This window comes from Aulonocara sp. 'chitande type north' Nkhata Bay, linkage group LG20 (genome assembly GCF_057382095.1).
Source record: "Aulonocara sp. 'chitande type north' Nkhata Bay isolate Kocher_YH1m ecotype deep benthic linkage group LG20, A_spYH_male_GT1.1, whole genome shotgun sequence".
Lineage (NCBI taxonomy): Eukaryota > Metazoa > Chordata > Actinopteri > Cichliformes > Cichlidae > Aulonocara > Aulonocara sp. 'chitande type north' Nkhata Bay.
In genome coordinates, this window is record NC_141363.1 from 19582267 (window position 1) to 19653983 (window position 71717).

Below are 71717 nucleotides of genomic sequence, written 5' to 3' on the forward strand. Positions count from 1 at the left end.
CAGCAATGTCCAGTCTACCGAATTCTCACTTTTCATGGCTGTGGAGTTTATTAAATAGACATGTGACAGTGTAAAGACAGCCTGTACTTCTGAAACTCTGAAACTTAAACTGGAACTGAAGAAAAAGTATAATAGATATTGAAAAGATAAATACAAGTTGAATAGTTCAGTGTCTTGGCTTCGTTTTAAAGTTTGGTCACTCTAGGTCAGTGGTTCCCAATCTTTTCTTGCTAGGCCCCCCTTTGTTTTACATGAACCCCCCCGCACAAAAAAATTCTCCAACCACACACACATATTTTGTTATCAAACTCCATTGCGGTTTAATTCACACCTCAAACATTTAGTAAACAATTAAACAAATAAAAGTAAACTGCAATAAATTACAGGTAGTAATTTTACGCTGCGTCCACACCTACACGCAGCTGTTTCTATGCGTTTGGGCCTTTCGTCCACACATAAATAACATTATTGTTTACATGAGGTTCATTTCTACAATGGCTGATAGCAGAAACGGCCCTAACCAATCTGGCGCCCTAGGCAAGATTTTAGGTGGCGCCTCCCTACATCAGCAGTGTAGTGTAATGTTGTAACAAATAATATTTCTATTAAATAAGCTTTACTTTGCATTTTAATTAACGTGGGATTATTTTTTGTATTTAGAAATAATAGTACCAACTTTTTTTCATTTTTTTTTTCAACATTTGTGGCACTGGCGTGGCGCCCCCTGATGGACGGCGCCCTTAGCATTTGCCTATACGGCCTATGCCACGGGCCAGCCCTGGCTGATAGAGACGAAATACTGTTAATCTGACTATCTTCAGGTTTTACATGCTTACATACACACACGCAGTAACTGTCCCTTCATTTACAAAGGCAGAGGTGTCACAGTGTGATTATTTTACATGTAGCTGTTTTTTTCCTGTGTAATAATATTCAACATTGCTATCAATTAATTTTTTTCAAAAAATGCCTCTCTGTGCATAACGGTGTTCAAAAACATAAACAGCTGTGGAATCCTGTTAGTCCGTGATTTGAACCGAGGGAACAAATCGTGGCAGGATCAGCCTGATGTTATTTGTATCCTGCTGTAACTTTACTGTATAAAGAGCAAACATCTCCAACATGTCAGGAGCAGTTAGTCATTACAACAAGTGTTTGAACTAAAGATCAAGAATGTGGGATCCTGTTTGTCCGTGATTTGAAGAGCCCAGCGCTGCTCCCGACGCAGGGAAAACCAGTTCTGCAGCGGAGACCTACCTCAGCACCTGTGCAGGTGAAGCCAAAGGGCAGATTTGCTTCACCATATTTTCTAGTCTTTGGCTTGGAAGGAAGTTGGTTTGGAAACATATTCAGCGATGCTTCATCTCCTGCTTTGCATTTGTGCGGGAGCCCCGTCAAAAACCTGTCCACGATGCTAGCAGTGTCCAAGCGTTCTTTTATTGTTTTTCTTTTCATACTGCGCCCCCTTCAACATTTTTAACTTAACAGCTTCATTTCAACTCAAAACATTCAACTATCAGCATCCAAGCTGCAGTTTCTTCAGAAAATGCATTTTCTAGTTTTAATTCTGTTATTAACCCCTGTGCCACTGTTACTATGCAGGCTTCCTTTCCACTTTGTGAAAACTGAATCGCTTCATTAAAAAATCTCAACCTTATGAACTCTGCATTCACAGGCAGTGTTAGAGTTCAGTATGAGTACAATCAGGCCTGTTTTATGTTTTTATATTTAATTCATTGTCTTCTTATTTATCTTTATTTGTTTCTCTACAGTTTTTTCTTGTTTTTAACTGATTGTGAAGCACTTTGGTCAACTCTGTTGTTCTTAAATGTGCCATACAAATAAATTTTGAATTTGAAATTTTTTTTCATAAGCTTATCAAGTAAGCTAATGAAAATGACATCGTAAATAAAAAATGTCTCTGTTTTATTCGCTGATGTTTCCTGAACATCGACAGAATGTGGAGAACAGAACATCTGTTGTGTTTACCAACTGAAGATAAGGCAGAGATACCGCTTTATACCACAAGATGGTGCAGTAAATCAGTGTAACAGTTCTTTAATAACAATCTGAAGTTGAGAGATGAACACATTTTGCAATAAAAGTACATTAAAAGGGAGAGTTTATAAAGTCCTCTGACCAAATTAAAGACACATACAAGTAAAAATCAAACAGACAGAATTAGGGCTGTTCGATATAACGATATATATTGGATGACGATGTAAAAACGTCGATCGTTTCATTTTACGCTATCGTTTGTTTCGTGGTTACGGTTTACGGCAATATTTGTTCATGGTTTGATGGTCACTGTAGTGGCTATATTCATTTCTCAAAGTTCTCTCTTTCTCTTATATTTAATATAACCACACTACGGACGGACAAGCGCCTGTTTTTATGCGTTGTCGTTAGCAACAACGACGGTAACAGCATCGCGTGTCCGCTTGTTCCACATAAACCTTTCACAATAAAGCTCAAGATCCTGTTGAGACTTTTCAAAATAAACTGAATCACGTGAAAGATGCACATTATTTATGGATGAGAATTAAAAAAGAGTTGTGTAAAAATATGTTTTATATTTTAGATTCTTGGTAACAGCCACCCTTTGCTTTGATTTCTGCTTTGCACACTCTTGGCCTTGTCTCCATGAGCTCCATGAGGTCGTCTCCTGAAATGGTTTTCCAACAGTCTTGAAGGAGTTCCCAGAGATGCTGAGCGCTTGTTGGTCCTTTGCCTTCACTCTGCAGTGTGCAAAGCAAAAATGTGCTTGTATTTGCTAATTAAATGTGAAAACACTGAAGCATTCCTACAAAGTCCTATATTTGAGCGCACACTAATAAAATCCCTTCTGTGACCATCACTGCAAACAGCCAGCTGATCTACACAGCAACAGGGATCCTTGAATATCAGATGAACACAAGAACAGAAGCCTCAGTGGAGACGAAAACTAGAGGCAGAAAGGAGGGAAGTTACCCAACTATCAGAACTGCAGAGAAGTGTGATGGGACGCCTAACAAGTACAACAAGCTGTACAAACCTGAGGCCTTAGAAAGACCCAGGCAGTGTCATACTGATGTAGTTAGTCAGTTACATAATTAACCAGCCGTTAATATGAAAGTCATTGTTCAAGCTCAGCTTCTTCTAACATGAGATGATCGACTGCTTTGCTTTGGCGTGTACTCAACTGACAGTTTATTAGGAACACATGAAAAATAATGAAACAGATGTCTGTTATGAAATTCTTCATCTTCTGTTCTGAAGTTTATGGGGAGAAATTACTTTCTTTTGAGGAACCATTAATCTGTTCACCGACCTTTTAACTTTGCAATCATTTTGAAGATGCTTCCTGCCCATCTGGTTGGACTTGGTTTGGAGGTCGCTGTTTCATCTTTAACAGCAGCTTGAAGACCTGGACTGATGCTGAGGTACATCAGGAAATAACAGCAGCTGTCGCTGCATCACTGATGATATAAAGACTTTCTGTCTTTGACTGATTTTAAATGCATTCTCACACTTTTCATCTTCTGTGCACCTCATCTTCCTCCTCAGAGTTCCTGTCAGACACTCGGTGGAAATCTGGCCTCATTCCACAGCACAGCTGAGTACACCTTCATCAGAGAGCTCACTCGCACAGCAGCAGGGTCGTATCCAACAGCTTGGGTTGGAGGCAACGACAGAGAGACTGTAAGTGTTTCACAGATAAAGAGGATGAGCTGCAGCTGTTTCTGATATTTCATATGTTTCTCTTCATATTCATCAGTTTGATTCAAATTTTATAATTTTGTCAAATCCAGGTCTGTGTTTTGTATATAAGACTTAGTCGTGTTCTTCTTTGTGTTAACTGAGATTTGTCTTTGAGCTACTAGTGAGTATCTGCTGGCAGCAGACATGAAGTGTAGAGGTCTCTTGTCTGCACTCTCAGCATAAATGCACCAAAGTACATCAGAACAAAGTGAACCTCTAATTTTATTTCTGTGAGGGTTCTCAGTCATCCCGGTCATCGTAGTCTAAGGAGCTTGGAAAGAAAAGTGTTTGGACTTCTTTAAGTTGCTTTCTTTCAAGCATTTAAGCAACTTAAATGCTTTTCTTTCCAAGCTCCCTAGACCTCAAACTTTATTCTTTCAGGAAACTATGTGGATGTGGAGTGATGGTTCCCAGTTTGACTTCCCAAACTGGGCCAAAGGAGAGCCAAATGATTATAAAGGAAGAGAAGATTGTATGACGATAAACAATGGAGGTACAAACTGAATCTGGGTTCATTTTTGAAATCCATTTTTATTTTAATTCAAATTAAAATCATGTAATCTTAGGTCTTTAACAGAACTGTTTTTTTCCTTTACATTAGAAAAGAAGAAAACATTTACTGCACAGACCTCTGATTTTATTTCTATTCTTCTTTATTTTGAACCGTTTTTACAGGACAGGATTATGTCAACGATGCATGGTGTAACACCAACACACCTTTTGTTTGTGTCAGAGATCCGTAACTGCTTCTTCGTGTGCTGACAGATCTGAATTGATGATGTCACTTCCATCACTGCTGGTGGATGTATTGACAAATATGGTTTCATATAACATGTCAAAGAGATTGACATCCCCCAGCTTATCTCCATCCAAGAGTGAAATAACGGACAACTATCCAGCCTTTTCATGGTTAAAGTAACACAGAGTGCTATAACAATATATCTCTATGCGATTCTGCTAATAGTTCATTATATATAAACTTCTAATCAAATATGAGTATAATCAATATAATATATGAGAAATGAAACTTCCGTAATGCTTGAACTTTGCCCTGGTTTGTGCTGCAGGGGCTGATCTAGAGAAATTTACTTAAGAAGGCAAAATCAAAGCCATTTCTTTTCACATATCCATCTGCATTCTGTAATATCTATTAAATATGTTTAAAATACATAAAATGGAGTAAGTATGAATTTGTTTTATATAAGCATACTCTTTAAATTTCTTATTTAACCCTATCTAACCCTATTTATCCCACATAATTAAATATTACAGTCAAATAAAACATTTTTCATGTGCTGTACAGCCTGTAAAATGAATAATTATGTGCCTTAAGTATAAAATCTAGGAAGCTACATACTAGCAACGTACAGTCTGCATTGTCATGAACACATTTTTCACCAAAAATTTAAACCTTACTTTTCATGATTTATTGGTAGAACTGGCTGTTTTTCACTACTTTGACTCCACCTGTATATGGTAAAATGGTAAATGGCCTGTATTAGTATGTATAGTGCTTTACTTAGTCCCTATGGACCCCAAACTGCTTTACACTACATTCACCCATTCACACACTCATTCACACACTGGTGATGGCAGCTACATTGTAGCCACAGCCACCCTGGGGCGCACTGACAGAGGCGAGGCTGCCGGACACTGGCTCCACCGGGCCCTCTGACCACCACCAGTAGGCAACGGGTGGTGGTCAGAGGTCAGCTCCATACATTGCGCCAAAAAACACAACAACACACTTTCTCGACACTGGGTTTGAGTGGAGCCCTCTAGTGGTCCACCACAATATGTCAGTGTACAGGAACATTCAGACGGATTACTGTAATTTAAGTGTTGTGATATTTTGATACCATGGTAGCATTTACAGGATATTGTTTTATTGTGATATTATACAGAAAAGAGTTACTCAATAAGGCCCATTTACTAGTTGTTTTTCTCTTTCTCTGTGACCCAAGAATTAATGTGTAAGACTCACAAGCTGGTACCCCAAGGTCGAAAACACCACAGAGACGAGACCACTTCCTTACTCCCATCCTCCCTTTTTCTTTATCTCTTAGAAAAAGGCTCGTTAAAGGCCAGGTGGTTTGTTTCAGAATTCACTAATGAAAGAACTCTGTATTCTATGTCTAGGAGTGTATTTTGCTGGGATGATCATAAATTGTAGCTGAACTGATAAACTACACACAGGATACTTCTTTGCTCACAAGGCAGGAAGACGTTTCCTTATTTGGTCTGTACTGGTTTGAACTGAGAACTTGCTGACACACGAACCTTTTTTTCCTCTATATAAGCTGTTATGTACTAAATAAACCTTTGAGTCGATTGGGAAGGCAACCTAAAGCAGTCTCTGTTTTCTTGTTCTCCCAAGCTGCTCCCGAGCTCGTACTAACACGCTGAATGGCATACCTGAGTGTTACTTTAAATAATTAGGAATCTTAGAAGGAAAGGACAGAACTCTGCTTATCGCTCGTGCCTTGGAGGGAAAACCGGGATGGACATTTTTTCCTTCATTAAGACTGTGGAAACAAATGTTTGCATGTTTGTTTGTTTTTTCAAGTACAAGTGGATTATTTTCAACTCCACAAGGACACATGTACAGCCTGACTACCAGCTAGTGCTTCCACGGTAATATCAGGAAATGATCAGACAGCAGAGGGTTTTCAGGAAACACTGTTAAATGTTCAGTTTCTATGCCATATGTTAAAACAAGATCTAGAGTGTGATTAAAGTGGTGGGTGGGTTCTTTTACATTTTGAGAGAAACTAATTGAGTCTAATAACAGATTAAATGCCATGTTGAGGCTGTCATTTTTAGCATCTACATGGATGTTAAAATCACCCACAATAATTATTTTATCTGAGCTCAGAACTAAATCAGATAAAAAGTCTGAGAAATCAGACAGAAACTCTGTGTAAGGCCCAGGTGGACGATAGATGATAACAAGTAAGACTGGTTTCTGAGTTTTACAGCTGGGGTGGACGAGGCTAAGCATCAGGCTTTCAAATGAATTAAAAGTCTGTCTGGGTCTTTGGTTGATTAATAGGCTGGTGTGAAAAATTGCTGCCACACCTCCCCCTCGGCCTGTGCTTCGAGGTTTCTGGTAGTTAGAATGACTCGGGGGTGTTGATTCATTTAAACTAACATAATCATCCTGCTGCAACCAGGTTTCTGTAAGACAGAGTAAATCGATTTGTTGATCAATTATTAAGTCATGTACTAACAGAGACTTGGAGGAGAGAGACCTAATATTTAATAATCCAAATTTCACTGTTTTACTCTTTGGTTCAGATGTGGATACTTTATTGTTCTTTCTTTGTAATTGTTTATGTTTAAGTTGTTTGTTGCTGGTTTTTAGTTTGTTTTTTGTCTGTTTGGGAGCTGACACAGTCTCTATGGAGATGGGTTTTTGGGGGGGTAGCAGGAGGAGAGAAGCTGCAGAGAGGCGTGTAAGACTGCAACTCTGCTTCCTGGTCCCAACTCTGGATAGTCATATTTTGGGGGGTTTAATAAATTTGTCCATATTTCTAGAAATGAGAGCTGCTCCATCCAAAGTGGGATGGATGCCGTCTCTCCTAACAACACCAGGTTTCCTCCAGAAGGTTTGCCAATTATCTATGAAGCCCACATTGTTTCTGGGACACCACTCAGACAGCCAGCAATTTAAGGAGAACATGCGGCTAAACATGTCACTCCTGGTCTGATTTAATTTCAGTCTGGATTTAAAACCAGATTGAAACCTTTCAGAGATCTCGTTAAGATCAAGTTGGGCCTGCAACTGTAAATAGGCAGCTTTCTCCAGAACTTTGGAACGAAAGGGAAGCTTTGAGATTTCTTGTAATTGGACAGAACAGTTGGGTCCAGATTGTGTTTTTTAAGAAGAGGCTGAACTATAGCTTGTTTAAAACATGATGGGACACAGCCTGTAGCAAGCAAGTGTTAATTAATCTCAGGATAAAAAGCCCGACAGTATTAAAAGTATTTTTAAGCAGACTTGGGGGAAGACAGCCTGATGGGCAGTCTTGGACAGCATCACTGACAGCTGGGGAAGCTTGTGACCTGAAATGTTAATAATTAGTTAAAAATACATGCTGTGGAAGAGTTCGGGTCTTAGGAGGTTAAATCACATTTTAATAACTAAATATTATGATAAGCTAATAAAAGATGATGCTCAAGATCTTTTTTCATAAATGTGATTTCAATCATTTAGGATCTGCAAAAAAACTCATTTCAACTTTGTGTCTGAGGATTTCAGTGTTTTCAGCAGAGACAGGTTAAACTTTCAAAAATGATGAACGATTATCATTTCTATTTACTTCAAAAATTAATCTGAATGTACACACCCTAAAATATTATTTTTATAACTTTATTGTTTGAGTTACTTACCCTGACAAGTGTAAAACACCTCCAGGTGTTTTACACTTGTAGGTGCCACCACAGGGGTCTCCAAACACTGTGTTTGATGCTCCAACAGTACAGTTGTTCTGCCTGTTACACCTGTGAATGCAGGTCAAAGGTGAGTCAGCAGAGGACTGAAGTACGCCGTGTCATCTGAGAGAAGATGGAAAGAGAGTCAGCATCTGTACCTGTTAGTTACATATTCTGTACTATTGGGACTCGAACAGTGAACATTTTTGACGTGATCAGGATTTCCATCAGGGCACGTGGTGTTGTCACGGCGACCATAATTCACCCAGGAGACGACTATAACCTGTCCTTCACCTGAGGAAGAGTTCATGAACTGTAACCATGTTTGTAGTTCTATCAAATGAATCCACTAAAGTTACAATAAATGAGAAAAATAAATCTGACCACACTGAAGGTTCCCCTGAGATCCTTCACATGTTACATTGTGGACTGACAAAGAAACGCATCACATTAGAAACTGTAATGATTCATGTACAGATGTGACTGATTTTTAGCTGATAATCACAGATGTAACAGACTCTCTGGGACGCAGGTGTAGGTGATGTCCAGGTAGGTGCAGACGCCGGGATCAGAAGCACTGATGATGTTCATATTTATGTCACACACTTTTCTTCCATCACAGCTGCAGGGACACAGAAAGCAGCTCGTTTTCAGCTTTATTAAAGTGTTTCAGAGCTGCTGCTGTTTTTATTCAAACAGTCATTTGTTATTGAAGATCTTAAACTACCTGTTCTTCAATTCAATTCAATTCAATTCAATTTTATTTATGTAGCGCCAAAGCACAATAAAAGTCGCCTCAAGGCGCTTCATAGATACAGAGAAAACCCAACAATCACATGACCCCTTATGAGCAGCACTTTGGCAACAGTGGGAAGGAAAAACTCCCTTTTAACAGGAAGAAACCTCCGGCAGAACCAGGCTCAGGGAGGGGCGGGGCCATCTGCTGTGATTGGTTGGGGTGACAGAAGGAAGACAGGATAAAGACATGCTGTGGAAGAGAGACAGAGATTAATAACAGATATGATTCAATGCAGAGAGGTCTGTTAATACATAGTGAGTGAGAAAGGTGACTGGAAAGGAAAAACTCAATGCATCATGGGAATCCCCGGCAGCCTACGTCTATTGCAGCATAACTAAGGGAGGATTCAGGATCACCTGGTCCAGCCCTAACTATATGCTTTAGCAAAAAGGAAAGTTTGAATCCAAACTGGAAGCTGGTTCCACAGAAGAGGGGCCTGAAAACTGAAGGCTCTGCCTCCCATTCTACTTTTAGAATAGAACAGAATAAACCTTTATTATGCCATGGATGAGAAATTTTGGTGTTACAGAGCTCTTACAGCAAAGGAAAATAAAATATAAAAGGAAGACACAGGGTGGTCCTATAAACATAAGCAACCAAAGTTCGTATATACCAGAGATGGCACGATACCACTTTTTAATGTCCGATTCCGATATCATAAATTTGGATATCTACGATACCGATATGAATCCAATATAGCGTATTTTGTAATCAATAAAACTGTTTTTTATAAATATCTTGCTGCATTTTGTATAAGTTCACACTTAAGTTTAAAAAAACAAGAGACTGAAGCTATTCTGTTGTACCTGTATGCAAAAAATACACTGCACCCAAAACATCTTATAGTTCAGCAACACTGATCAATCTAATAAATTTAAACCTACACCATCCTCCCTATTCTGGTATTTTAAAGAGTACTTACCTACCTAACTAATAAGGTTGCCAACTCCCAGCAAAAATATTAGGGAACCACCCCCACCCGTAATCGATGTAATCAACTTTAATTTAATGCAAGTGTAAAACAAATGAACAGAAATCAATTATTTTTCTACAATATTTAAATAGATTCAACATCTTTCTTCAACAGAATTGCAGACTGCACAGATGGTACTATAGCTTACTAGGGTATATATTAGACTTATTAGTTACTATATACAGTAATGGATTTCTATACATTTCATCAGGTGACCACTTTTGTTGTAAGATTCAGATAATTATTTATTCAACGTTTTTAAATGACATAACAAAGAAAAGTATTTCCTTGTGCCCCCCTCTCCCTGTTAATGCCCTACCTGCCCCCTGGCAACACTTTGGTAGACCCGCCCCTGCACAGTTACCAGCTGTCAGCTACTTAGAAAAGGATCCTGGTGTTATTTGTCTCTCAGAAACAGTTCATAACTTCAACTCATCCATGTCACCTAAAAGGTAAACCTGTTTCTCCATCACCTGTTCAGCTCTGATGGTTCAGTAAGGACATCTCCTGGTTTCATCTTCATGTTTCCCTCTCACCACATAACCAAACCGACATCATGACCAGCAGCTTTACAGCTGTGGCTCCAGCAAACATCAGCTGATACTAGAAATTAATATTAAATAAATCCTAACAACAGCTGATCAAGCTGAAACGTGCTGCTGTTGTTTATCTGCTGGTCTCCTCTTTCTAGCGCAAAGTGGGCGATAAACAAGAAATATGGACTTGTGGCAGAAAAGCCGATCAGCTGATCACTGATCAGTTTCATGTTTGAAGTAATGCTGGGCTCACACTGTGCAATTTTTGGCCCATTTTGAGCCGATTTTTGAGTCGTGCGACCGTTTTGGCGATCGGCCCGATTTTGGCCTTCATCGTGCGTCGTGCATCGTGTAGTATACGTGGGGTAACGAGACGCGATTAACACCTCACGACCAGCTCCCGATCATCAATCGCTTGGTCGTGAGGATTTCAAAATCCTCACGACCGTCGTGAGGGTGTCACTGCAGTTTGTCACACTGCGCACGCGCAAACACAAATGTCAGTGAAAAAGATGGAGCAGCACGGCAGTGCAGTGTGTGATCTGGACACAAGCGATGGAGGCACAACTTGTAGAACTTTGGCTCATCCGAGCCTTTTCGATGTGGACTCACAAAATTATCACGACCACAACAACCGTGAAAATAGTTGGATCGACACTGCTGCTCAATCACAGCTGCCTGATCATGTTTTTCATTAGCAATTTAGCAAAGTTGATGGTGGTGGTGTGTCTGTGTGAGTGAGAGACAGAGAGGGAGAGCGACAGAATTTCTGTTATAACCTTAATTTTATGGACGCACAGTGTGAGCACTCAGGTCGCATCAGAGCATCGGGTGGTATAGTGTGAGACCTGCATCGTGACCTATGAACTTCTAACCCCTGCGAGTCAATTGTACAGTTTGAGCAGGAGCTGAATAACGTGACTGAAAAAAATCGCACAGTGTCTGCCCAGCATAATAAGAGGAGAGGGAGGGGGAGAGAATGAGAGAAGTAGATGCAACTGTGCAGCAAAGACAGAATAACTCCAGCTTTGTGTCTATTTTTTAACTCTAGCTGAAGTCCGGGACAAATCGCTTCCTTTTCACCTCAGTATGGAGTTCCAATGGCCAGTCCAGCTGTGGCTCAATATATCAGTTGTTAAGCTTAACGTGGAAATACTCTGCAAACATTCAGGGATGAACTTACACACTTGCTTTACTTCTCTGGGATAGTTTTCGCCGAGATGAAATGTCGCGGTTTGGAAGCATGTAGCGAGGCTCCAAATGCTCCGACAGACGCCGACAGGTCTCGCAGACAACAGCCGCTCTATCACGTGACACACACTGCGCCGAGCTGGGTTACGCCAAGCAGCGTTTTGAGAGGTGATTTTGTGATACTTCGGATTACATTTTTTATTTCTCTCCGATATCCGATCCAGTAATTTAGGTCAGTATCGGACCGATGCCGATACGTAACATCGGATCGGTCCATCTCTAGCTTCTAATAACATGATCAGACCGACTCTGTGGAAGAGTTAAAGATCTACGACATCAGTATGTGAAGTAAGTGTGACCTACACACACTTTCAGCAGCGAGCTTCCAGTACAAGTCTACGCTCAGAGGCCTGCTGTTACTGTAGGTTAGTACTTGCAGTTACTGCTCTTGCAGTACTGTACACTATACTATAACATTGCATAAATCTGGAGTGCATATGCTGTAAATACACTACTGGACATTGTGGACGTCCACAGTCACACTTCATGCATAATGCACTTTTTATATGTACGGACGTGTGCAGGTATATGTGTGTGTATATGTATAACAATGTATATTTAGTGTGTACGTGTGTGTGTACATGTCTGTACTTATAGATACTTGCAGATATTTGTTACTTACTTACTAATAGTGATGGTAGAATAGTTACATTTACGTCTTGCATATTTCCAAAACCCTCTGTCATAGTCACATGTGTGCTACTGTTGTAAAAGTGTATTACTTATTTGGTATTTGTTTGTATTTTTCTTCTGCTATCTGTTCCTGAGCTGAGGTAACGCACAGATTTCCCCGCCGTAGGATCAATACAGTCTTATCTTAATCTTACTTCATAAGTCTGTCTTTCTGAAAGACGCTGTGCAAAGTCCTACTGTTCTGTTGTAATGTGTTGTGGGGTCTTTCCCTCACAAAGCGCCTTGAGGCCATTGTTGTGTTTGCTGCTGTATAAATACAATTGAACTGAACAGAACTTCAAATTTCATGCAATGGGTGTTTTGGCAGCTGTGGCTACAACTGCAGCTGCCTCCACCAGTGTGTGAATGTGAGAGTGAATGAATAGTGGAATTGTACAGCGCTTTGAGGGCCCCGAAAAGCGCTGTACAAATATCATTATTATTATTTGTACTATCAAACTATGAGTACTGTTAGAGAAGTACCACAAGTCAATGACCTTGGTGTCCTTAATGATAAAAAGCTCCTCTTCACATCCGACCGTTTCAACAGAGTCACATCAGAAATTAGTCAGATCCCTGTCACATTTAACTCACACCATCCAGTTGATACGTTTCATTATTTTAATATTGAAGGCAAATTTAAGAGTGAAGCAGGCGTAAGAATACAAGGGAAAAAGAAGAAAACATTTAAGACAATCAGTGTTAAATCAGTTTTACATTTAGAATCATTTATTTTCTGAAACGTCTTAAAGGCCAAGTGTATATGGACACCACAGACCACAACTTAACAGGTCTGGAAAGAATCTGATATAAAATCAGTATCTTCGTATTTTTGACCAGACGTTGCACAGGATGTTGAATGATCTTTTTCTTTTTGATTCATAATTGATTCATCGCACATTTTCTTCAGAGAACATAGACGCTGATGCTATTTGGATGTCAGCGATTTCCTCCATTCAGTGATCTGGAAAACCAACTGAAAGAAAATTTATGTCAGAGAGTTTCATTACTGAACCCCAACGTCTTAGGAAACAGGATCAGTGCTGAACCACCTAAAAGCACAGTGTGTAAGGGCAGATTCACATTTCTCTCTAACTGTTACATGAGCTAAATTTTTTGTTGTTATAAATGCTCTAATTAAAGAGAAGTCTGAGGCACTTACAGTGACAGCTATAAGCCATCTCCAGGTACTTGTAGGTGCCAAAACACGGGTCTCCAAACACAGAGCTGCTCACTTTGACAGTACAGTTGCTTTTCCCGTTACAGCTGCAGATTCAGGTAAAGGTGAGTTGAAATATGTTGTGTGAGAAGACAAAAGGCTGAAGGAAGAGAGTCTGCATCTTTACCTGTCAGCTAAATTGCTTATGGGCTTTGAGCATTGGACATTTTGGAGCTGAGAGGCTGGAAGATTCAAAGAGCATGTGGTCGAGTCACGGCGCCCGTAATCAGCTCCGTGGATGAGTAAAACCTGTCCTTCACCTGAAGAAGAGCAAACGTTAACCTCATTTGTATTTTTACCGCATGAATCCAAAGACTCACAAAGAAGGAGGAACTGTGCTCTCACCGCACTGAAGGTTTGCCAGCGAATCGTCACAAGTTACACTGTGGACTGACAGAGAAATAAAGCACATTAGAGACATGCACATTCACAAATTTGAATACACTGAATATTAGTTTCTAATCACAGTTGTAATGTACTTGCTGGGAAGCAGGTGTAGGTGGTGTCCAAGTATTTGTAAATGCCGGAGCACGGATCAGAAGTACGGAAGGAGTTTGTACTTATTTCACACACCTTCTTGCCATCACACCTGCAGGGAGACAAAGAGGAGCTCTCGTCTTTTCAGGTGAGTTAAAGTGATCGATTCATCCATGATTCCTCAGACTTGTTTACCTGCTCTTGACGTCTTTCAGAGTGTCTATCTGGAAGCACTGTGTATTTGCAAGCTGATCTGCAGGAATGCCATCACTGCAGATTTCTGCATCTGTCCGCCCGTACATAGCTGCCTGCACGATGATCACTCCATTATCTGTTACACAGAGAACGATGACGTTCAAACGGAGGGAATCACAAGGAATGCATAAGGTGTGCAGCACAAGAGAAACAAACTGAGGCTTTTTATGTTTTCAATAATCAGAAAATGTCCTCCTGTAGTTCTGTGGTGTTACAGGAAGTCTGAAAGGTCACATCAGTCACAAGCATAAACTGTAGTTTCACTGAATAAAGCACAAAAAGAACCTAAACCTTAACAGGTTTTTTTGCTCCTCGGGTGAGACTGAGCTCAGTTTCTCATAAACACAGAGTCAGACTTCTATTTACAACCTGAGGAGTCGCCCCCTGCAGGACATTAGAAAGAATGCACATTACATCAGAACTTCACTTTTGAGTGAGAGCTAGGAGCTATAAAAAACATTTTTATGTTACCACAGCTCAGGCGTTGCACATTGTCAAGGCTGTCACAGGTGATCACCCTCGCTGTGGACATGAAGGTCGGCGGGAATGGGCCCATAGGTCCACTCTGGCCCAGAGGTCCACCTGGGCCCAGAGGTCCACCTGGGGCCATAGGTCCACCTGGGCCCATAGGTCCACTCTGGCCTGTAGGTCCACCTGGGGCCATAGGTCCACCTGGGCCCGTAGGTCCACCTGGGCCCATAGGTCCACCTGGGGCCATAGGTCCACCTGGGCCCGTAGGTCCACCTGGGGCCAAAAAGCCTGAAATGAAAAATGTAAAAAGTCCATAATTAGTGAGTCTTGGATAAATTTATTATGCTACAGCAGGGTCATCATAAACAAACATGAATGGATTTGAAATATAGAAAACACAGGACAAGTGGGAAATAATCCCAGTCGACTTAATGTCACCTTCATTATATGTATTTGTATTTTGTAACACTCCTCTGAACCGGCTGAGGAAGGATTTCCTCCACATCAGTCGCTGATGGTCTGTCACCCAGCAATTTTGTGTTATTTTGTGTTGTAGCTATGCCCGTGCTTTCGTCTCCCCTCTCTGTTCCCACGTGTCTGTCCTTGCGTTCTGTCTCTCCCCAGTCTGGCATGTGTCTCATGTCTGTGTGCACACGTTGTCAAGTCTGTGTTGTCATGTCTACGTTCCATTATGCTTCCTGTTTTATTTTGAAGGGTTCGATGTTTCCATGTTCAGTTTTACTTCCCCTGTGGCGTCATGTTCATTTGTGTCAGCTGTGTCTCTCCAGGTGTTTCCACTTCCTTCATTGCCCTTCGGTCTTCTTCGGTTCAGTGTCGGATCATCTGTTTACCTTGTGTCACGTCGCATCATAGAGTTTTTCTTCAACTGCTCAGGTTCATGTTTGGTTTATTTCATGGGTGCGTTTTGCATGTCCCCGTTCAGCGTTATGTTCTGGTTTTGTATCGTTGTTGTCATAGTTTAGTTTTTCCCAGCTTAGGTTAGTCCCACCCTTGTTTCACTTTGCTTTGTTTTTCTGTCGTGTCTGCTTTTGGGTCCACACCGCAAACACACCGGTCTCTCTGCCGCGACAGGTCTGACTGGTTTTCAGTCACTGAAGCCTCCTGCTGGGTGACTCATGCACAATAATGAAGTGATGCTATTCAGATAATGTAAGAATGTTGAACAGTGTCGTTCCTGGGGTCCGATATGTAACCTGACTGGCTGAGCATGATGGAAGCAAATCAGCCGTAAGTTCTGGTAGGGACAACGAAGGCCAGTCCCCATAATTCCAATTATCTAAAAGTGTTCCCACCACTAGTTTAACATCAGTTTCACAGGACACTGTTCTCTGTTACTGAACTGCTTTCAGTCAGTGCTTCAATGAGTCAGAGTTTCCAGAGTTTACCTGAGGGATTTTTCCTTAGTGGTGGTGGGACTGAAAACTTATCGGAGGCTCTTGTAGTGAGTGGTGTAGTAAAATCAAATAGCACTATAGTGTACAGGCATGAAGCAAAACTGCTATGCAAATCTAGGCTATCTCTTTGAGTATGAAGGCGTGTTAGAGCCAGAAAAATATTGTTTATTCTGAGAGAAAAGAAGAAACTGGATAGGCCGACGTAAGGAAGGCGATGGTTACAGGCTCGTGCAGTAAAGAGGACGGATGTCGTATCACAGACACAATCAGAGCCGATCGGGTTTCACTAACTCATCTACGTGCTAGAGTAAGAGGTTAAAAGGACGTTAGCATAAAACGTATCAAACATTCAGTGATTACCTGAAGTCATGAGTACACACGTTGCTGCGAGCACTGAAACATAAAAAGAGAAACCTGGGTGTTAGCCGGCGTGCGACCTACAGCTGATTTACTCGTTTGTCTTCTGTGTTACTGTAAGTTAACAGTGTTCCACATGGACTTTAACACATGAAATGAAAATGAATAACAAACAGAGAAAAACTGGATACACAACTTACTGGTAAAAGACAACAAAGTCATGTAAATGACACATTAAAGGAGCAACTTTTAGTGTGCAAAGCCTTTCCTGTACTCACACAGTGTGCTGCTGAGTCCGGAGCACTGCATGCTGTTAGAGCAGAGCTGATGGTGGAGCACAGGAACCTGGTCTATTTGTACTGTTTCTCTAAGAATCTATCTGCACACCAGGCAAGCAGCCAATCAGAAACCTTCCCTCATGATGTGCAACAAACTGAAACAGACAATAGAATTTGACCTTAGATAAAGCCCGCAGGGCACACACACACAGACACACACCGAGAGAAACATATCTGATGGAAAGGTGTGTATCCTCGAGAGAAACCAGAAGATAAAAACAGACATGCAACTTGACCTGCTTGGAAGGTTTTGGATGTATGCTCAGCTTGATGTGGGGAATGTGTCACCTTGATGGCACCAACCACGCTGCAGCTGCAGCTCAGTGCTGGAGGTGCAGAGCATAGTCCAGCCTCTGAGTGGTGAAGCTCTGCTGGAGGTGGGAGATGAAGACCTCACAGACCGAAGCCTCTGTCAGGTCCTCACGCCACATTTAGGTGTGCCAGCTCTGCCTATCATCATCCTCTCTTCACCCTAATGCTGACTGTAGGATAACGTTTTTAGTTTAAAATGATCATTTATCATATGTGAATGTTGCTGTTTTGCACAGTCCAGACAAGATTTGTCTTTGATGCCATGATCTGAAGGAACATCCTTTATTCAGTGATAATAAAACAGATGTTTGACACCAGGACGGAGCTTTAATGTCGTGGTCACATCAGCCAAAGCCAGACACTGGCAGGCAGGTTTATTTCCATTTCACATTACAAATACAGAGACCAATGTTGTTTTTTATAAATAAAAAAGCAAAAACATATAATTATTTGATAGATGTTTATTTTTGTAATTTTTAAAACAGTCAGATAATCTCCATCTAATCCTGGACAGGAAAAAAACAATCACAGGTGTTTGAAACTGACTCAGCTTCACTGATTTACTGCATCATAGGAAAAGTCATCAAAAGCACTGAAGCTACTGAGAGACCCATGAAATGGTTTTGCTGATCAACTCCCAATAAATTGTCATAAAACTGCATTTTAATCCGTTCATGTTAGATCTGCAAAAGAACAGACAACATCTCCACGTCAGATCATGTCAGTCTTTGTAGTGTGAGAACATCAACGTGATCATTTAGGCTGCTTACACTGGCAGATGTAAGCCACCTCGAGGTATTTGTATGTGCCAACACAGGGGTCTCCAAACACAGAGTTACTCGCTCTGATGGTGCAGCTGCTCTTCCCGTCGCAGCTGGAGATGCAGAGCAATGTGAGTGAGCGCAGGCATTGATGTGCACTGAGAAATATGAAAGTAATACCTGCAGCCACAGTTTAAAGCAGTAACAGGAGGAAAACGGTACCTCTCAGCGACTTTGCTGGTGGGACGGGAGCAGTAAACATTTTGGACCTCAGAGGCCAGAATTCTGTAGGAGCATGTGGTCTGATCGTGGCGTCCATAGTGAGCCCCGTACACGAGGATAGCCTGCCCTTCATCTGACGAGAGAAGACGAGCAGAAAACAACCCAGCAACGTTTTTTCAGTTTAATCAAATTTAAATTTGATTCAAGTCATATAAATCATTTAACACGGGTCGAATTCATGAACATAACAAAATAACACATTGACAGTAACAGATGGATTGACTTAATAAACACTAATAAGAAATTAAAATGTAAATAAAATAAAAACAAAAAGAACTGCAATAAAAGTAGAAAATCTTCACCTGAAAATGATCAGAGCTGAGACACAACAGAGATAATGACTCTTACCACAGTGCAGGTGTGCAAACGAGTGCTCGCATGTGACCAGGTGACCTGTGGAAGCAGGTCAGATTAGATATGAAAGCATTGAAGAACATTGGCTCTCAGCGACATGTTGAAGCTGCTGTTTGGCAGCCTCAATGTAAATGAAGCTGGAAGTTTAGAGATTCCTTGCTTTCCACCGTCCCTTCTTAACCCTCAGGGGGAAAATATCTTGGTGTCATGTTTGTACCTCTCTTCAGTCTGACTCACAGATCAAAGCAGTTGTTACCCACTTTTCTTCAGAAAGATGAACTCTTTCTTTCTGTTAATAACCTAAATGTTTGCTGCATGAATGAAAGGATCCTGAACGTCTGCGTGCACAGAAGTGTAATCATATTTGTGAAGTACCGGATCAGAAATATTGTTGCTCACATATACCCGCCTACATGAACTTCATGTTCTCTAGCAGATGTTCCACATGCTCTGTCTCCTGCTGCTCACTTGGGTTTGTTAATCAGGGTCTTCTCATGATTCATCTGATTGGTGCGTTCTCACTCACTGGCTCCCTCCTCAGATGACATCATCTACCTCAGGAACAGTGTTCACATCCCAGCTCAAAATGTTTTCATGAGCTTTCACATAATGTCATCAAAGCAGATTTTATGTTTTACTAAATTATAATGAAAAAGTCATTATTATCAACGTATTACTTGGTTTTGATGATTTGTTGAACATCTGCTGTGTTTAAATGTGTTGACTGACTTGACTTAGCGTTAGCATGCTCACATAAATCAGTCACAAACTCTCTGACCTTCTTTCTGAGCTCTGCTTCCTTCATAGTTTCATGGTCATGTGATACTGACTTGCAGGTAAGCAGGTGTAGCTGGTCTCCAGATATTTGTAGGTGTCGACACAAGGGTCAGGACTTTCGACGTCAGTCACGCTCAGTTCACACACTTTCTTCCCATCACACCTGAAGGAAACACATACATAAAAAAGCAGTGCTGGATGTTGGTTATTGTTTAACTGTGCTGCTTTTTCCAAAACATATTTACACATATTTCTTTACTTTCTTTGCTCATGTAGCGGCTGTAATTGAAAGATGAACAGCAAAGGCTCGGTTAGCCCATAGAGAATAATTATAGCTAGCTAATTATAGCTAGCTATAATTAGCTCAACCTCATGGACGCTCACATGTAGCTGACTGTAAGCTGCCACATTCACAACAGAAGTTTAGGATCCTTTCTCTTGTACCTCCTCCTGAGGACGTCCACGGTTCCCTGCTGAGAGCACTCAGTGTTGTTAAGCTGTTGTTGAGGTCTGCCCTCACTGCAGGTCTGCACGTCTGCACGTCCGTACAGAGCTGCTACCACACTGATCACTCCATTTTCTGTCACATCGAGTGGATCAGAAACGAGAGCATTTCATTTAAAAGCAGCGTAAAAATCAGAGTTCACTGCGATTTTTATTCCTGCATCGTTGTCTCAAGGCGCTTTATTTTGTAAGTTAAAGACCCTACAGTAACACATCACTGCAAGCAGCTGAGAGGTTAGAACTTGAATAACAATAATAATCGTAGGTATTTTATTTTGCACTACATTTTCATTAACTGTAAAAGGTTTACTAAAATAATTACTACACTGTTATTTCATTTATGAGATACATCTAAGTATATTTATTGACTGAGTTGATGATGTAGTTTATACATGATCATATATAAACGAATGAATAAATTAAATTAAAGGAAAATTACAAAACTGTTTCTAACAAATACAGTGACAAACATTAAACCTGCATGAATTATGACTACCTCAATCCGGAGTTTCTTTCTTAAGTATTTTTATTCGTCTTTGGGCAGTAAAAGATGAATAAAAACACTTATACTCATAATTCATGGATGACAGGATTAAATAACAATAATTACAATGAAACATGTCATACATCTATAGTGACATTACACGACCTTTGGGTGGCAGGGTGTGGAGTGACACCAATGTAGTGGTTTATGTGCAAGTATACCATCAACACTGACACAAATACAAGAAAACAACCTATGAATAGCTGTAGTGACCACTGTGCATGAAAGAGTTCAAATACACTGTCAGTTACAGTCACTGTAACCCACTGTAACAGCAGTATGGCGAGGAAGGAGCGGCTAGCAGGTCGAGCGAGCGTGTGGTGTGGGGGTTAAAAACCCGAAGCCAGTCGGTTAAATCCAATAACAGACCTTTATTCACTGTCAGCAACATTACACCTTCTGAGCCAGGTCTCCACGGCTGTACTCGTCCATGCATACATGCGCACAGATTGGTAACGCCGGCGCCAGGCCGTCACAACGGTAAGGTTTTCCTTTTCGAATGGAACACGAGCTAACAACACACACCCACTAGGAGACTCCCACAGCTATTACAATAGTAGGGCAACCCCCCCTAGTGGTGCTATAACCCAAAAGGGTTGTTACACCCAGAGGTGGGTCCCGGGCTTGGACCGGCAAAAGTGACCCGAAATTGGCACTCTGGTGGATTTACTTTGTGTGTGTGTGTGTTTGGACGCATAGGTAGGTAGGAACGTCTCCTGCCCTTATAGCAGCCGGGGGAGGACTATCCTCCGCCTGTGAGCACTTTGGCACGGGTGAGGTGCCCACGGCAGCACCGCTGCTTGTTGAGAGTGATATGCGTTTTCATTTCATAAATAAGTCTCCAATAATACCAGAAAAAGGTGCCAGATTTGTCGCTAGTCGCTTTTTAGAAAAAAGTCGCTAAGGGGGTCAGTTTCAAACTGGTCATGTGACTGCATGGCCATATCTGATTGGTAAAAAAGTCACTGGAAACTCCACTGGTGGCATGTTATCTAATGTGTTAAACTAATTATTTTTTTTAAAGTAACGAGTCTAATTTTGCAAATGTAGCGGAGTAAAAGTACCGTTTTTCTTCACAAATGTACTCAAGTAAAAGTAAAAAGGTACTTTAAAAGTACATTTTTTTCATTAAATGTAACGGAGTAAATGTAACTCGTTACTACCCACCTCTGGTTACACCACACACAGATTAGCTGCTCTGTCCTGCCTACTGAGAAACAGTGTTGCCAACTCCTCAGTAAGAAAAATCACTATTGGCTGTCCTAAAAGTAGTGAGAAGTTGCTACTTTTAGAAGTTGTTTTAGATAAAAAGTAGTTAAGGGCGTCGGACAGCTTGCTAAATATAGCAACAAAGTCGCTAAATTGGCAACACTGCTGAGAAACCTGACACCGGATCATTTGCATACTTAAAGTGATTGGATGTTTAGCTGGGGGGAGGGTGAGTGTGTGAGCCTGCACACAAAGAGAACACAGAGGGAAAGCAAACAAGACTTAAACCCTATCATCTCATTTGTACATTTTCCAGCAGATCTTTTCAGCTACTGCAGTAAATCTTGTCCAAAATCAGTTTGTGGAGAATCTGTTTTTTTTTCCTCAACTTCCAAAAGTTTGACTTAAGGGGGCAGGAAGTTTGTTTAAGGGGGCATTGCCCCCTCTTGCCCCAGTGTAGAACAGGCCCAATTTATGTATTTGTTTAAAAAATGTCTCCAATTTAGGACGATGAACCTTCAGATGAAAAAATGTAAAAATCAAACCAAAATATTTTTTCTCAATTCATGAATTCCAAGAGTTTCATTGGCTGAGTGAAATGTACAAGCCGATTTTTCACATCCCCGCCGAGTCGCTTTGGTTGTGCAGATGTAAACATGCATCGTACCACAGCTCAGCCTCTGGACACCGCCCATGTGACAGCTGACGGCTTTCTCCATGGAAGCATCTGAAGAACAGATATGAAAATGTGACATGAGGTGAGCTGTGTAATGATAAACTGGATCTTGCACTAGATGCTGTTTACCTGCTCCGCTGAGCAAACAGGTCGCTGCCAGCACTGAAAACAAACATCAGTGTTTTATTCATTGAGCAAGAGAAAAGATTTAAACGAAAATGATTTGATCATCTTTTTGAAAAAGCAGAACTTCTCAAACATGCGTGGTGTATATTAATATTAAGGCTTTGATGTTTTACCTATTTTCCTGCGTCTGTAACTGAAATAAAATTATTTTCACAATAATGTTGCTTCACCCTCACATTGTTATCTACTACCAGCTTTGAACATACTTTTCTGTGAGGTATCTAAGTCACACCTTTAGCAGCGAGTGTCACATGTGTCATAAAATCACAGCCTCATCCAAGTGTCTGTCGCCTTTCATGTTAACCACAAAATGTGCTCAGCATTTACATTCAGCTCAGAGATCGCTGCTTACAGCCTCGCAGAGCTGTCAACAAGTGATACATCTGGATTCATCCAACAGAAAACCCACATACATATAAAATAATATTCAGACGGAAACAAACATTTTAGAATTCAGTCATTAAACATAAATATAGAAAATCATTCGTGTACTCACACAGTGTGCAGCTGAGCCTTACACGGAGCATGGTGCCAGTGCTGGTGAATACTGGTACTGTTGGTACCTGACTCAAACACACCTCTATTTATTCAGTTTGATAAGGAACTTTATTTTAAACAGTAGTTTGACCCTGTTGGATCCTACCCAGACGCATTAACTGGAAACTCAATTTAAAGCAAGAATCTTTGATTAGTGGGTGCAAAAGATGATAAAACAGAACAACGTCCAGTGTGTGCTCCAAGGCTCTCCAAAGGAAGGAGACCAGAATTCATCATACACTTAAAAGTTGTTTTCAAAGAATGTCGGTGTTCATGTGAGTGAGCTTTAAACATGCTTGTAGACAGACTTTAGGACTTTGAGGACGCGCAGGAACAGACGCTATGCCAGTAAATGTTTACTTGGCAAACCGTCACATGCGGCCGCCCGTCCCTGAGCCTGGTTCTGCCAGAGATTTGTTTTTATTTCCAAACGTCTTAGGGCAGGGCTGTCAAACTCAAATACACAGTGGGCCAAAATTCAAAACTGGATCAAAGTCGCGGGCTAACATTAATATTCATTGAAAAAACATCTTCCTCCAAATATAACAAGGAATCTTTTCTTATGGACTCAAACAAGTTTTGCTGAAATCAAATAATTAATTAAATAACACATCAGTGGAATTCATTTCTTAAATAAAAAATGTATTTGCAGCCTTCTGAATTAAATTTGATCATTTATCAAATTTCCATCATATTCTCCCACCTGTCCAGAAAGCTCCTGTTTTCTGCCCTTCTTTTTTCCATTTTGGGATGGTAGCATGGCAGTATTTGCGTGGTTGCTATGACTATGGTCAACAGAGGAGAGGGTGCTAATGGTCCTGTCATGACTGACGTGCCAAAACACCAACAGAGCATTCTGGGAATTGTAGTATTAGCAGTACATGCACTGTATGATACTGGCAGGTCAGCTCTAATAGTAATTTTGTATGGCTTTGCGGGCCAAATGTAATTAGGCTGCGAGCCAAATTTGGCCCGTGGGCCAGAGTTTGACACCTATGTCTTAGGGGGTTAGTGTTGTGAAGTTTAGGATGTGATTAGGTTAGGGGTGGAGTTGGGGGTTAGGGTTTGGTGTGTTGTGTGATGATCAGATCATGCTGGTCTACATCCCTTACATTGTTGCAGGAGAAACCTCCTGCTACACAGCATGCCAACAGCAGTCCAGGCTCCACACGGACAGAACAGGTTTATATAGACCGGTCCTGCATATATTTACGCTCTCTGTGCCTGCATTCACTTCAGCAAATGTAAAAATGTTGCAGCTTTTTAGTCTAGAAACATTTTCTTTCATGTGCAGGTTTCCTTCAAACGCCTTCCTACAGGCAGTATGTGTGTTACGTTTCATGTTCATTTGCTTTCCTCGCTATCCTCAGGCGGCACCACATTTTTGCTCTGTCTTTCTTTCTTTGATCGGTGACCTGTTGTTGGAGGCAGGCAATCTTTTACGTATTCTTGTCCTGTTACTGTCATGTTTCGGCTGTGTGCAGGCAGGAAGAGGACCCAAAGTGCAGAACTCACAACACACGGGAATAACTCAAAATGCAGCTTCATTGCTGACACACGGAAATGATACAGAACTAAAGTAAACTGGAAAATATAAACTAACCTTAACAAAGAAACACACAGCATGAGGGACGATGCGACATGGAGCAGAGGGAGACTCTGACATAAATACACAGCAGGTAATGAGGAAGTTGAAGCACACAAGGAACACAGCTGAGGACAATTACACTTGACAGCACGGGGAGGACACACAACTGCAGGAAGTGCAGTGAGACAGCCTGGAGAGAGAGAGGGAGAACATGAAGGGAAGAGGAAATCATGGAACACAAGGAGTGGGAGCAAAGCACAGTAACTCACATCACTATATAGACAGCCACACAGTGGGAGACACAGAAGGCAACAACACTGTACAGAACAACCTAGGAAACCTGGAGTCCTCAACATAATGCAAAATATGACAGAAAACACAGGGAACTTAAACGACCCAGGACCATGACAGTTACCCTTTGTAGGCTTCAATGATAAAACAATATTGGTCATTGTAAAAGTACAATTTCAAAAAACAAAAGATCAGTAAATAAAATGAGGCCACTTGGCTTCAGTTCTCTGACAGAAACAAAGCAGGATAGTCGGCAAACTGTGAACAAGATGTGTGCAACACCACAAAGTGTTGTGTTCTTTTTTTGATCATTTTATTTTAGATTATCAAAATATAAAACAAAAACAAACAGGCTCAGATGCATTACAGGAAAAACAATTCATTCAAATAAACATTGTCACGGCCCAGCGGCACGAGGGAACAGAGATGGACACAGGTGCAGAAACCAACCCGGAAGCGAGACGATAAGGGAACAAAGGATTTATTTCCGCCCACAGGCAAACACAAGCAAAAAAACAAAACGACGCCACCGCACTAGTGGCGCGTAGGATAATCTAAGATAACGGAGGGTGACCTAGACACCTCTAGGAGACGGCTGAACAGCAGAGGCAGCGGGGAGGTGGAAACAGGACTAGGTAGGGGCTGGGGCACTGGAATAAGAGGAGATCACGGTCAGTGGGATCCAGCAGACAATCAACGATCCTCCACAGTTGATTTGAGTTGCCTTACTGGGTTTCAGGTGGAGGGGACAGGTGGGGCGGAAGGCCCGGAAGCGGTCGAGACGTGGGGAGGCAGGCAAGTGAGTGGTGGGCCGGCAGGCCACGTCGTATCAGCAGCAAGCGGCCCAGGTCCAGGAAGGCGGGAGTGAGGGAGACAAGACCTCCACTCCAGGTGCTACCTCTGAGAACAAGAAGAACAAGTAAGTAAATCCACGGATTCTGGACAGAGTTATGATGCTCCACTTGACTAACATGGAGATAGCAGATACTCAGGCGATGAATGGTTGAGAGCGCAGGTCTGATATACTGCCGGAATAATTGCTCACAGGTGGTCAGCCAGGGAGGAGCAACCGAACTCCGCCTAAGGAGGAGGGGCCGCTGTTGGAGACCTGCAGGTACCCACCCAGACCCTGACAAACATGCACTTCACAAAACACCACAGGGTAGAAAACCAAATGCTGGAGTCGATGAGAGTTTACAAATCTGGCCTTCGCAAATTGTTCCAAGAAGAGGTTCCACACATTCAGAGGAGAATCCTTTGAGTCTTTGCTGAACTTTTCCATTTGTATTATGGACATCATATCTTTTACCCTTAACTGAAAGGAAGGAGGAGTGGGCGACTTCCATCCCCTCAGGATTAGCCTGTTGGCGGCAATCAAACCTAATTCTAACGGCCACTGCACTGTAACCGGGAGTAGCTCTGATGTCTGAGAACATCCAAAAATTACAAGTTCAGGTTCACACTGTAGGGGCTTCATTTATCCCTCGGAAGACCAGTCAAATATCTTAGACCAACGTCTGTTAATGAGGGACAAGACCAAAAGGCATGGAACAACGTAGCTTCTGCCAATCTGCACCTGTCACACATTGGGAAGATAAAGGATAAATCTTGTGCAGTCTGACCTTAGAATAGTGTAACCGGTGGAGGGTTTTAAATTGAATTAACTGCTGTTTATAGAGCAAGAATGGATTTTAGACAGACACTTACTCCACATACATTCAGGCACCTTCCTCCCCAACTCTTTCTCCCAAGCCTGCCTAATCCCAGCAGTATACACCACCATAGAATCACCAAGAAAGTGTACAGTTTTTACATGGAATCAGATTGGCTCTTGAGTATTTCATAGAGGCCATGCTCCGACAGAAGAGTTGCAAGTCTTTAAACTGTGATTGGATGCAATGCCTGACCTGCAGATATCGATAAAAATGTGGATGCGCACTCCAAAAACTAAAACTGACATTTACTTAAAATGTTTGAGGCAACACTTTTACACTTAAAAATATTGAGTAGATTGGAAACCAGTCAAATCTGTTCAATATACTTAATCAATTGAATAACTAAAGCTTAAACATATTAAGCTGAAATAAATAACTGTAGTTTTACACAAACGTGAAAAAATTGAGTAAGTAACACTGACATGCTTGGTCATGTAACTGAAATATAGACGGTCAGGTAATCCAAAATGTTGTTCCATTTACTTAATATTGTAAACGGAACGCAATCAAAATTGTACTTAACATTATAAATGGCCTGTATTTGTATAGCACTTTACTCGTCCCTGAGGACCCCAAAGCGCTTTACACATCCAGTCATCCACCCATTCACACACTGGTGATGCTACATTGTAGCCACAGCCACCCTGGGGCGCACTGACAGAGGCGAGGCTGCCGGACACTGGCGCCACCTCTGACCACCACCAGTAGGCAACCGAGACTGTCGGTGCCGGGGCTCGAACCGGCAACCTTCCGATTACAATACAAACTGCCAACTCTTGAGCCACTGGTAGTCTAAGTCTAAAAAAACAAACAAACTAGTATGTAGTTGTTGCGTATTTCATAATACATGTATGAAAAATGACCACATGTTAAACATTTTTCCAAATGAAAATGTAATTTTTATAAACATGGCAATAACTCAAAATAAACGAGCACTAAAAAGACAAGAGGGGAGCAAACCAGGAACCGCGACTAGAAAATGGCTGGAAACACAGAGGGTGTAAGACAACAACAGACAGAGGAAAACACAGGGCTTAAATACACCAGGGAGTAACGAGGCATTAGCATGATTAGCATGATGGAAGTATAAAGTTAACAGCAAGGCTGAGAAATATAAGAAGCAGTAAAACAGCATTTACCTGAAGTGATGAGTGAACAGGTTGCTGCCAGCACTGAAAGAGACAGAAAGAAAGCTCAGTGTCAGACTGTGTGTTTGATATCAAGTTGAATTCACCTCAAAACATGAAACAGAAATGAAAAGCAAACAGGAGAAAGCTGCTGCTTTCATTCACACCTGGATTCTTTGGAAACTCTTTCTAAACAGCAGATTTCAATGACACATTTATTCTCTTCATCTTTCCAACTTTTGTCAATAAACTTATTTGTGTTGACAGTTTGACTTCAACTCTTCAACCCCCCAGGGTGTGGGTGTGCATGACCAACATGACATTGATTATAAAACTCTGAGCATATATGAGAAGATATTTCTAAGCATAAATGACAATCCACTATATAAACCTGACATCAAGCTTCTTTCATCTGTGACAGCCAAAATAAAGCCCATCTTATCAAAGCAGCTTTTTGAGACTGTAATCCTGCCTTTGTTACATCTAGGCTGGATTACTGTAACGCACTTTACTGTGGGGTTAGTGATGCATCCATTAGATGTCTGCAGGTGGTGCAAACTGCTGCAGCGCGTCTTTTAACTGGGACAAAATAATCACATTACACCACTGGCTATGATGTTCACATCCTGGACAGGGAGGAACGCTGGTTTGAGGGCGGAGTCAAGGAGGCCATTTACATCTGTCACCATCTTACATGCTGTGATTGCAGCCATTCCCCAGCTCTCTGTGAATGGGACTCATGGTTATTGATCAGTGGTCATGAGAATTTGCATAATTAAGATTAAGGAACTGACCCCCCAGCCCATTGTTCCTCAGTGGGCTGGTTTCAGTCAGTAGATGCAGACGTGAGCGTGCATGTAAGACAGGCCTCTTCTCTTTCTGAGTTTAAAACTCTTCTTAAGACACATTTATTTGCTCTTGTAAGGGGCTGACTCAATATGACTTTTTAACATGTTGTATTATTTTATTTAATCATTTCATTTGTTGTTGTTGTTTGTATATGTGCAGCACTTTGTGAGCTCTGGTTTTGTGTTAAAGTGCTTTATAAGTAAAGCTGGTAAAGTTGCAAAAAAAGATAAATATATAATTTTACACAAATATGATTAAGCTTATTCTTTTCTTCAGATTTAAACATAACTGCGTTATCAGCATCAGGTGATGAGATCCCAGGATCAGAAGTACTGATGGTGTATTTATGTCACACAGGTTTTTCCATCACAGCTGCAGGGAGACAGAAAGCATTTTGAGGTTTATTAAAATGATTAGATGATGATTTGAAGCATGAATGACTCACTTTCAGGTCAACATTTCAGTTCCTTTAAATTTTATTGAATTTATTTTCCTGTTTATTGTGATATGAAATCATATTTATCAACAGAATCCAGCAGTGATGTCATCGAGGCTTGACATCCTGCTGGAAGTGACATCAGCAGTGAGGCTGTGACATCATCATGTCAGACGTGTCAGGACACGAAGGAGCAGTTATGGACCTCTGACACAAACAAACCATCTCTGTGAGTTACATCCTGAGTCGTTGACAAAATCTAGTTCTGTAAAGAATCAAAACAAAGAAATAAAATCAGAGGTCTGTGCTGTAAATGTTTTCTTCTTCTCTAATGTAAAAAGAACAAACACAGTTCTTATAAAGACCTAAGATCACATGACTTCAGTCAATATAAAAACCAAACACATTTCATCAACAGGCCCACTTTCAGTTTGTACCATTAAGGTTTATCTCCATACAATCTTCTCCTCCTCCAGAGTTGCTCGGTTGTCCATTACCCCAGTTTGTGAAGTCAAACTGGGAACCATCACTCCACTTCCACACAGTTTCCTGGAAGAATAAAGTTCAGTTTGTTCTGATGTACTTTGATGCATCTATGCTGAGAGTGCAGACATGAGACCTCTTACACCACTCGAACACAACGAAGGTTCATTTTGTTTGTGCAGGTAAAAAATGAAAAGAAAAGTCAAGTCAACAGCAACATCTGTCTCCAGGAACAAAGTCCTGATTAATCAGTCTGTCACATGTTGACCTTTGAATCAAACTGATGAATATGAAGAGAAACATATGAAATATCAGAAACAGCTGCAGCTCATCCTCTTTATCTGTGAAACACTTACATTCTCTCTGTCGTTGCCTCCAACCCAAGCTCGTTTATACGACCCTGCTGTGTGTGAATATGAATATAAAGCAAGTCTTCTTTCACTGAATGATTCTCACAGCAGGAAGCTTTTTATATGTCCCACATATAACATGTACACATACAGCTGCTGTTATTTCTGATGTACCTCAGCATCAGTCCAGTTCTTCTGACTGCTATCAAAGATGAAACAGCGACTTCCAAACCAAGTCCAACCAGCAGGGCAGGAAGCATCTTCAAAATGATTGTAAAGGTAGAAGGTCGATAATCAGATTAATAATTCCTCAAAAGACAAAGAAAATACCTAGCCGTGTTCCACTACTGAGTCTATTTGAATTTAAGCTGATGAGGTTCATTTGACATTATTCCTTCTGCGATACCTGGTTACAGACTCAGCACTCTATGCCTTCATAGCCACCTTGGATGACTTCCACTACATCACTTTGAATGCTATACTTCCAACTTTCACACAGTATGTCGTCTGTTTTACCAGCTGAGAGAGAACTTGTTATGAGGCAACAGGCAGATACGTTGTGAGCCCCACAGGACACTGAGTGTATCAGTGATTACATAACCATCTGCTCAGACTCCATTATCTCAGCTCGGACTATACATTGTTATTCGGATAACAAGCCGTGGGTGAAAGAACATCACAGCTCTCCTCAACGATAAAAAGAGGGCCACAGAGAGGAGGTGGAAAGGGTTTCGTTTTTATTGAAGGGCACGATCAGAGAGGCTATGGACAGTTGCAGGAGAAAGCTGGAGTGGGAACTCCAGCAGAACAACATGAGAAAGCTCTGGAGTGGCATGAAGATATGTCTTTGTAGGTTCTCAGTCACCCAGGTCACGGTAGTCTAAGGAGCTTGAAAAGTCCTGAAAAGCGTCACTGGACTCACGCCATTCAAAAGCAGAGCTGAGGGCCAACAGGTTGAATTTGTTCTTCTACAGATTTGACACTGCAGCTAACGCTCACCCCCCGACTGACTTAACTGTAGTCAGCCTACAGTCCAAAGCCACACCACTCTCTCTCCCTCTTTCTCCTCATTGCACCTGAGCATACTGTGAAAGTCCTGACACTCCTGCTCCACCTGTAACTTTTACCTAGGACCAGGTTCAGAGACAAATGAACGACTCCACTAAAAAAGCCTGAAAGACCAGACAGGGCGAGTCCCGGTGTCCTCGAGGCCTGTGCACCAGTGCTGTGGAAGACGTCATCCCTCTTTCCTGTACCAAACACGCTCAGTCGTGTCTACGCCCACCTGGACCAACCGGTGAGCACTGGGAGGGTCGTGTTTTTTGACTATCCAGTGCATTCAACACCATCAGGCCGACCCTCCTGGGTGATAAACTGATAGTGATGCAGGTAGATGCCTCTGCGGTGTCCTGGATTGTTGATTACCTGACAGGAAGACCACAATATGTGCGTCTTCAACACTTTGTGTCTGACAATGTGATCAGGAACACAGAGGCAACACAAGGGACCATGCTCTCCCCTCTTCACTTTCTACGCCACAGACTTCAGCCACTGCACAGAGACCTCCATCTTCAGAAGGTTGCTGATGACTCTGCAGCGGTTGGATGCATCAGTGAGAGTGATGAGATGGAGTACCAGGCTGTGGTCGACTCCTCTGTCACATGGTGCGAGCAGAATCATCTGCAGCTCAGTGTGACAAAAGCCCTGATTGTGGACTTTAGGAGGACCAGGAAAGCTGCGACCTGTGTTTCAAACCAGGGGGTCAACGTGGACACGGTGAAGGACTATAAATACCTCAGAGTACACATTAAATAAACTAGACTGGGTACTCTACAGTAAGGCCAGAGATATCTGTATTTTCTGCGTCTTTTAGCGTGTTTTGGACAGTGCTCAGGATTTTCTATCAGTCTGTTGTGGCCAGTCCTGTCCTCTATGCTCTTGCATGCTGGGACAACAGGTTGAGGTTCACAGATGCTAACAGACTAAATAAACTGATCTGCAAGGCCAGTAATGTTGTGGGGATGGAGCCGGACTCCCTTAAGGTGGTGTCTGAGACGTGGATGTTGTCCAAGAGAAGGACGATGTTGGACGACACCTCCCACCCACTCCACGACATGCTGGCCAGTTAAAGAGCCAGCACGGAAGCCCACACGCAGAATAGGTGAGAACAATACCAGGAACTCAGGGAAACCGACTGGATGATGAGGATGATTAGAAACCGGTAAGAACACAGCTGAACTAACTAATGAGAAACTGGGAAGTAGAAATGAACAAAGTACACACAGACAAAAGGCTAACACAATAAAACAGGAAACCAACATGAAAACTAAACACTGACAGAAGACCAAACTGAAAACGCTGGGTCAGCGGCCCAGGAACCCTGACAGTGGCGCTGTAACATAGTAACTGGATGGCTCTGTTTTTTAATCAGCTTATAACAACACATTATAAATAAACTGTGACAACATTCCTCATAACACACCTGGTTATGAGGAATCCATAATCCAGTTATTTGAGCAGAACTTATTGAGATACGCCTGCACCAATCCATCGATGTGCGTCATTAAATGTAGAACATCCTGATGGTGTTACTTTACAGGGCGCACACAGCTGAAAACGTTAAACTGTGACTGTCACCAGTTAACATGGGCGTGTTTCTTAAATCAGCAGCAGGTGTTCAACAGCTGACGGAGTGAACATGTCACGTCCCCGTGTCTACCCAGCCGGCCCCGCAAGGCTACATGTGTATTGTTTCTCTCTCACTCTCTCCTCACCGCTCTGCCTGGGCGGAGCTCACTGTGAGCTCCCATCCTTGGCCCACACACCTGTTCGCAATTAAGCTGCCATTATCTTCCCACCATTTAAGGCCGGGACGCTGTGCTTCTGGTCGCTGGACGGTTGTGCGAGACACGTTAGTGATTCTCTCAGCTCCGTGAATTTGTGCTTGTTTTTCAGACTGTGAGTAATTTTCCTCTCCTGTGTGACAGTTGTGTGACTTCCAAAACCATGAAGTATGGTGAACAGCGTACACTGTACTCTATAGCACCCAGGAGTATTAGCTTATTATGTACACGTTGGTCAGTTGTCTTGTGGCAACTGACGAATTGAAACAATTGAGCGTGCTGTGCGTAACAATGCGACAAACATTACTTGTCCTCTTATTAACTGCACAAGTAGTGCTGGTCCAAGGAATCAAAGCACCCCAAAGATGTCTTACTTTTTTTGACAATATTTGCTGTTTGTGTGACACACTACTAAAAATAGAAAAACCATACAGTACTTGGTTGAGATGTAATATTCTAAAGACAAACGTATGCAGTGGGGCAAAAAAGTATTTAGTCAGCCACCGATTGTGCAAGTTCCCCCACTTAAAATGATGACAGAGGTCAGTAATTTGCACCAGAGGTACACTTCAACTGTGAGAGACAGAATGTGAAAAAAAAATCCATGAATTCACATGGTAGGATTTGTAAAGAATTTATTCGTAAATCAGGGTGGAAAATAAGTATTTGGTCACCTCAAACATGGAAAATCTCTGGCTCTCACAGACCTGTAACGTCTTCTGTAAGACGCTTTTCTGTCCCCCACTCGTTACCTGTATGAATGGCACCTGTTTGAACTCATCATCTGTATAAAAGACACCTGTCCACAGCCTCAAACAGTCAGACTCCAAACTCCGCCATGGCCAAGACCAAAGAGCTTTGGAAGGACACCAGGAAAAGTATTGTAGACCTGCACCAGACTGGGAAGAGTGAATCTACAATAGGCAAGCAGCTTGGTGTGAAAAAATCAACTGTGGGAGCAATCATCAGAAAATGGAAGACATACAAGACCACTGATAATCTCCCTCGATCTGGGGCTCCACGCAAGATCTCATCCCGTGGGGTCAAAATGATCATGAGAACGGTGAGCAAAGATCCCAGAACCACACGGGGGGACCTGGTGAATGACCTGCAGAGAGCTGGGACCAAAGTAACAAAGGTCACCATCAGTAACACACTACAACGGCAGGGAATCAAATCCCGCAGTGCCAGACGTGTTCCGCTGCTGAAGCCAGTGCATGTCCAGGCCCGTCTGAAGTTTGCCAGAGAGCACATGGATGATACAGCAGAGGATTGGGAGAATGTCATGTGGTCAGATGAAACCAAAGTAGAACTTTTTGGTATAAACTCAACTCGTCGTGTTTGGAGGACGAAGAATACTGAGTTGCATCCCAAGAACACCATACCTACTGTGAAGCATGGGGGTGGAAACATCATGCTATGGGGCTGTTTTTCTGCCAAGGGGACAGGACGACTGATCCGTGTTAAGGACAGAATGAATGGGGCCATGTATCGTGAGATTTTGAGCCAAAACCTCCTTCCATCAGTGAGAACTTTGAAGATGAAACGAGGCTGGGTCTTCCAACATGACAATGATCCAAAACACACCGCCCGGGCAACAAAGGAGTGGCTCCGTAAGAAGCATTTGAAAGTCCTGGAGTGGCCTAGCCAGTCTCCAGACCTCAACCCCATAGAAAATCTGTGGCGGGAGTTGAAAGTCCGTGTTGCTCGGCGACAGCCCCAAAACATCACTGCTCTCGAGAAGATCTGCATGGAGGAATGGGCCAAAATACCAGCTACTGTGTGTGCAAACCTGGTAAAGACCTATAGTAAACGTTTGACCTCTGTTATTGCCAACAAAGGTTATGTTACAAAGTATTGAGTTGTATTTTTGTTATTGACCAAATACTTATTTTCCACCCTGATTTACGAATAAATTCTTTACAAATCCTACCATGTGGATTCATGGATTTTTTTTTCACATTCTGTCTCTCACAGTTGAAGTGTACCTCTGGTGCAAATTACTGACCTCTGTCATCATTTTAGGTGGGGGAACTTGCACAATCGGTGGCTGACTAAATACTTTTTTGCCCCACTGTAGATACCCCCCCAAAAAAATGGTTTGTTCCAGCTCGCCTCTCCCCTGCTCTGCTCTAGCGCCCTTTCTGCCAGAGAGATGGTGGCTGAGACGCAGCAGAGCGGAGGTGTGAGCGCCTGGCTTAACCTTCAGTTACTCTTTATATAGTTAGATAGGAGTCAGACCATGTTTCAGTAAAGCATTACACCAGGTAACCTGCAGTGTTGAAAACGTGTTTTCCGACGATGTTTGCTACCCTACAATCAGAGCTGGGCTGGCCATCCGGTATGCCCGATGGTGATTTTTCGTTTTTATGGGCCGATGGGGTTTTTTTTCTTTCTTTTTTTGTTGTTGTAACAGTATAAACAATGAAAGCTGGTGGATTGGCAGATTTGTAAAAATAACTCAGTTGTTTGGTGGTGGCTGTGGCAGAGCTTCCACCAGGTGGATGAGGGAAAGGTGAGGCAGGAGGAGCAGAGACCCGAGGAGGCCGCCGGTCCGAGTGTCAGGTGAACTGAACTTCAGGTAAGAAGTTATGACCTGCAGTCTATCTGGGTCAGATATAAACCAAGTTTAGGTGGAGTTTATTTTAGCTGTGCTGACTTTTTACAGTCAGTTACAATAACTCGTACTAGCTAGCATGACAGGGTTTCTATACAGCTGGGTGGGTGCTGTGATGTTACTGATAGTGAACTTTATTTTGTTCATAAGGTTAGTTAGTAGAGTTGCCAATCGTCTCGCATTCAGAGGAAATATTACGCGTTTCGTATTGAGGTGAAAAGGAACAGTTTGTCCCGGACTTCAGCTCGAATGGAAAAAGACACAAAGCTGGAGTTATTCTGTTACACTGCACAGCTTCTCCTCTCATTCTCCCTCTCTCTCCTGTTGCTACTTCAGTCATGAAACTGATCAATGATCAGCTGATCGGCTTTTCTCTCTTGTTGGTTTATCACTTTGCGCCAGAAAGAGGAAACCAGTGGATGTCGCGCTAAACAACAGCAGCACGTTTCAGCTTGATCAGCTGTTGTTAGAGTTTATTTAATATTAATTTCTAGTATCAGCTGATGTTTGCTGGAGCCACAGCTGTAAAGCTGCTGGTCATGATGTCGGTTTGGATATGTGGTGAGAGGGAAACATGAAGATGAAACCAGGAGATGTCCTTACTGGATCATCAGAGCTGTGATGGAGAAACAGGTTTACCTTTTAGGTGACATGAATGAGTTGAAGTTATGAACTGTTTCTGAGAGACAAATAACACCAGGATCCTTTTTTAGGTAGCTGACAGCTGGTAACTGTGCAGGGGCGGGTCTAGCAAAGTGTTGCCAGGGGGCCTGTAGGGCATTAACAGGGAGAGGGGGGCACAAAGAAATACTTTCTTATTCTCATTTAAAATGTCTTTAATAAATAATTATCTGAATCTTACAACCAAAGTTTTTAGTATGACATAAAATGTATAGAAATCATACATATACCAACAAGACTGTACATCACTGTCACAACAGCGTTTGTTTTCATTCAAAGGCTTTATGGCTTTAATACCTGGGGGGCCGGTCTCTAGTCAAAATGCCCGGGCTGATTTTTTTGTCCCAGTCCAGCCCTGCCTACAATCCGTCCTACGACATTTGACCGTCCTGCAGTGAAATGTATGCAGCCAATTTAAAACCTAAAACTTAAAATTGTCCGTAGCCTGCTGTTGTTACCACTGTCCTGTTTGAAATGGAACGAGAGAAGCTGCTTATTTTGTTATATGTGCATGTGCCCAAGGTACTAACTAGCTAACTGACCGGATCAGTGTTTCAATGTTTATATCTTTTATTAGATGTTCGTGTGGTTTGGTTATTTGCCTTTTGGTTGAAAGTACACTGAGAGAGGACCTTTTGTTATTGATCTTAATAGTATTTTTTTCATATTAATGTAATTTATCATCTAATTGAATCTATTTGTGTATGATTGTCAGTCCAAAGAGGGAACGTGAGGAGAAAGTACAAGGTCAGGAAGAAGCAGGTAAGCAAACAGACAGGGAGCAGTGACAGGCAGAAACTGTGAAACTGACAAAGAGAAAAACCTGATTTTGCTCACAGTCTGGAAGTTGTGTCCTCCCTGTATTAAAGCTGCTAAACAGAATCTGCTAAACAAACTGGGCTGAAACATTTTGACCCTCTTTAACAACATTCCAACATAACATTATCATTGATCAGGAGATTAAAATTAATGATATATTTGTATGTGGTTCAGCCACAGCTCTACTGAAACCTCAGCCAGTAACAGGTCGGCCAACCTTTGGACCGTCCAGTTGTCTGTATGACTGCCGCAGTACGTGCATCACATTTGCTCACTATCAGTGCCAAAGACTGTCCTGGTGGAGTGAGGAGCTGTAAAGAGAAGCGGATGCTCTGTTTCTAAAAGTGTTTTAAGCTTGTTTCAAAGATTCTGTACAGCAGCTTTAAATGTTTTCCAAAAGCACACACACACTTATCAGTGTTTCTCACACTTGTTACAGTGTGGACCACCTGAGAAAATGTCAAGCTGTCCCAAGGACCACTATGAAAGCATGAAACTCATAAATCTTACAACACAAAATTATTATTATTAAATTAGTAAAATTAGCATCTGCAGTAAAGATTTTTTCATACATTCTACCACAGGCAAAGCTGCCTCCATCTTTATAATTTTTTTTATTAATATTTGTACATTTGTACATTTCAAGGACTCTTCTATGTTTGGAGTGTTTTTTATGTATCTGTATTATATTAAACACACATTAAAAGTGAATCTCTGTCCAAAAAATGCACTCAGTTTACTTTTTACTCACTATGAGCATCATTCATTATTCTCCCAGTAATTAAGGTTAATATATGTATTTTTCTATTCCAATCCATTCTTCTTTTGCAGCATTTAAATAACCTTTATCAGATTTGATGGTTTTGTTACAGACTTTTTTTTTTTTTTAAGTGTTTTGCTTTTCTTTCACAAATGTGGGATTAAATTGTTAAAATGTACAAAACAGTGATGTCATGTTTTGTGACGAGGACCCAGGCACAGAGAGACTTGATGAATTTAATCTTATGATTTAATAAAGAAATTTGCAGACTTGCACAGAGATGGTAAAATTATGATGACTGATAACAGAGACGAGGACAACAGACGAGGAGGACAGGGAGGAACAGGTTTAAATGCACCAAGGAGACAGTCAGAGGGAACTCGGGACAAGTGGAGACATTTAACTCATTCACTGCCATTGACGTCTATAGCCGTCAATTGCAGTGAATGAGTCAATGGGTTTAACTCATTCACTGCCAATCGCTGGCAGTGAATGAGTTAAGGATGCAGGGACTGACAGAGACGGGGAAGAAGTCTCATCGTGACGAGTCAAGTCTATCTTGCCTGGCTGGGCAGCTCTCTGGGTGCTCAGCACCCCCAAAGCTCTGATCCTAGAATCGCCCCTGGTTTTAAAGTAGGTTACAGGGTTTTCCTGCCTTTCTGGGGGGCTTATATTTCACTAAAAACGATGTAATATGCATGTCCACATAATTCATGATTATTATAATTATGATATTTAAAAAACACACACTGTATTTTAAAGAACATGAATTAAGAAGCAGATTATATTAGATTTATATTTTAAATATGACAAAATGCTGATTTTACAGCAGGAAAATTATTGTATCTCTACAGTTTAAAAATGTAATAAACTTTCTGCCTGCACAGAGTGGATAGTCAAACAAATGGAATCATCATAAATACATTATTTCATATTTATTACTTTTTTCCTCATTGCTTTATTATTGTAGCTCTAGTAATAATAATAAGGGAAGGACTCTGGATCAGCACCGTGATGCCCATAGTATATACAGTATACTGAAGAAGGTCTAAAATGTCACTGTGTGTGCGTGTGTGTGTTTTATGTGTATAGATTTTTTAAATTATCACTCATGATATCGCATTGTGCAGACATGGCTGGTGAGGACACGAGGACGAAACAGTGACAGAAAAGCTGTGAGGCTACTAGAGGCAGTGGATCCCTCAGCAGCTGGATTACAAAGAGCACAGGTAACATTAACACATGTACCAGATGTTGGAGACGTATTCCAGGAATGTTTTGCTTCTATAACGTTTTTCCGTCATCATTTTACGATAGATTAAGTGCGAGAGTTGTTGAGTGTGGATAATTAAATACTCGTTTATTGCAATAGCAGTTTGTGCCTTGTTCTCAGATGGACAGCAAGTGGCGAGTGATAGATGAGATGAGGAGATGAAGGAGGAAGAGAAGCAGAGAGTGATTCACAGGCAGAGCCGAGTTTATTTCTCACAGTTTGTTGTTGGCTTATGGTTCCAAGCGCTGTCACCTATCTTTGCATTTTGTTATTATCTCATAACACTTGTTTAAATAGGTTCCCGTCTCTCCTGTGGACTGTTTACAGTCTGCAATCTCAGATCAACACAGCCCCGCCCTCCAGCACCATCAGCAGCAGGAGCAGCAGAAACGCCTCAACAGCAACATTGTACCTATCAGGTAAAACATGGGCTACGTTTGCTTTGCCTTGTTGCCACCTCACAACAGTGACATAGTATGATGCGATGCCATATTAGATTCTTGATGAATGTGTGTTGTTGTTATTCAGCCTGGTGCCCCTTTTTAACTTTGAGCACCCGGCCCTTTAAACGTCTCTGCACGGCCCTGCCTTTCACTGGTGCTGTAAATAAACTCTGTGTTTAGAAACGTCAACCTGCTCTGCGCTTCGGTCCTTGCAATCGAACGTGACAGAACAGGTGTATGCAGGTGAACTCAAGACTCGGTCGGGCTGGTTGGTGGTGGCACGGGGAAAATATCAGCTCACATTTATGTTACACAAACACAGACGTTGGAGACGAGGAGAGAGGTTTTTGTCTTTTTTCCTTGTAATTAAAATCATTTTATTGTCTGGAGATAATTATGATCCGTATAGTCTATGAATTTGCACGAGCTGCAGATAAAGACTTTTTTAATCTTATTCAACTTTCAGACCCACTGGCAAACATCTGGAACACAGAGAGTGGAGCATGTAAACAAATCTAACCAGTTAAAGTAAAAACCAGTAAACCTGAAACTCCCCATTAAACTGACAGCATCGTCGCCACTGCTGCTGTTATCAGTGTTTTGTTCAAACCCTGATGCCGCGTGAGGTTAATGTCGTCATACGTTTTATTCAAACGCTGCTCCCAGTGAGGTTTCTGCTGCGGGCCTGTTTTTAGTGGCAAATCTGGGAGAAACAGTTGCATTTCTATCGTGATGACAGAGCTGAGCGTTAAACGAAGCAATGAGGCACAAAACGTGTCAGGACTTTTTTATAATTGAGTTATTCACTCGATGAGTAATATTGTGGCGAGTACAAGCTCGTCCAGATGAACAGAATCAACTTTTTGATGTTTTCTTCGTCTTTGTTATTGTCATTTTCTGTTTTTCATCGAATCTTTTTCTTTCTGTCTCCACATTATAATGTTTTCTGTCCTGCTTGATTTTCTGTTCGACTTATGCAAAAGTACCTTTTGTTCATTCAAATGACTTTGTAAACACTTTTTGAATTCTGTTTTTAAATGTCAGCTGATTTTAATTTTAAATGTCACTTTGACTGGTTTTATTTTTATTTTATCATTATTTTATAATATTTGTATTTATTTGATGATAAAATCACGAGGTGTTCACTCAGGATCTAAAACAAACTGACGAAATCTTCGTGACTGATGATTTTCTGATGATTCTTTTCAGCACAGAAAGGTTCATCTTTTAAAAATCATGAAGAATTTTCATTTTCATTCACTTCAAAAACAAGTCTGAATGTACCGACCCTAAAAGATTATCTTTAGAAGTTTATTATTTGAGTTACTTACCCTGACAAGTGTAAAACACCTCCAGGTACTTATAAATGTTTACACACGGGTCGTCTGAGATATTTGCTTCAACAGTACAGTTGTTTGTCCCATTGCACCTGTGAATGCAGGTCAAAGGTGAATCAGCAAAAATTCACTGCATCATCTGAGAGAAGATGGAGAGCTGAAGAAACAGAGTCAGCATCTGTACCTGGTAGTTACATAGTCCATGCTTCCTGGCCAGGAGCAGTTAACATTGTAGAGATTTACGATAGTATATGTGCCAGGGCACGTGGTCGTGTCACGGCGACCAAAATTCGCCCAGGAGACGACTATAACCTGTCCTTCATCTGAGGAAGAGTTCATAGAGTCAAACTGTAACCATGGTGATATTTTTAACTGCATTAAATGTAGAAAGACATAGAAGCTGTGTTCTCACCACACTGAAGGTTTGACTGGAAGTTTTGACATGTTACATTGCGGCCTGAAACAGACACAGATCCCATAGAAACTGTAATCATTCATGTACAGATTGGGTTCATCAGTCATTTCTAATCACAGGTTTAACAGAGTCGTTACGTGGGAAGCAGTCGTAGGTGGTCTCCAGGTATTTGCAGACTCCAGGATCATAAGTAATGTTTGACTTTATGTCACACTCGGTTTTTCCATCACAGCTGCAGGGAGACAGAAACAGCTGGTTTTCAGCTCAAAGATATGAAACAAGTTACTTTCAGGTAATCATTTACTTCCTGTTAGTTTGAGTAAAGCTGTTCAACAGGTTTTAGTTTGTTTCTTCTTTTGAATCAAAGGCTCACTTCTACCATCCCACAGTGCTCACCTGTTCCTCACGTTGTTCACAGCGTCACTGTGAGAGCAGATTACTTCACCTCCACATCTGTACTCAGCTGACCTCACAATGATCATTCCACCCACTGTTATACAGACACAGTATGAGAGAAAAGGAACAACTCAACACAACATGCAATAATCCAGGTTTCAGGCTTCAGTTTCAGACTCAGATGCTGCAGATCCATAAATAATGAGGATTGTACCTCTGTACACCACCACAGTGGATATTACATTAACTCTGATCAAGGAGGAAACTTTAAGTCAGTGTTTTTGTTTCTAATCTACATCAAATGTTTCTGAACTTTTATACACAGTCCAACATCCTCAGAGCTTTTTTAAAGAATAAATGCACTGTTGGTTTGTTGATCAGGAAAATACAATTTAAACTGGAAATAAGCAGCTGTGCATAAAAAGGCTGTAAACTATAAACAGTTCATCCAATACTTGTTAAGTTTGTTGAATTTAGCCTGAGAGTCTGAATTTGATCTGCAGTGAATTCTTGGACACTATTTTCCATCTTACCACAGCTCAGGCGATGAACACTGAGGCCGTTAGAGGTGACCACTCTCCCTGTGGATATGGGGGTCACAGGAGGAGGAACGGAAACTTGAGCTCTGATAAAGCCTGAAATAAAAATAAATGTATAATAATGTAATAATGTAAATGTATAATGTAAAATAAATGCTAGGTTTAAGCCCGGGTCATCTTTTCAGAAGCCCGGGGTCTTTTGGAGTGTAATTTGTTTCATAGTTAGAGGCCTGACTGACAACTGTATAAAACAAAAACCACACACAATATTCGAAGCACATAGCGCACAGTCGTAAATTCCCCCTAATTTTGGTATCAATCAATCAATCAATCAATCAATCAATCAATCAATCAATCAATCAATCAATCAATCAATCAATCAAGGCTTTATTCGCCACGTGCAGGTTGCCCTTGTTAAGGTTCAAATATTGAGGAAGGAGAGTACAAACAACCATGGTCCAACAAGAGCTTGGTCAGACAATTGATTTTAATGAAATACACGCGTGGGAAGACCAGCTCCGTTCGCAGACAGGGCTGATCTCCGACTTAATCAAAGCATAAACAGATATTTCATACCATCAGGGCTTGTATCTCATGCGTCATCAGATACAATATATGCATACGTCAATTCAAAACCACAATGACTTTTAACACAGTTTAAAAAGGAACATTGTCTCTATCTTCATGGCAGCTGTTTCCTGTCAACCTGCATTTAGACTCTGCTTTCGGTTTCAGTTCTGCAAAAGGCACACTCTGCAAACCTGCAACTTCCTGTCAGCCTGCCACTTAGTCTTTCTGAAAGACACACACTGTTTAAACCTCTGAATGCAATATCAATACTGTAGATTATATTATTAGTGCAATGGTAATGATGATGATTATTAACAATAGCAGTAAAATAATTTCCCTGATCTCCACACTTCCCCTTTTGACCCTCTTTTGCTAAAAAGAGGGTCACTACACTTTACTTGTTCCATTTCTTTGACACCCATCCTCTGGCTCAGCAAATCAGACAACAACCTCATGTCATCTAAGTGGTCCAATAATAAAATGCCAGCTCCCACTCGAGAACACTCCATGCGTAAGATTAGGTTTTTCTGGGTCCCTCTCTTGTGGTCCATCAGGCCTCAGGCCTCCATCATCCTCACCCCCCTGTGGTCGCCGAGATCTTCTGCAAAGGAAACAAAACACCTTTTCCTGCACCTCCCTAACTTATCATGTTTGGGACTCTTTAATCAAAAACATGATCCTAATTATGTCCTTGACTCATTGACTTGTATTTATATAAATTCTTCAACGTTACTCATCATTTTAAAACTCTTAAAGCGCTGCTTTCACGTCCCTGCATACGTTTCCTGTCGTCTTATCTGATCATCAACATCCTGTACACAAAACTGTCGCTGCTGCAAGTTCCTCCACTCTGATCTAAAGTCACCTTTCACAAGAAAATCATTATAAGCGCCTATTCTAATAAAAGATCCAAAAGAAAACAACCACTTTAATCAATTAAGTTTAAACATATAAGCAGTGAAATTTGAGCAGCTACCAAAGCAAATCATTGGTACTGTACAAATAATGTAAATATGACGGTGTATCACAAAAGATTGATATCAAGAGGTTTCATGAATTCATTAATAGCTGAGATTAAAGGAATGTTTGGAGCTCTGTTTGTCATCCTGGCTACAGACTCAAGTTTAGGGATGGGTATCGTTTAGGTTTTATCCGATACCAGTGCCAAACTGGTACTTTTGAAACGGTGCCGGTGCTTAAAGAATGGAGAACACAAACTTTGTCCTAAACCTCTCATGTTCAGCTGTTTCCCACTTTTTCTTTGGTCATTTTAGCCTTTTTAGCCAGGGTGAAGGGAGTATCTGCCATCAAACAAGAGGACAGCAGCATGTAGCTATGATGATGTTTGCTAGTTCACCTTACATGCATTAATGTAATAACGTGGTTAGCCTACTCAACATAAATTACACACGAACAACATGAAGCTACTCACGCAGAGAAGAACGGCTGCTGCTGCATCATCATCCTCATCATTTCTGCTACACTGGCAGGGCTAGGGGCCAGGACTCTCCTCTTCGTGTTTTTGGGGGATGTTGCTAACTCCAGGTCCAATAACAGGCACCACACCCGCAGTAGATGTGCTCGGTGTGAGGTCTGGCAGCAAGCTACCAAATACGGTTCATTTCTTGGCTTTTAACAAAACGCTATGCGTCGCCAGGTGTTTCATCGGATTCGAGGTGTTACCTCCTTTGACAGTATCACAGTATCAGCTTAAAGCACTTGTTGCTGCTGAGTTTGCATCTTTTGCTGTGAAGTACAGCAGGACTTTGACCGCTTCGCCTTGGGCATTTTTAATCTGTAGCTCTGCTCTAAAAGAACGTTCGTACCTGGACCCGCCTACTATCCTCAGAAACGTAAAATGATTGGCTAGAATCTAAAGTGTATGACATTTCAGGGGGGAAAAAAGCACCGAAATGTGCGCTGCTTTTCGGTCTGGTTACTACCGTTTATGTCAGAACCGATACCGGGACCCATCCCAACTCAAGTTTGTTCTTATTTTCTTAAAAATCAGTGATGAATAGTGAAATGTTCTAGCTTTACTGAGAGCCTTTTTTAATAGAGTCACTTGGAGTGATTATTTTTCCAGGATAAATGATGATCATCTAAATTAGTAAGATGCCATTTCCTTTCACCATTAAAACCCAGAATCCAGGATGTCAGGCTTGAACTGAAGACTCATCTTCTATTGTTGGAAACTCACATGTTAAGCATGACAATCACGTAACAGGGCAGGAGTGAAGCAAACCGAATACGAGGACTGTCTGAGACCACACAGAGGAGAGAACAGTATTGAGGGACAACACGAAATTAAGAAATGAAATGAAATTAGGCAATGTGTGTTGCAACCGTATCCTGTGCTGCTCAGCCTGAAGCAGAGCCTTACAGCAAACCAGAATATTTCACCAGAAATGAAATCAGGGACACGCCGGCCATGATGTGCCCACATCCCCCTTCACCAAACACACCCACGGTTGGATCACGTGACCCTGAATCCTCCCTTAGATAAGCTGCAATAGGGATTGCTTATCTAAGGGAGGATGATGCTGCACTGAATGTTTCTTCTTCAGTCACTATGTGTTTGTACACCTCTCTTTATTAGGTGTTATTAATCTCTGTCTCTCTTCCACAGCATGTCTTTATCCTGTCTTCCTTCTCTCACCCCAACCGGTCGCAGCAGATGGCCCCGCCCCTCCCTGAGCCTGGCTCTGTGTCAAGAGATGTATTCTAAAACACTTCTTGTTGCTTAGCAAGGGCAGCTCTGAGCTCTCGCACGAGAGTGAGCGCTCAGGGACTCGCAGCTCTGAGACTGCCCTGGTCTTTATTTATACATCAGTGGGTGTTTGTTCCTTACATTGGAATGTGGATGTTTATGTGTGTGTGTGTGTGTGTGTGTGTAGGTGTGGAGTCAGAGTGTGACCCCATAACCGACTTCCCTAAATGTGCTGGTCTGGAAGTCCAACAGTTCATCTAAGCACTTAGACTAAAACTTGACATAGCTACGTTTATCCTACCATAAAACAATAAGACAAGGTACGACCTCTCCCATACTCCCAGGGTGTGGGTGTGAATGCCAGAGCACTCTGGAATGCACATAGGGCCTTTGCAGACTATTAAGGATCGCACATCCTATCACTACCATATGCAAACTTATATAATTAAAAGATTATACTGACTACTAAGTACAATTTTGTATTGACACTCTGCCAGAGGTTTCTTCCTGTTAAAAGGGAGTTTTTCCTTCCCACTGTCGCCAATGTGCTTGCTCATAGGGGGTCATATGATTCTTGGGATTTTCTCTTTTTACCATAGGATCTACTTTACAATATAAATTGCCTTGAGACGACTGCTGTTGTGATTTGGCGCTGTATAAATAAAATGTATTCGAACTCAACTGAATTGAAAGCTGAAGGCTCTGCTTCCCATTGTATGGAGCAATCACATGTGAACCAGCAGTCTGAGAGCGAAGTGCTCTATTTGTCATACGGCACTGTAAGGTCATTAGGATAAGATGGAGCCTGATTATTCAGGACCCACAAAGTCACTTGGAGGGATTATTTTTCCTGGTTAAATGATGATCTTCTAAATGAGTGAGATGCCATTTCCTGTGCAGCTTTTTCCAAGACTCTTTTTAGTTGTCGTGCAATGTTTAAATCCTGTGATCTACATGCAAACCCATTGCCAGCTGACGGTAATAGACAGGGTGCGGCAGGAGTACAGCTGGGAACACATTTGTATGGAAAATATTCTGATTTGCATTGAAAATCTTTGTTCTAACTCACAAAGGTGAAAGTGTTTCGGTCCATGGGTCGAAAGGTGACCTTCCTGAGTGCAAACATATGCAAACATCTGTTAAAGAGTGGACTCAGGCGCGGAGCTCAGAAATAAAGACAGTGCGTTTATTTACAGTGCAGCAAGGTGACAACAGTTCAAATGTGCAACAATGGTGATAGTGCGTCCTTCCTTCCGTGTAAGCCCGTGCGTGGTAGTGAGTGCTTCCTTTGTGTCCGTGAATCCTCCGTCAATCCCTGGGTGAACACACACACGACAGCAGAATGAGTACGTAGCTCAGACACGCCAGCGGCTCGAAAACACTACCAGGCTTAGTGCAATACTCCAGCGCTGTCTGTCGCTCAGCCACACCATCAAGTAGCCCTGCCGAAGGTGGTAGTAGATTGGCAACAGCCGGTGGATTGATTGCAGGTGCGGCAGCTCCGGGCGACAGCACTTCCGGGTCGGAGGTAGCCTGTTGCTAGGTTACCTCCTAACACATAAGAGCGGAGAGACACATACACACGCACACAAATATACACACTGGCAGGTCCACCGGTCAGGGCGCCGTCAGAGCCTGACAACATCAGTAACCAAAGCTGGGTTCCAAGAAAAATTTGAAGTGTTTAGAAAAAGTTATCAGTTATCACACACTCACAGACACACACACACACACACACACACACACAGACACACAGACACACACACACACTCACACACACACACACGCACACACACACACACGCACACACGCACACACACACACACACACGCACGCACGCACACACACACACACACACACACACACACACACGCACGCACACACGCACACACACACACACGCACACACACACACACGCACACACACACACACGCACACACACACACACACACACACGCACACACACTCACACACACACACACGCACACACACACACACGCACGCACACACACACACACACACGCACACACACACACACACACGCACACGCACACACACTCACACACACACACACGCACACACACACACACACACTCACACACACACACTCACACACACACACACACACACACACGCACACACACACCCTGTAATATCGCCATTGGGCTACACGTTGGCTTTAAGCCAGTATTTGACAGGAGTCGTAAAGCTGGTTGTGTCAGAGGAAGTAACGCTCCATAGTAAACAGAGTGAGAGTGGGGCGCTTTTGATGATGATGATGATGATGATGAAGGTGTTCTCAGCTGAACAGATTAAAGCGCTGAGTGACGGCGGCGTGGTGTAATTACCATACGAACGTCTGAAAGTAGAATAGATACGAAGCTGAGACGCTCTGGGTTCAGTGTGAGCAGCAGCAACAACACTTGCCCCGCTCACACACTCATCCATGGTTTCTAGCTAACGCTCACAGGCTAGTGCCTTGCCCAAAGATATTTGGCATGCAGACTGGAGCAGACGGGGAATTGAACCAGCAACCTTCTGATTAGAAAATCAAACTGCTGATAGTGATAATAACGCTGATAATATTTACACCGTGTCTATTATCTGATTCTTACAAACATGCAAACTGGTAACTCCCATTAACCAAACAGTCTGGGAGCCAAAATGATTTCTACTTCCTGTGTGGGCAGCGTGGGATTTTCCCAGGAGAAAAAAACAACGTGGCGCCGCGCAGTCGAATAAATGGTTACCCTGAAAAACGGCAGCTCGACACTCAGCTGCAGCTGTCGGGGCTTCGACCACAGAGCGTGTGGAGACTTCCTCCTGCTCTGTCATCATTCCAGATGTCGTTTATTAATCAGCTGCGAACGCTGAAGCTGACGCCCTCTTTGATTTCCTTATTTAAAAAGAAGAAAGAGCTTTTTGTCCCCTCCAGGAGAGGTTAAAGGTCAGAGAGCTTCATATTTGTTCTGTTCCTCTTTCATTACCTAACACAAAGTGTGCTGTTTGCTCAGGTCTGCCACGAACGAGCTTTTAATCTGAAGGGGCTTCCTGGTTGAATAAGTCATGAATGGTTTCCTGTGTGTATTCAGGACGTGTACCTGGAGATGTCCTACATGTACGACGACGACGGTTACCAGTCTTACTGCACCGTTTGCTGCGGCGGTCGAGAGGTTCTGCTCTGCGGCAACGTGAACTGCTGCAGGTCCGACGGACAGGAACAGGAAACACCATCTCCCCTCTTTGCCCCTCCCTCGGCTCACCTCCTCTCCGCCTGCTCCCTCCAGGTGTTTCTGCGTGGACTGTCTGGACATCCTGGTGGACCCGGGTGCGTCCGACCAGGCGCGCTATCTAGACCCGTGGCGATGCTACATGTGCCAGCCGCTGCTGCGGTACGGCGTCCTCAAACGACGGCACGACTGGAGCCTCAAGCTGCAGGAGTTCTTCGCCAACGATAACGGACAGGAGTTTGTGAGTTTCTTCTCAGATGTTTCGTGTCTTTATCTGATCTTGTAAAGCACACCTGATGAAATCACACGGGTAGCTCTGTGCCCCTCGTGTGCACGGCGGGAGCAGCAGGACGAACGCTGCGTTTGGTTTCTGACCCGTCGGCTGAGCATCAGGTCTCATTTCTGTTGCTTTCTGTTTGCCTTTCAGGAGAAGCCAAAGATTTACCCAGCAGTCCCTGCAGAGCAGAGACGACCAATCAGAGTGCTGTCCCTGTTTGACGGCATTGCCACAGGTGAGGATGAAGGCGAGCTCAGGCTTAGGTTCAATAATAAACCATCGTTTTCCCCTCTGCAGATATTTAGGGTGTGTTTTGTTGAAATTATTTATTTCAACAAAACACACCCTAAATAATCAGCCGCCTCTGCAGAGAGTCTCCCGTCCTGCAAACTGACTCCAAATCATCCAAGTTGTTCTGCAGCTGGTGGTCCTGCTTCTGGTCACCGTACCGGCTCACGGACAGATTCTCCACCTGCTGCATGTTCTGGTGAACCAGGACTGCCGTCACCAGCTGCAGTCCAACGTGGAGGTGGAGAACAGCGGTGGTCAACACACCAGCAACAGATCCTAACGGACGCCGACTGCTGAGAGCAGTCAGTTTAGTGGTCGGGCTACATTCCCACCCGTGGTCAGGTGTGGTCACAGGTGAAGTTATGTGTTTCCTCTGAAGGATGGCCGGCTCAGAGAGACAGGCGAGGAGCTCAGAGCCGCTACTGTGTGTGTGTGTGTGTGTGTGTCTGTGTGTGTGTGTGTGTGTGTCTGTGTGTGTGTGTCTGTGTGTGTGTGTGTGTGTGTGTGTGTGTGTGTCTGTGTGTGTGTGTGTGTGTGTGTGTGTGTGTCTGTGTGTGTGTGTCTGTGTGTGTGTGTGTGTGTGTGTGTGTGTTCCTATGTAAAGATGAGCGTGTTTGTTTCCAGGCTACCTGGTCCTGAGAGATCTGGGTTTTAAGGTGGGTCAGTATGTGGCATCGGAGGTGTGCGAGGACTCCATCTCAGTGGGCGTCGTCAGGCATGAAGGAAAGATCAAGTACGTCCACGATGTGAGGAACATCACCAAGAAAAATGTAAGCAGGACAACGAATTTCTGCTTTGTTGTATTTTCAGCCTGATGTTCGAGCTCAAACTGACTGAAATAAAACCAGTGAAACAGAATCAGTCTGCTGCCCCCTGCTGGGCTGTGAAGCTGGTGCCAGTCAGCTACAAGAGGTTATTTACACAAATAAATAAAAACTTTATTTTCATCAGTTTACATCAAGTATTTGAAAAAATCCAATATTGTTAAAAACATCTTAGATGGTCTGATCTGGAATCTTAAATCTGATCATCTGAGCATTAACATAAAGCTTTAGCTCTCTGTGGATTTACCTCAACAATTATAGTCAAATATGGCTGAAGTGAAACTTTCAGTAAGTAACCCAGAGTTTAATGTAATACCTTTATCACAAACACAGAGTCCGAACAGTTAAGCTCACTCCTCATACGGACACTCGGGCTATGTCCCAGCTCAGGGTCTGCAGCCTTGGAGGACGCAGCCTTCGCGGTCTACGTGGGCCGCGTCCTCCGAAGACCGAGAAGGTTGGAAGTGCGAGGCTGTGAAATGGTCGGTCTAGTCTTTGTTGTGCTGTTGTTGCCTAGCAACCATGATACTAACCGCGAGACACGTTACATACAGCTTTGTGTGACAGAAATGAAGGAGAAAAATGTTTTGTTGGTCATTAATTTTTGTCATGACATCACTTTGATTAGTTGAGTATCTGAGGCTGAGACCACAGGACTGTAAACATGATTGTTGGGCTTCATTTCTGTGCTGAACACTCATTTTAAGATTAGCTAGTAAATAACAATCAGCTAATGTTGTTCATGAGACTAAAGTCATCTCACTGTGTAATGTAAATATAATATGGCCAATGTTATAGTTATTATATGTATCATGATTAGTTATTACAGCAGTGAGTTTGAACTCTGGGTCAAACACTGAGCTTCAGCAAAGATTCAAGTCGCAGTTATTTATGTTTCCTGTCAAGTATCTGTGACAGTGCATATACAGATGTGTTATACATAAGAGACAAATATTATTCTTTTAATATGTTGGTACTAAATGTGGCTCAATGCTTACATACATGTGTAAAAGCAAATGTAGGAGCTGTGATAACTGTGTCTGATAGAATGAAGAGTCGACTGATATATGAAATATTCCTTTATTGGGTGAGAAAATCAGACCATGTCATAACTGCTGTAAGTCATACAGAATAGATATCAGAGCCTTAAACAGGCTGACGTCTGCTAAATGGGTCAAACTGGGCAGAAAGTCTACAAACACATAACATCCTTATAGAATATGATGTAACACTATAGATCAACTTAGCTCAGAATATATAAAGCATATAAACAGTTACAGCAATATGATGCAACAAACACAGCAGCTACTGATCCAAAATCCTCAAAGCTTCATAGAACTGAAACCAACATTTATTTTAGCTCCATTCTGCTGCTGATACAGACTTTAGGTTTCTGAACATTAAACTTGTTGCTGCCTTTCATAGTGTGTAACTTGAAGGCCCTGAGTACTCTGAGTACTTTCTCCCACACTGGAAACACTGGGATGATCACATTATGTGAACATTACCTAATAAGACTGATTCAGCACAGACAGTTCTGTTAAACTTTCCTAGCAGTCCTTCACAAACAGGGAACAGTCTGTCTATTCTCTCCATCTGTCAGCTGCTGCTGGCTCTTCCTCCTCCTCTTCCTCACACACTGCTGAGTTTGTCCTGGTGGATCATCAGCGGTGCAAAGCCTCACAGATGATGTGCAGCAGTGGGTCCCTCAGTCTGTCCTCACTCTGGACACTTGCAGTCGTCACACATGGAAATCAAATGTGTGATAAGCTGCAGGATTCAGACACAAGTGTAACTTATAAACACACGTTCATACTTTTATTCCACAATCAGAGTGAATCCTGCTTGTGCCGTGATGTTCAGGACTGCAAACCGAGCAGCATCACTGACTTTCAGCTTGTTGTGTTTGTGGATATATGACGGACTTTAATTATCCATCAAATCACCACATTCTCTGTAGGATTAAGGTCGACTATATATATATGTAGAAGTAGAATCAGGAGAGAAGGTCAGACTGAAGACAAAGCACAAGCAACACAGGACTACCAAAATAAAACAGGAAGTACATAAGAGGCACGCCGCGTCACGTTCCCTTCTTCACACTTATTCCTCGGTTGTGTTCAGAGGACGGTTTAAACAGCGTTCGTGTTGAGGATAAAGTTTCTACACTTTTTATTATTGACAAACTTCTGAGGTTCAAGCCTCAGAACAGGAACGGTTGATGACTTCCTTCTTTAATAATGAACGTTTATTCGCTGAATATTGGGCGGCACTGGACTGTTGCATCAGCTGGAGCTTTGCAAAGTCTTTTCTTTCTAATAATCATTGTAAACATCACATATGAACACAGGGAGACACAACCCTTCGAATCAGACAATCGTACCCTCTGCTGCTTCACGTTTACCTAAACGTTATTTAATCAGCTGTTTCACTCTTTTTATTCAGATTAGTTTTAAACTTCAACTCTTTTATTGGCCGAAACATTAAACTCATCCTGTCGTATTGAAAACAGGAACTGTGTTCTGTCTGATTTTGTCATCTCGCTCAGATTCAGGAGTGGGGTCCGTTTGACCTGGTGATCGGAGGAAGTCCCTGCAACGACCTCTCCATCGTCAATCCTGCGAGGAAGGGCCTGTACGGTGAGTCCCTGAGTGCATTCTGGGTATATTTAACGTGTGTTTTGGTGATTTTCTACTCTTTTAAAGGCACTAAAGCCACACAGCGTGATAGTTTAACTCTTTAAAGGTTGTTTCTGATGCAGCGATAATCTGCCTGCGTATTCCTAGTTCGATTTTAGCGTTCTTGACTGTTGATGGTTTTTGTCTCTCCAGAAGGCACGGGCAGGTTGTTCTTCGAGTTTTATCGACTTCTGAGCGAAGCCAAGCCCAAGGACGGCGAGAACCGCCCATTTTTCTGGATGTTTGAGAACGTGGTCGCCATGGCCATTAACGACAAGAGGGACATCTCGCGGTTCCTGGAGGTCAGTCACATGGGTGGAGAGCAGGCCTGTGCAGTAAATGGAGTTAAAGTTCAGGAAATCTGCTTAAAGTTGCTTCCTCAACATTTCCAACAAGTGTGTTCTGACAGATATGTTTGATTGCTGCAGGTTTCTGGAGGCAGTGTTGTTGAAATGTATTCCACTACGGATTACAGATTACATGCCCCAAAATGTAGTTTGGTCATATTCTCTTAAGTTACCCACTGTGAGTAACGTATTCTGAATACAGGGAGTGCAGAATTATTAGGCAAGTTGTATTTTTGAGGAATAATGTTATTATTGAATAACAACCATGTTCTCAATGAACCCAAAAAACTCATTAATATCAAAGCTGAATGTTTTTGGAAGTAGTTTTTAGTTTGTTTTTAGTTTGAGCTATTTTAGGGGGATATCTGTGTGTGCAGGTGACTATTACTGTGCAGAATTATTAGGCAACTTAACAAAAACCAATATATACCCTTTCTTGCCAGCCACGCTGTGGAGTACTTGGACGCGTGTGATGGAGCATTGTCCTGCATGAAAATCATGTTTTTCTTGAAGGATGCAGACTTCTTCCTGTACCACTGCTTGAAGAAGGTGTCTTCCAGAAACTGGCAGTAGGACTGGGAGTTGAGCTTGACTCCATCCTCAACCCGAAAAGGCCCCACAAGCTCATCTTTGATGATACCAGCCCAAACCAGTACTCCACCTCCACCTTGCTGGCGTCTGAGTGGGACTGGAGCTCTCTGCCCTTTACCAATCCAGCCACGGGCCCATCCATCTGGCCCATCAAGACTCACTCTCATTTCATCAGTCCATAAAACCTTAGAAAAACCAGTCTTGAGATATTTCTTGGCCCAGTCTTGACGTTTCAGCTTGTGTGTCTTGTTCAGTGGTGGTCGTCTTTCAGCCTTTCTTACCTTGGCCATGTCTCTGAGTATTGCACACCTTGTGCTTTTGGGCACTCCAGTGATGTTGCAGCTCTGAAATATGGCCAAACTGGTGGCAAGTGGCATCTTGGCAGCTGCACGCTTGACTTTTCTCAGTTCATGGGCAGTTATTTTGCGCCTTGGTTTTTCCACACGCTTCTTGTGACCCTGTTGACTATGTTGAATGAAACGCTTGATTGTTCGATGATCACGCTTCAGAAGCTTTGCAATTTTGAGACTGCTGCATCCCTCTGCAAGATCTCTCACTATTTTTGACATTTCTGAGCCTGTCAAGTCCTTCTTTTGACCCATTTTGCCAAAGGAAAGGAAGTTGGCTAATAATTATGCAAACCTGATATAGGGTGTTGATGTCATTAGACCACACCCCTTCTCATTACAGAGATGCACATCACCTAATATGCTTAATTGGTAGTAGGCTTTCCAGCCTATACAGCTTGGAGTAAGACAACATGCATGAAGAGGATGATGTGGACAAAATACTCATTTGCCTAATAATTCTGCACTCCCTGTATCAGATCACAGGTTTGATTAAAACTATTCAAATCAGTCACAGCTGATGACTGATAACTTTTTCTAAACACTTCAAATTTTTCTTGGAACCCAGCTTTGGTTACTGATGTTGTCAGGCTCTGACGGCGCCCTGACCGGTGGACCTGCCAGTGTGTATATTTGTGTGCGTGTGTATGTGTCTCTCCGCTCTTATGTGTTAGGAGGTAACCTAGCAACAGGCTACCTCCGACCCGGAAGTGCTGTCGCCCGGAGCTGCCGCACCTGCAATCAATCCACCGGCTGTTGCCAATCTACTACCACCTTCGGCAGGGCTACTTGATGGTGTGGCTGAGCGACAGACAGCGCTGGAGTATTGCACTAAGCCTGGTAGTGTTTTCGAGCCGCTGGCGTGTCTGAGCTACGTACTCATTCTGCTGTCGTGTGTGTGTTCACCCAGGGATTGACGGAGGATTCACGGACACAAAGGAAGCACTCACTACCACGCACGGGCTTACACGGAAGGAAGGACGCACTATCACCATTGTTGCACATTTGAACTGTTGTCACCTTGCTGCACTGTAAATAAACGCACTGTCTTTATTTCTGAGCTCCGCGCCTGAGTCCACTCTTTAACAGATGTTTGCATATGTTTGCACTCAGGAAGGTCACCTTTCGACCCATGGACCGAAACACTTTCACCTTTGTGAGTTAGAACAAAGATTTTCAATGCAAATCAGAATATTTTCCATACAAATGTGTTCCCAGCTGTACTCCTGCCGCACCCTGTCTATTACCGTCAGCTGGCAATGGGTTTGCATGTAGATCACAGGATTTAAACATTGCACGACAACTAAAAAGAGTCTTGGAAAAAGCTGCACAGGAAATGGCATCTCACTCATTTAGAAGATCATCATTTAACCAGGAAAAATAATCCCTCCAAGTGACTTTGTGGGTCCTGAATAATCAGGCTCCATCTTATCCTAATGACCTTACAGTGCCGTATGACAAATAGAGCACTTCGCTCTCAGACTGCTGGTTCACATGTGATTGCTCCATACAATGGGAAGCAGAGCCTTCAGCTTTCAATTCAGTTGAGTTCGAATACATTTTATTTATACAGCGCCAAATCACAACAGCAGTCGTCTCAAGGCAATTTATATTGTAAAGTAGATCCTATGGTAAAAAGAGAAAATCCCAAGAATCATATGACCCCCTATGAGCAAGCACATTGGCGACAGTGGGAAGGAAAAACTCCCTTTTAACAGGAAGAAACCTCTGGAGGAGCCAGGCTCAGGGAGGGGCGGGGCCATCTGCTGCGACCGGTTGGGGTGAGAGAAGGAAGACAGGATAAAGACATGCTGTGGAAGAGAGACAGAGATTAATAACACCTAATATTGCAGCTTATCTAAGGGAGGATTCAGGGTCTCGTGATCCAACCGTGGGTGTGTTTGGTGAAGGGGGATGTGGGCACATCATGGCCGGCGTGTCCCTGATTTCATTTCTGGTGAAATATTCTGGTTTCCTGTAAGGCTCTGCTCCTTTGTTCTTCAGGTAATTTGCATCATGTTAAAGTGAGCAGAGCCAAGTTTATGTAACCTTTCATTTAGTGCTGTTAACTCTATGTTTGGTCTGCAAAGGAAAATGTTCTCATTGTTGTGTTTTACATGTTTTTAAAATAAATTACAGCTTTAATCCAAACAGTGTAAACAGAGTCCTCCTCACTGGAATCCAGATATTCTAACATGCTGCTCTGCTTCAGGCTGAGCAGCACAGGATACGGTTGCAACACACATGAAATTTCATTTCGTTTCTTAATTTCGTGTTGTCCCTCAATACTGTTCTCTCCTCTGTGTGGTCTCAGACAGTCCTCGTATTCGATTTGCTTCACTCCTGCCCTGTTATGTGATTGTCATGCTTAACATGTGAGTTTCCAACAATAGAAGATGAGTCTTCAGTTCAAGCCTGACATCCTGGATTCTGGGTTTTAATGGTGAAAGGAAATAGAATAGAATAGAATAGAATTCAACTTTATTGTCATTGCACATGCACAGGTACAGGGCAATGAAATGCCGTTTGCATCCATCCAGAAGTTCTTTAGTGATATAGATATATTACAATATATATTAGCAATAATATAGATATGTGAGTATATTACAGAAATGGGTCTATTATGGTATGTTATAATGTACACGGTATGAAGTATGTTATGAATATGGGATTCATGTGGGATTAGAGCTCTGGGTAGCTCCCCAACTGGGTCTAGACTGGGTCTAGAGAGTATTTTAAATTCAGGGAATTTAAAATAGAAAGTAGCTCGTCCACAGAAGGACTGGTAGCTCCCCTTACGATAAGGGTTCAGATCGCGCGAACAGGTGTGAAATGTGTGTGTTTAGTTAGTTTGTTTGTTTGCTTGTTTTAATCAATTTTAAATCATGCTTTTTATTTGTTTTTGTTTCTAATGTCTCTGTAAAGCACTTTGAATCACCTTGTTGTTGAATTGTGCTATACAAATAAATTTGCCTTGCCTATAACTATAAGTATGTACAGGCTGTAGTGAGTACAGGCTATGAACAGGATATAAATATGAAATAAATAACTTTACAGAATCTGAGATATACAGCTATACAGAAATGTGAACTATGCAAGTTATAAACAGTTGTAGGATTAAAAATTATCGAATGTACAGAATGATTATTTACACAGAGCTATACAGTAGTGCAGTTAAGATCAGTGAGATATGTGGATAGTTTCTACAGAGGCTATATAAAGTGCTGGTGGTTGTGAGTGGTGGTTCACTCCATGTTATTATTGTGTTTGAGGGTACAGTTGTCCATTGTGGGTGTGTGTATGTTCAGTCCATGAGTTTAACGTGGGTCAGATGTCAGGAGGCAGAGTTCAGGAGTCTGACAGCTGTGGGGAAGAAGCTGTTCCGGTACCTGGTGGTCTTAGTCCGGAGGCTCCTGTAGCGCCTCCCAGAGGGCAGGAGGGTGAAGAGTCCATGTGATGCTGGGAGCAGTTGGTCGTCCAGGTGAGATCCTCGGAGATGTGGACTCCCAGGAACTTGAAGCTGCTCACACGCTCCACAGCCGTCCCCTTAATGTGGATGGGTGGATGTGGGTCAGCATTCCTCCTGTAGTCCACGATGAGCTCCTTGGTCTTCTCGGTGTTAAGCAGCAGGTTGTTTCTGTCGGACCACTCAGCCAGACGATCCACCTCCTCCCTGTAGGCGGCCTCATCGTTGTCACTGATGAGGCCAATCACCGTGGTGTCATCTGCAAACTTAATGATGGTGTTGGAACCATCAGCAGGTCTGCAGTCGTGGGTGAAGAGGGAGTAGAGGAAAGGGCTCATCACACATCCTTGTGGTACACCAGTGTTCATCGTGATTGTAGATGAGCAGCGGTTATCCAGCCGGACATGTTGGGGGCGGTTCAATTCAATTCAATTCAATTTTATTTATGTAGCGCCAAATCACAACATAAGTCGCCTCAAGGCACTTCATAGATACAGAGAAAAAAACCCAACAATCATATGACCCCCTATGAGCAGCACTTTGGCAACAGTGGGAAGGAAAAACTCCCTTTTAACAGGAAGAAACCTCCAGCAGAACCAGGCTCAGGGAGGGGCGGGGCCATCTGCTGTGATTGGTTGGGGTGAGAGAAGGAAGACAGGATAAAGACATGCTGTGGAAGAGAGACAGAGGTTAATAACAGATATGATTCAATGCAGAGAGGTCTGTTAACACATAGTGAGTGAGAAAGGTGACTGGAAAGGAAAAACTCAGTGCATCATGGGAATCCCCGGCAGCCTACGTCTATTGCAGCATAACTAAGGGAGGATTCAGGGTCACCTGGTCCAGCCCTAACTATATGCTTTAGCAAAAAGGAAAGTTTGAAGCCTAATCTTAAAAGTAGAGATAGTGTCTGTCTCCTGAATCCAAACTGGAAGCTGGTTCCACAGAAGAGGGGCCTGAAAACTGAAGGCTCTGCCTCCCATTCTACTTTTAAATACTCTAGGAACAACAAGTAGGCCTGCAGAGCGAGAGCGAAGTGCTCTAATAGGGTGATATGGTACTACAAGGTCATTGAGATAAGATGGGGCCTGATTATTTAAGACCTTGTATGTGAGGAGCAGGATTTTGAATTCAATTCTGGATTTAACAGGAAGCCAATGAAGGGAAGCCAAAACAGGAGAAATCTGCTCTCTCTTTCTAGTCCCTGTCAGGACTCTTGCTGCAGCATTTTGGACTAACTGAAGGCTTTTCAGGGAGTTTTTAGGACTTCCTGATAATAATGAATTACAGTCGTCCAGCCTGGAAGTAATAAATGCATGAACTAGTTTTTCAGCGTCACTCTGAGACAGGATATTTCTAACTTTAGAGATGTTGCGCAAATGGAAGAAAGCAGTCTTACATATTTGTTTAATATGTGCGTTGAAGGACATGTCCTGGTCAAAAATGACTCCAAGGTTCCTCACAGTGTTACTGGAGGCCAAGGTAATGCCATCCAGAGTAAGAATCTGGTTAGATACCATATTTCTAAGATTTTCAGGGCCGAGTACAATAACCTCAGTTTGATCTGAACTAAGAAGCAGAAAGTTAGCGGCCATCCAGGTCTTTATGTCTTTAAGACATTCCTGCAGTTTAACTCATTGGTGTGTGTTATCTGGCTTCATGGACAGATAGAGCTGGGTGTCATCTGCATAGCAGTGTAAATGTATGCTATGTCTTCTAATGATGCTGCCTAAGGGAAGCATGTATAATGTAAACAGAATTGGTCCTAGCACTGAACCCTGTGGAACTCCATAATTAACCTCAGTGTGTGAAGAGGACTCTCCATTTACATGCACAAACTGGAGTCTATTAGATAGATATGATACAAACCACTGCAGTGCAGCACCTGTAATACCTACAGCATGTTCTAACACTAGCATCCCCAGGCTTCTACCTTTCTACCTATAAAACCCGAGAGCAGTCAAATGGTGGAAGTGGCTTCTACCTTTCTACCTATAAAACCCGAGAGCAGTCAAATGGTGGAAGTGGAAGCTAAATTGGCTAGTCATTCATATGTATATTAGGTCGTTACCTAGGAATTCTGGAGGGAGGGGAGTGGGGGTGAGTGATTGAGGGGGTGGGGGAGTGTTTCAGTTTGCCATCTTAGGGAGAAATCAACACATGTCCTTTGTATGTCCTTTGTTGCTGACATTTATTGATGAAAACAGTACAAAAAACCAACCGTTTGTACACATATTTACAAATAATGATAAAAAGTGAGTGAGTACATTTCAACATTTTCAGCAATCACAATCCTGGCACTGCCACGGTATCTGTCGTCTGCATTTACCACATGTGTACCTGTAGCAGTGAACACATCGCACAGTGGCCTGATTTTTTTTTTGCATCTGTGTACTTGGATTTTAGGTCGCAAGCCACCCAAAACTTGCTCCATGCACCACTCAGCAGGCCATTTGTAAATATGTGTACAAATGGTTGGTTTTTTGTACTGTTTTTATCAATAAATGTCAGCAACAAAGGACATACACCCATGTGTGTTGATTTCTCCCTAAGATGGCAAACTGGAACACTCCAAGTTGGTGACTTTTGGAGATTTGTTTCCCTGGATGATTGAGAATGCATCAAGATGAAACACAAAAGGAAGCTCACCGCAGGCTGATGGAACCATTCCTAGACAAGGGCAGAAATGTTACCACGGACAATTTTTTCACATCGCTTTCACTTGCGCAAAAACTTCTTGGACGGAAAACCACCATCCTCGGCACAGTCAACAAGATTCGCAGGGAAATTCCTCAATCCACTAGACAGACAGATCGCAATGAATTCACCACTCAGGTATGTTGCAGGTCTTTTGTGGTTCTATGTTTATGTGTTTCATTGTGTGTAAAAGGGCTATGAAAATAACAATTTATCTTATTTCTTAGGTGTTTTCAACCTCTGCTGCCACGCTGACGGCGTATGCGGCCAAACGGAAGAAGACAGTCTATATTCTTAGCAGCATGCACAGCGTGGTTCAGACTGATAACACCACCAAAAGAAAGCCAAACACTGTCACCCTTTACAACAAAACAAAGTGTGGCGTGGATGTGATGGACCAGATGGTTCGGGAGTACACTGTCCGCAAAGGAGCACGGCGCTGGCCAGTCGCCGTGTTTTGTAACATGATTGACATGGCAGCACTGAATGCACATGTGCTGTATCAAGCATGCACCGGGACGAAGGAAAGACGGGTGGACTTCCTGGTGGCGCTTGCAACAGAGTTGGCTCACTCTCATGTAGCTGCGAAGAAGGCAAGAAAAGATCAGTTGCTTCGGGCAGAACCCTAAACACCGAGCCCTGGAAAAAGGGCCACGTGTCAGGTCAAACACAGATGCAAAAAAAATCAGGCCACTGTGCGATGTGTTCACTGCTACAGGTACACATGTGGTAAATGCAGACGACAGATACCGTGGCAGTGCCAGGATTGTGAGTGATTGCTGACAATGTTGAATTATTTGTAAATATGTGTACAAATGGTTGGTTTTTTGTACTGTTTTTATCAATAAATCTCAGCAACAAAGGACATACACCCATGTGTGTTGATTTCTCCCCAAGATGGCAAACTGAAACACTCCAAGTTGGTGACTTTTGGAGATTTATTTCCCTGGATGATTGAGAATGCATCAAGATGAAACACAAAAGGAAGTTCACAGCTTTTAGCAGCTCCCCCCCCCTCAATCACTCACCCCCACTCCCCTCCCTCCAGAATTCCTAGGTAACGACCTAATATACATATGAACGACTCCAGCATTTGACTGACTGCTCTCCGGCTTTTAAAGGTAGAAACGCAAAATGATGACTCCGCAGGGGTCTAAGGTAGAAAACCAAAATGACTGCTCTCCGGGGGTCTAAGTGCTAATCGCTCTAATAGGATATTATGGTCGACAGTATTGAACGCTGCACTGAGGTCTAGCAGGACAAGCACAGAGATGAGTCCACTGTCAGAGGCCATAAGAAGATCATTTGTAACCTTCACTAAAGCTGTTTCTGTGCTGTGATGAGCTCTGAAACCTGACTGAAACTCTTCAAATAAACCTCTGCAGATGATCTGTTAGCTGTTTGACAACTACTCTTTCAAGGATGTTTGATATAAAGGAAGGTTGGAGATTGGCCTATAATTAGCTAAGACTGCTGGGTCTAGAGATGCTTTTTGAGTAAAGGTGTAACTACAGCCAGCTTGAAGGCCTGTGGTACATAGCTGATTATTAGAGATAGGTTGATCATATTTAAGATCGAAGAATTAATTAATGGCAGGACTTCTTTGAGCAGTTTTGTAGGAATGGGGTCTAAAAGACACGTTGATGGTTTGGAGGAAGTAATTATTGAAGTTAACTCAGAAAGATCAATTGGAGAAAAAGAGTCTAACTTAACATCAATGGTACTAAGAGTAGCTGTAGATAATATTACATCTGTGGGATGATTACTGGTAATTTTTTCTCTAATGATAAAAATTTTATTTGTGAAGAAGTTCATGAAGTCATTACTAGTTAACGTTAAAGGGATGGTTGGTCAGGAAGTCCAGAAATGGCATCTTACTAATTTAGATGATCATCATTTAGCTGGAAAAATAATCACTCCAAGTGACTCTATTAAAAAAGGCTCTCAGTAAAGCTAGAACATTTCACTATTCATCACTGATTTTTAAGAAAATAAGAACAAACTTGAGTTGGGATGGGTCCCGGTATCGGTTCTGACATAAACGGTAGTAACCAGACCGAAAAGCAGCGCACATTTCGGTGCTTTTTTCCCCCCTGAGATGTCAGACACTTTAGATTCTAGCCAATCATTTTACCTTTGCGAGCGTAGTAGGCGGGCCCAGGTACGAACGTTCTTTTAGAGCAGAGCTACAGATTAAAAACGCCCAAGGCGAAGCGGTCAAAGTCCTGCTGTACTTCACAGCAAAAGATGCAAACTCAGCAGCAACAAGTGCTTTAAGCTGATACTGTGATACTGTCAAAGGAGGTAACACCAAGAATCTGATGAAACACCTGGCGACACATAGCGTTTTGTTAAAAGCCAAGAAATGAACCGTATTTGATAGCTTGCTGCGAGACCTCACACCGAGCACATCTACTGCGGGTGTGGTGTCTGTTATGCAACATCCCCCAAAAACACGAAGAGGAGAGTCCTGGCCCCTAGCCCTGCCAGTGTAGCAGAAATGATGAGGATGATGATGGCAGCAGCAGCCGTTCTTCTCTGCGTGAGTAGCTTCATGTTGTTCGTGTGTAATTTACGTTGAGTAGGCTAACCACGTTATTACATTAATGCATGTAAGGTGAACTAGCAAACATCATCATAGCTACATGCTGCTGTCCTCTTGTTTGATGGCAGATACTCCCTTCACCCTGGCTAAAAAGGCTAAAATGACCAAAGAAAAAGAGGGAAACAGCTGAACATGAGAGGTTTTTGGACAAAGTTTGTGTTCTCCATTCTTTAAGCACCGGCACCGTTTCAAAAGTACCAGTTTGGCACTGGTATCGGATAAAACCTAAACGATACCCATCCCTAAACTTGAGTCTGTAGCCAGGATGACAAACAGAGCTCCAAACATTCCTTTAATCTCAGCTATTAACGAATTCATGAATTTCTTCACAAATAAAATCTTAACTATTAGAGTGAAAAAAATACTGATACCAATACTGATGACCATGAACTTTTACTACAGAGATCAGAGCATGCAGTAGGTATTAAAGTTTCTGCACCGCAGTGACTTCAGTGATGTCTGTCTAACAGACTCCAATTTGCCTTCTTCACATTCTCAGGTTAATAATGGAGTTCCTCAGGGTTCCACGCTGGGACCAGTTCTGTTTATATTTTAAATGCTTCTTCAAGGTATCGTTACAAGGCATCGCATACTTCTTGGGTATGCAGATCAACCTAGCTCTTTGTAGCCAATTAAATTGCAGGAATGTCTTTAAGACAACACTGAGTCAGGAGTCAGAACAGACTGTACCTGCTGAGGAGACTGAGATCTTTTGGAGTGCAGGGGGAACTCCTGAAGACCTTTTTAGACTCTCTGGTGCTGTCGGCCATCTTCTATGTTGTTGTTTGTGGGAACAGCAGCTTATCTACAGCTGAGAGGAAGCGGGTGGATAAGCTCTGTCCCAGGATGTTCCTCGACCCAGTTCAGGTAGTAGGAGACAGAAGAACTCTTAGACTATGTCTCCCTCTCCATGCATGAAGCAGATTAACTGAAAAGCCTTCAGTTAATCCAAAATGCTGTATTTCTCCTGTATTGGCTTCCCTTCATTGGCTTCCTGTTAAATCCAGAATTGAATGTAAAATCCTGCTCCTCACATACAAGGTCTTAAATAATCAGGCCCCATCTTATCTTAATGACCTTGTAGTACCATATCACCCTATTAGAGCACTTCGCTCTCGCTCTGCAGGCCTACTTGTTGTTCCGGGAGTGTTTGGTCCCAACTATATGCTTTAGCAAAAAGGAAAGTTAAAAGTAGAGATAGTGTACAATGGTGCAGCTGCCATACAATGGCATGTTGTGTTGTTCAGGAACTTTCAACAGTTCTTCACACAGTCACAGTCAATGGAAACCTCTCTTTAAACACTTACAATATAATACTGTTGACTCAGCATCACAAACACTGTCTCGTTTGTGGTCTCTGACCAGAGAGACATGTGGAGATGTTCCATGTAAATATGAAAATTTTCCATACAAATATATTCCTGCTGTGTTCCTGCTGCACCCTGTTTTACATGTTGTTTATTCACATCCTGGTTTTTTCTTTTTCTCATACTTTTTCCATTCCAAACATCCAACATCCTGCACGTGAGAAGGAGGATACTCTGCTTTTCCATTGGCTGTGCTTTGCATGTACATCACAGGTGTTACTGAAACAGAGTGAATCCAGCAGCTCTGTGTTTGATCCTCCATCAGCTCTTCACTGTAATCCAGATCTCCTAACATGATGCTCTGCTCCGGACTCAGCAGCACACTGTGTGAGTACAACACACTGATCATCCTTTATTTATACATGAAATCAGCTGCACATGTTCAGTCTAATCCTTTTCTAGCTTTCCACTGTGCTGTACTGTGACATGCTTTTCTTTCTGCTTTATTGGATCACTTCATCTAACATCCTAAATACATGTTTGCATCACCTCAGCAGGACAGTTAGGCTTCACAGAGTCCTGAGAGCAATTCATGGCTGATCATTTACTTTGAAGAGTTGAAGTCAAACTGTCAACACAAATAAGTTTATTGACAAAAGTTGGAAAGATGAAGAGAATAAATGTGTCATTGAAATCTGCTGTTTAGAAAGAGTTTCCAAAGAATCCAGGTGTGAATGAAAGCAGCAGCTTTCTCCTGTTTGCTTTTCATTTCTGTTTCATGTTTTGAGGTGAATTCAACTTGATATCAAACACACAGTCTGACACTGAGCTTTCTTTCTGTCTCTTTCAGTGCTGGCAGCAACCTGTTCACTCATCACTTCAGGTAAATGCTGTTTTACTGCTTCTTATATTCTGGTCACAAAGAGCCTTTCTGTGAACTTTCTCATTATTAGAGCTCACCTCTTCTTCTTCTGTCTGTAACTACTAAATATTGTATTTGTGTGATCTAAAATCTAAACTCTATCCTTCACACACACCTTTTTAAAATCTTATTTCTGTTCCCAGTGAAAATGAAATGAACCCTGTCTGGTGGCTGCTGGGCGGGTGGGGGGGTTCTGGATGTTGTGGGGCTCCTTGTTGACATGTGTGAGGAAATCAGGGATAGAGGCTTTGGATTGCAACCTGGTGGGGGGGCTCCACTTCTTTAAGGAGCAGGTCTGGAGGGGGGGTTCCAACCTCAGAAGGAAACGCACCCCTCGTCCTCGTCCACACCCAGAAATACTTTGCAGTGTCAAATACTATGAATCTGCAGAAATACAACGATTTAGCAGAAACACTGTGACTTGGTAGAGATACCATGATTTACATGAACTCCTTTGACTTAGCAGAAATACTATAATCTAGCAAAAATAGTCAAACGTAGCAGAAATTCTATCATTGAGCAGAATTACTATGATTTAGCAGAAATGTGTGAATGCCTGTGAGCGTTCTCACAAATATGAAATAAACACATGTAAGCTGAGACTCTCTAAAGAAACAGCATTGTTGTTGTTCGGCTTTTCATTTCGCCATTTGTTGATTCACTCGAAGAACAAGTAACGTAATATAGTACAGTTTTATTTATATAGCACATTTAAAAACCAAAGCAAAGTGCTTCACAGTAATATGGAGAGTCAGCATAAGTCAATAACAGGGTACAAATCAGGCACTAACAGACCAGAAGAGCTAGATAAATACAAAATCCACTAAGAAGACAAAAACAGCAGGAACATTAATAATAAAAGCATAAATTTAATAAAAGATTTAAAAGTTAAAAATTTAAAAGATTTAAAAGGGTATTAACTGGTCAGGAAAGCCAAATCAAATAGATATGCTTTCAATCTGGATTTAAAGGACTGGATAGAGTCAAAATGGGTCAAGTGATCAGTTTGATATCAATCTTTTGTGATACACCGTCATATTTACATTATTTGTACAGTACCAATGATTTGCTTTGGTAGCTGCTCAAATTTCACTGCAGGGCAACCTGCATGTGGCGAATAAAGCCTTGATTGATTGATTGATTGATTGATTGATTGACTGATTGATTGATTGATTGATTGATTGATTGATACCAAAATTAGGGGGAATTTACGACTGTGCGCTATGTGCTTCGAATATTGTGTGTAGTTTTTGTTTTATACAGTTGTCAGTCAGGCCTCTAACTATGAAACAAATTACACTCCAAAAGACCCCGGGCTTCTGAAAAGATGACCCGGGCTTAAACCTAGCATTTATTTTACATTATACATTTACATTATTACATTATTATACATTTATTTTTATTTCAGGCTTTATCAGAGCTCAAGTTTCCGTTCCTCCTCCTGTGACCCCCATATCCACAGGGAGAGTGGTCACCTCTAACGGCCTCAGTGTTCATCGCCTGAGCTGTGGTAAGATGGAAAATAGTGTCCAAGAATTCACTGCAGATCAAATTCAGACTCTCAGGCTAAATTCAACAAACTTAACAAGTATTGGATGAACTGTTTATAGTTTACAGCCTTTTTATGCTTATTTTCAGTTTAAATTGTATTTTCCTGATCAACAAACCAACAGTGCATTTATTCTTTAAAAAAGCTCTGAGGATGTTGGACTGTGTATAAAAGTTCAGAAACATTTGATGTAGATTAGAAACAAAAACACTGACTTAAAGTTTCCTCCTTGATCAGAGTTAATGTAATATCCACTGTGGTGGTGTACAGAGGTACAATCCTCATTATTTATGGATCTGCAGCATCTGAGTCTGAAACTGAAGCCTGAAACCTGGATTATTGCATGTTGTGTTGAGTTGTTCCTTTTCTCTCATACTGTGTCTGTATAACAGTGGGTGGAATGATCATTGTGAGGTCAGCTGAGTACAGATGTGGAGGTGGAGTAACCTGGTCTCACAGTGACGCTGTGAACAACGTGACGAACAGGTGAGCACTGTGGGATGGTAGAAGTGAGCCTTTGATTCAAAAGAAGAAACAAACTAAAACCTGTTGAACAGCTTTACTCAAACTAACAGGAAGTAAATGATTACCTGAAAGTAACTTGTTTCATATCTTTGAGCTGAAAACCAGCTGTTTCTGTCTCCCTGCAGCTGTGATGGAAAAACCGAGTGTGACATACAGTCAAACATTACTTATGATCCTGGAGTCTGCAAATACCTGGAGACCACCTACGACTGCTTCCCACGTAACGACTCTGTTAAACCTGTGATTAGAAATGACTGATGAACCCAATCTGTACATGAATGATTACAGTTTCTATGGGATCTGTGTCTGTTTCAGGCCAAAGTGTAATATGTGAAAAATCTCATGGAAACCTTCAGTGTGGTGAGAACACAGCTTCTCTTTCTTTGTACATTTAATGCAGTTAAAAATATCACCATGGTTACAGTTTGACTCTATGAACTCTTCCTCAGATGAAGGACAGGTTATAGTCGTCTCCTGGGCGAATTATGGTCGCCGTGACACGACCACGTGCCCTGATGGATATGCTGATCACGTCAAAAATGTTAACTGCTCCTGGCCAGGAAGCATGAACTATGTAACTACCAGGTACAGATGCTGACTCTGTTTCTTCAGCTCTCCATCTTCTCTCAGATGATGCAGTGAATTTTCGCTGATTCACCTTTGACCTGCATTCACAGGTGCAATGGGACAAACAACTGTACTGTTGAAGCAACGAGCCCATACGACCCGTGTGTAAACATTTATAAGTACCTGGAGGTGTTTTACACTTGTCAGGGTAAGTAACTCAAATAATAAACTTCTAAAGATAATCTTTTAGGGTCGGTACATTCAGACTTGTTTTTGAAGTGAATGAAAATGAAAATTCTTCATCATTTTTAAAAGATGAACCTTTCTGTGCTGAAAAGAATCATCAGAAAATCATCAGTCACGAAGATTTCGTCAGTTTGTTTTAGATCCTGAGTGAACACCTCGTGATTTTATCATCAAATAAATACAAATATTATAAAATAATGATAAAATAAAAATAAAACCAGTCAAAGTGACATTTAAAATTAAAATCAGCTGACATTTAAAAACAGAATTCAAAAAGTGTTTACAAAGTCATTTGAACGAACAAAAGGTACTTTTGCATAAGTCGAACAGAAAATCAAGCAGGACAGAAAACATTATAATGTGGAGACAGAAAGAAAAAGATTCGATGAAAAACAGAAAATGACAATAACAAAGACGAAGAAAACATCACAAAGTTGATTCTGTTCATCTGGACGAGCTTGTACTCGCCACAATATTACTCATCGAGTGAATAACTCAATTATAAAAAAGTCCTGACACGTTTTGTGCCTCATTGCTTCGTTTAACGCTCAGCTCTGTCATCACGATAGAAATGCAACTGTTTCTCCCAGATTTGCCACTAAAAACAGGCCCGCAGCAGAAACCTCACTGGGAGCAGCGTTTGAATAAAACGTATGACGACATTATGTCAGGGCTCTGTGTGCGGGCAGGCGGAGAGGAGGATCCAAGCGCAGGACTCGAACACAGAATTGTGAATCAGAACCTTAGCTTTATTGCTGACATGAAAACCAAACGTGAAGTGACTACTGAAACCGGAGACCAGGAACACACAGGCATAACCTGAAGGTACGACGCGACACCGAGCATGGGAAAACACAGGGCTTAAATACACAGGGTAGTAATGAGGGAATGGGCCACAGAAGGGGGACACAGCTGGGGGAGATCAGGGCTAACGAGACGGGGGAAACAAAGCTGCACACACTAACATAAGACAGACTTTCACAATAAAACAGGAAACATGAATCACAACTCAGAGACACGGACTCAACACAGAGAGACAGAAAATGACACATGGAACTGAACTATACATGAAACCACAATTCCTAAAAAATGGATAACAGAAACATGAAACTCTAATAATAATAATAATCATCACAACCACAAGAGAACAAGAAAACAATCCATGATGCAAAATTACACCAAAACATAATAAACTCAAAATACTGTGTCCAACGGACCCAGAACCGTGACAGTACCCCCCCCCTCCAAGGGCTGGCTCCCGACAGCCCAAACAAAAAAAGCACAAAGCACCAGGCCAGGATAGAGGGACAGAGACCAAACAAAAGACAAGGAGCACCAGAGTCCAAAAACGCAGGAAAGCACATCAAAAACAAAAACCAGAGCTCAACAAGAGTCCACAAAAAGTTCAGGGGGCCGACCGTGCACACGGCAACGGCGGCGACGGGCAAACAGTTCGGGAGGCCGACCGTGCACATGGCAACGGAGGCAAAACCAATCAGGAGGCCGACCACTTTGAAGGTAGTGGCGGCCACTGAGCAGGTCCGGAGGTCGGCCGCGATGCCAGCGGCGGCGACGAACGCTTTCCGGAGGCCGTCCCCGAAGGCCATGATGCCAACTTAGAGGCCCGGAAAACGGCCGGCAGAGGCGAGGCGGAACGGGTCGAGCTGGCTCTGACGGCGGTGTGGTAACCGCAGGACCAGACGAGGCCGGACCAGGCGAGGCCGGACCAGGCGTGGATGAAGATACGGAGGCCGGACCTGACGGCAGCGGGACGGCTGCAGGCAGTGATGCGAATGGTGATGATGTAGAAGTCGCGGGGGATGACTCAGCAGACGACAGCTGAACAGACTTCCCCGGACCATCAGCAGATGTGAGGATGTGCTGGCTGGGTCCTCCAGGACCCTCAGTTAACGAGGCGTGGTGCTGGATGGGCTCCTCGGACCCTCCAGCTGACGACACTTGAGGCTGGACGGGCTCCTCGGGCCCATGACCAGCAGCTTTACAGCTGTGGCTCCAGCAAACATCAGCTGATACTAGAAATTAATATTAAATAAATTCTAACAACAGCTGATCAAGCTTAAACGTGCTGCTGTTGTTTAGCGTGACATCCGCTGGTTTCCTCTTTCTGGCGCAAAGTGGGCGATAAACAAACAAGAGAGAAAAGCCGATCAGCTGATCACTGATCAGTTTCATGACTGAAGTAGCAACAGGAGAGGGAGGAGAGAATGAGAGGAGAAGCTGTGCAGTGTAACAGAATAACTCCAGCTTTGTGTCTTTTTCCATTCTAACTAAAATCCGGGACAAACTGCGTCTCTTCTCAGCTCAATATGAAACGTGTAATTCCATTTTTTTAAGGAGCCGTTGGCAACTCTACTAACTAAACGTATGAATAAAATAAAGTTCACTATCAGTAACATCATAGCACCCACCCAGCTGTATAGAAACCCTGTCATGCTAGCTAGTACGAGTTATTGTAACTGACTGTAAAAAGTCAGCACAGCTAAAATAAACTCCACCTAAACTTGGTTTATATCTGACCCAGATAGACTGCAGGTCATAACTTCTTACCTGAAGTTCAGTTCACCTGACACTCGGACCGGCGGCCTCCTCGGGTCTCTGCTCCTCCTGCCTCACCTTTCCCTCATCCACCTGGTGGAAGCTCTGCCACAGCCACCACCAAACAACTGAGTTATTTTTACAAATCTGCCAATCCACCAGCTTTCATTGTTTATACTGTTACAACAACAAAAAAAAAAGAAAAAAAACCCCCATCGGCCCATAAAAACGAAAAATCACCATCGGGCATACCGGATGGCCAGCCCAGCTCTGATTGTAGGGTAGCAAACATCGTCGGAAAACACGTTTTCAACACTGCAGGTTACCTGGTGTAATGCTTTACTGAAACATGGTCTGACTCCTATCTAACTATATAAAGAGTAACTGAAGGTTAAGCCAGGCGCTCACACCACCGCTCTGCTGCGTCTCAGCCACCATCTCTCTGGCAGAAAGGGCGCTAGAGCAGAGCAGGGGAGAGGCGAGCTGGAACAAACCATTTCTTTTGGGGGGGGGGGGGGATCTATACGTTTGTCTTTAGAATATTACGTCTCAACCAAGTACTGTATGGTTTTTCTATTTTTAGTAGTGTGTCACACAAACAGCAAATATTGTCAAAAAAAGTAAGACATCTTTGGGGTGCTTTGATTCCTTTGGGCTATATATGAGCTAAAAACGCCCGTGTTTAAAACTAAGTATGTTCCCTAAAACGGTGACAGAGCTACAGACCCATGACAGCCTTACCCAGTCAGCCAGTAGCTATGACCAGCACTACTTGTGCAGTTAATAAGAGGACAGGTAATGTTTGTCGCATTGTTACGCACAGCACGCTCATTTGTTTCAATTCGTCAGTTGCCACAAGACAACTGACCAACGTGTACATAATAAGCTAATACTCCTGGGTGCTATAGAGTACAGTGTACGCTGTTCACCATACTTCATGGCTTTGCTGCATCAGTCTGCCTCTCTGAGTTAATTTGTGTTTCTCCTACAGCTCTGGACCGCCCAGGTCTGATGCAAGCCAGATCCTTTTATTTAGTAAAAATGGGATTAATAGTTAAACATTATTGTTGAGGGGCACAGACAGGACTCCGCACGCACACAAACATTACAAACAAAAGGGCACTTTGGGCACCCATCAGGAAAGGGGTGGGTGCTCAAGCCCCTCCCGCCCCCCCCTCTGCACGTGCCTGGTGAAAGGGGACAATCTGGGGATCCGTGGGTCCAAGGGGAAACTCACACGTCCATATAGTGGGGAAGTCACACAACTGTCACACAGGAGAGGAAAATTACTCACAGTCTGAAAAACAAGCACAAATTCACGGAGCTGAGAGAATCACTAACGTGTCTCGCACAACCGTCCAGCGACCAGA

At 42.4% G+C, this 71717-nt stretch overlaps 4 protein-coding genes across 4 annotated transcripts in view; 3 read left to right on the forward strand and 1 right to left on the reverse strand.

Moving 5' to 3' along the window:
- The window catches only part of LOC147305461 (ladderlectin-like), a 9226-nt gene extending 4350 nt beyond the window's left edge, over window positions 1-4876 (forward strand). The window contains exons 3-6 of the mRNA XM_086277783.1: window positions 3337-3422; window positions 3547-3681; window positions 4123-4234; window positions 4417-4876. Of these exons, the coding sequence (XP_086133909.1) occupies window positions 3337-3422; window positions 3547-3681; window positions 4123-4234; window positions 4417-4484 (401 nt within the window). The 3' untranslated portion in view covers window positions 4485-4876. The remainder of the gene's footprint in view (window positions 1-3336; window positions 3423-3546; window positions 3682-4122; window positions 4235-4416) is intronic.
- A 3253-nt stretch (window positions 4877-8129) lies between these two features.
- Window positions 8130-48157, reverse strand: LOC147305462 (uncharacterized). The gene is made up of 20 exons (XM_086278087.1): window positions 48073-48157; window positions 42037-42138; window positions 41504-41597; window positions 41245-41339; window positions 41105-41149; window positions 40877-41015; window positions 40687-40784; window positions 18642-18686; window positions 18234-18366; window positions 18021-18124; window positions 16604-16636; window positions 14829-15116; window positions 14298-14433; window positions 14105-14214; window positions 13971-14015; window positions 13753-13885; window positions 13569-13672; window positions 8560-8604; window positions 8334-8469; window positions 8130-8244 (listed from the first exon to the last, which is right to left on the reverse strand). Exons 1-20 carry the CDS (start codon window positions 48155-48157, stop codon window positions 8130-8132), a joined length of 2085 nt encoding a protein of 694 aa, XP_086134213.1.
- LOC147305463 (DNA (cytosine-5)-methyltransferase 3A-like) lies at window positions 47412-53041 on the forward strand. Its single transcript, XM_086278088.1, has 6 exons — window positions 47412-48527; window positions 48610-48793; window positions 48980-49064; window positions 49745-49890; window positions 52493-52583; window positions 52776-53041. Exons 1-6 carry the CDS (start codon window positions 48430-48432, stop codon window positions 53039-53041), a joined length of 870 nt encoding a protein of 289 aa, XP_086134214.1. The 5' UTR covers window positions 47412-48429.
- Window positions 53042-54618: 1577 nt separating this feature from the next.
- Window positions 54619-67761, forward strand: LOC147305464 (L-rhamnose-binding lectin SML-like). Its single transcript, XM_086277784.1, has 9 exons — window positions 54619-54747; window positions 64208-64369; window positions 64833-64865; window positions 66313-66414; window positions 66846-66939; window positions 67104-67198; window positions 67294-67338; window positions 67428-67563; window positions 67656-67761. Exons 2-9 carry the CDS (start codon window positions 64336-64338, stop codon window positions 67759-67761), a joined length of 645 nt encoding a protein of 214 aa, XP_086133910.1. The 5' UTR covers window positions 54619-54747; window positions 64208-64335.
- The last annotated feature ends 3956 nt before the right edge of the window (window positions 67762-71717 follow it).

Bases quoted from the DNA above. Each gene is read 5' to 3' on its own strand.
- LOC147305462 (XM_086278087.1), bottom strand. From the start codon at position 48,157: ATGACAGAGCAGGAGGAAGTCTCCACACGCTCTGTGGTCGAAGCCCCG. The intron at 40,785-40,876 runs GTACAGATGCTG...CTGCATTCACAG, and splicing joins ATGGACTATGTAACTACCAG to GTGCAATGGGACAAACAACT. The intron at 8,470-8,559 runs GTCAGATTTATT...ACTCTTCCTCAG, and splicing joins TCAGGGGAACCTTCAGTGTG to GTGAAGGACAGGTTATAGTC.
- LOC147305463 (XM_086278088.1), top strand. From the start codon at position 48,430: ATGTCCTACATGTACGACGACGACGGTTACCAGTCTTACTGCACCGTT. The intron at 48,528-48,609 runs GTCCGACGGACA...TGCTCCCTCCAG, and splicing joins GGCAACGTGAACTGCTGCAG to GTGTTTCTGCGTGGACTGTC. The intron at 48,794-48,979 runs GTGAGTTTCTTC...TTTGCCTTTCAG, and splicing joins ACGATAACGGACAGGAGTTT to GAGAAGCCAAAGATTTACCC.
- LOC147305464 (XM_086277784.1), top strand. From the start codon at position 64,336: ATGATGCTCTGCTCCGGACTCAGCAGCACACTGT. The intron at 64,370-64,832 runs GTGAGTACAACA...TGTCTCTTTCAG, and splicing joins CGGACTCAGCAGCACACTGT to TGCTGGCAGCAACCTGTTCA. The intron at 67,339-67,427 runs GTGAGAACACAG...ACTCTTCCTCAG, and splicing joins TCATGGAAACCTTCAGTGTG to ATGAAGGACAGGTTATAGTC.